The sequence below is a fragment of the Thalia democratica genome, chromosome 4 (genome assembly GCF_965202585.1).
Source record: "Thalia democratica chromosome 4, ktThaDemo2.hap1.1, whole genome shotgun sequence".
NCBI classification, from domain to species: domain Eukaryota; kingdom Metazoa; phylum Chordata; class Thaliacea; order Salpida; family Salpidae; genus Thalia; species Thalia democratica.
The window spans coordinates 40,543,787-40,605,836 of NC_139168.1; the positions used below are offsets into that span (position 1 = coordinate 40,543,787).

General features: G+C 26.1%; 2 protein-coding genes across 2 annotated transcripts; both read right to left on the reverse strand.

The window, feature by feature from the left end:
* Positions 1-14,092: 14,092 nt before the first annotated feature.
* On the reverse strand, positions 14,093-21,246 carry LOC145834617 (proton-transporting V-type ATPase complex assembly regulator TMEM9-like). Its single transcript, XM_082942090.1, has 4 exons — positions 21,101-21,246; positions 17,929-18,078; positions 16,187-16,369; positions 14,093-15,511 (listed from the first exon to the last, which is right to left on the reverse strand). Exons 1-4 carry the CDS (start codon positions 21,239-21,241, stop codon positions 15,395-15,397), a joined length of 591 nt encoding a protein of 196 aa, XP_082798216.1. The 5' UTR covers positions 21,242-21,246; the 3' UTR covers positions 14,093-15,394.
* A 22,181-nt stretch (positions 21,247-43,427) lies between these two features.
* On the reverse strand, positions 43,428-57,000 carry LOC145835245 (replication factor C subunit 3-like). Its single transcript, XM_082942809.1, has 8 exons — positions 56,856-57,000; positions 56,422-56,596; positions 53,628-53,703; positions 47,961-48,080; positions 47,625-47,755; positions 47,311-47,425; positions 46,439-46,561; positions 43,428-43,786 (listed from the first exon to the last, which is right to left on the reverse strand). Exons 1-8 carry the CDS (start codon positions 56,992-56,994, stop codon positions 43,598-43,600), a joined length of 1,068 nt encoding a protein of 355 aa, XP_082798935.1. The 5' UTR covers positions 56,995-57,000; the 3' UTR covers positions 43,428-43,597.
* Between the last annotated feature and the right edge of the window lie 5,050 nt (positions 57,001-62,050).

Consider the following 62,050-nt stretch of genomic DNA (forward strand, 5'->3'; position numbering starts at 1 on the left):
GATTTTAAATCTCCTTCATAACTTTATGTACATAGTGATAGCATTTATAATTGTTTTAAGCATTTATTTTTTTAATACAGCTTTTCATAATTGTCCGAATCAGAATCACAGGGTACACATAAAACTTGTTAAAAAAAAGGGTTGATCATGCCAATTCGATCATCAGACCACAAGTTTCTGTAGACTGAGACCGGTTTCGTCCTTATTAGGACTCATCAGTCAGTCACAACCGAAAAACTTGTAGTCGTCAATCTACAAACGGTTTATCATGCTTTCGCATGAATCAACCATTTGCTGGCAATGATTAGTGACGTCAGCATTGTCTTTGCCGTGCAACGTTTAAAACATTGTCCACTAGGCAAGACATCTCATTTTGGCAAACGTCTCACGGCAAACGAAAGTCCGGACTTGTTCTGCAGACTTTCGCCGATTTTGTTGAAAATTTGTTAAATTATAAAATTTGTTATTTTTACCGCTTCACAATATGTTCTGAATAAGTTAAAACATTTTAATGAAACTTAATGTTAGGTTTTTGCATATTGTGTCACTAGATGCAGTTAACCATGGTACCGATATTTTTTGTTTAATTTCATTTAAGATCCAGCGAACACAAAAGTATCGTGTAAAAGGCATAGTTTAAAAAAAATAATTAGAGAACTATTGTTTCAATAGTTTTTTTAATCAACTATTTTCTACAAAAATTAGTATTTGAGCGGTTAGTGTTAAAGGTTAATAATTGCTAATAATGCACAGTGGACTGGCATGTTTTTTTTTACTTTTTTGGTAACTAGAAGAGTTATACATGGTTGGATTGACTTGATTTTTTTTCAAAGTTGACTTTTTCCTTTTTTAAGTATTTCGGAACTTATGTGAGTTAAAATGTTGAAATTCTTGTTTGTTTTGAACTTATCCGTAATACTACTAAACTTAACTTCCAAATTAAAGCTTTTAACAACTACATAAAACACAAGAAATATTTGTATATCTAATTTTGTTTGGTATAGTGTATTTCCTATTGTAGGTAACATAAGTTTTTTTAGACTTAAAGTTTTTAAGTTAAAAAACTATTTGTGTTTTCAAGGCAAATATTGAGGGTCATATAACATCTCAGTGAAACTTTTTTTTAAGCTTAAGCACACGTATTAGGGAAGCTAAATAAAGTTTTTAGAAACTTTGATTCTTAGAAATGAATGTTTTTGTAAACAATAAACTCTTCTTAGTGTTTTGTGATAACATATAATTTTTAAATATAAAAAAAAAATTCTAAAATTATAAGTTTTCAAAAATATGACTAAATTTTCGATAAGCACTGACCATACTTGAGAAAAATTATTTAAGTATAAATAATAAATAAATAATTTAGTTTTTTTGATGTTTTTATTTACAAAGTTTTGAGGAATTTCTAGAAGTTTTAAGCTTACAATAGCAAATACTTCTTCATTTGAACTTACATAATTTCTGAAATACTTGGTACAAAGCTGGTTTTGAAAATAACAAATCCAGATCTTTTTAACTATGTATTAGGGTGCTTATAAATACGACTTTTGACTTTTCATCCGGAATTTACTTCGTTAAAATCAGAAAAACATACTGTGCAAAATTTTAGATAATTTGAAATACTTTCACGTTGCCGGAGTTTGATTTTCTGTAAACCATCCCAATTGCAAACTGTATGAACCCAAAAATTGCGACCCTGGAGTTTTTAGCTAAGTTTTTTTACATGTGGCCAATTATCACATAAACACATTGTGCACAATTTACGATGATTTAAAGTAAGCCTTTGAAGGTAATTCTTGATATTATGTAATTTTTATCACTTTTTGTAAGTATTCTTAAATTTAAAGTTTTTTTAAACAAAAAGTGCAACCATAAAACTTTTTTTAATTGTTCACTATTTGTTTTAGTGATAATTGCCGCATGTAAAAAAATTCAGTATTTGCCATGATCTTGACTTCGAAAGTAGATCAAGATTAGGATATACCGGATCCGGTCAGATATTGCCTTTTTTACTACTATCCGGGTCAAGCCAGACCCTAAACTTTAAATTAACTTTTAAAATAGATCCTGATTTTGTGGATCCGGTAGAACACTAGTTTTGACATATGTTAACTAAAACCATATTCGAATCCAATTATTTAAAACGAAATGCGAAATATTCAGTTTTTTCCTAAAAAAGTATTTTATATAAAGAAACAACCACACTAGTGTATAACAAAACGTTTCTTAAAAAACAAACGTAAACTACCAAGCGTAAACCAATTCGCAGTACTCTAGTACTTTTGAAAGTTGTAGTTAATGTATGTGATAGCTTTACAAATACTTATTTGTGTTTCTCCTTGCTAAAAAAACACAAAATAGTTTGACAAAAAAAAAGAAAAAAAGATAAGCTTGCTAATTGATATTTATTGGAATACCAAACCGTAGTATAAAAAAAGCATACTGATTGATTAATTGATACTAATTTTGCTTCCTTCTTTACATGACAAACGAATACTATGTGTAATGAACTTTAATTATATTGATTTATTCCTGAATAAACCTGTTTTCTTTTGTACACTTTTCGACTTTATGTAACAAGGTTAGGCAATTTTTCTAGCCGGTCGATGCGATATGGTAGCGTTTTGTAAATAACATGCGAAATTTATTTGACACAGACTTTTCCGATAGTCTTTATTTTTGTTAAACTAGTAACTTTACAAGTAAGTTATATCTAGAGAAAGATCTACTAATATACAAGACATTTTTGCACGGGTTAAAATTTATTTTGTTTATTTTCTAATTTATGTATCAAATTAAATTTATTTATTTTTAATTTTTTTTTACTATCACTGTTACCCCTAACCCTTACCCTCGGTCGGTAAGTTAGTATTATTTTTACAGTTATTTTTTTTTTTCTAAAGTTATTTTAAATCTTTTATTTTTATTAGTTTTTTTTTTTACTATTACTTTTGCCCTTAACCCTTACCCTCGGTCAGTAACTTTTTTTTGTATTTTTTTTACTCTCTTGCAAAAATGACCCTTGGTGCAAAATCTTTTTCGTGCAATTTTGTGCCCTCGTACAAAATTGGCTTCGTGCAATTTTGTGTACTCGTGCAATTTAGTCCCGTCGTGCAATTTAGTAACCTCGCGCAATTTTGTCTTCGTGCAATTTAGACCCGTTCCCATTTTTTTTTTTTTTGATTAAGCATGGGTATGTTGGTATAATTTACAAAAATATTATGATAGCCATTTTTTTTATCAAAAAGTAATTTATAAATAACTAAAAATTACTACATTTTGAAGCATATTTTAGCCATATATCTCAAAAACAAAGTCAATGTGGGTATTAATTAAACCTACAGACGCATTTTTATTTTTTCAAACATCAATGAATTTCTGAGTTTTAGTCCTTCAGAGATTTTTTGTAAACCTGAATTGTCCGAAAATTTAAGTGACTGAATTTAAAAAGTTGTACACCCATCATTTACTTTTTCAAAACTTATAGAAGATTTTTATATTCTTTTAAAACTTAAGATCCGGATCTGACCGGATATGGCACTTTTCACCACTATCTGGATCCGGTAGAACACTAATCTACGTCTAATTAGTAAAAAACCAAGCAATTTTGTTTATAGGATGATTAATTAATGCAAAACTTAATCATAGTTACACGAAAATTCAAAATTAAATGGCCACAACTTAAAAATAAATATATCAAAAAGAAAACTATGTTGTTCTAATTAATAAGATTATGATTCTTAATTTATTCATTATTTAGTATAAACAATTTTCAACATTATTTTTTAAAACATATTATATCCATATCTCAAAAAGTACTATAATTTCGCTAAAAATAAGTGATTGTAGGTAATAATTAGACCGACAGACGTATTTTTTATTTCTTTTTTAATATATTAAACTTTATGAGTTGTAGTCCTTTAGAGATTTCTTAAGAACTTGAACTGCTGAAAAATGAGTTGTCCGAGTTTGAATAGTCGTGCACCTATTATTTGTTTATTTGAAGCTTATAGTATTTTTTTTTTAATAACTTAAAAGTTAGATCCGGATTCGGCCAGATATTGCTTTTTTTACCACTATGTAGATTCGGTTCCGGTCGGAACCTCATTTTGTGAATTTATTAGAACACTAATAAAGATCTATTTACTTTAATAAGACACAACTTATTTTTTTCTGTCAGCTACAAGTTTTAGGCGCTTCTGATTGGCCAAAATTTTCGTTCTCTTTATTGCAAGTTTTTATTACGAAAATTTTTTTAATTCGGTTTACTTGATACTTATTTAGGTAGGATGTAAACAAATAACTTTCTTTAAACTAAAGATTGGGTAAAATTATTAAAAAAAATAATACAAAATCATTGAAAGTTTATATAAAATAAAACAATAGACTTAGTTGTATTAGCGTGATAGAAGATCAGAACCAGCAGAAGATATTGTATTTTTATATTTGTTATTTGTTAAACCAGCACATTGTTTGGTATAAAAAAAAGTTCAAAGTTATTTAGCAACAGCTATTTATTTGATAAGTAAATTTTTATGAGAAAATTCTATTTGTAGTCTACTCCAAATCTTTTTTTTACATTTTCTGATAAACTTTTAGCTTTTCTTTTACAGTAACTAATTTGTTTTAGACTAGTAAAGCATTGTTTGATTTGTTATACTAAACATTTTTTTCTTCTTATTCACTTTAAGCTTATTTATTTAATTATCTAAGACTGTATACTTTACAAGTTCTTACAAAAAAAGATTCTATAGACTATAATATTTTTACTCAAACGAATTTTTATGTGTTTAGTAAACCACAAAACAAAACTTTTACTTAACTCTAAATGCTACATATAACTTAAGCTTTTAAGTTTTGTGTTAACTGATGAAAAAATAAATATAGATCAGATGTTTTCGAACTGTTTATCAAACTTACAATAAAAAGCTTACAGTTAAACTTTTATTATATAGAATAAACGTAAACTGTTCTATTTAAATTTGACTATTACGAATGTTGTTGTAAAAAAATTTGTTTTATAAGTTATTAATGAGCATAAATAAAGCTTCTTAAAATTTATAAAGAACTCTCATTCTTGAAATTATAAATTCAAAAAATATTACAACCTTTTTAAATTTAAACTATCTTACTCATCAACTACCATTTAAACCTTTTTTTTTAAAGCTAAAATATTTTATTTAAAAATACACGGTACTTTATAACGATATTTTATTACTTTTAGGTCTTCATTTGTCTGTTTATCACTCAACAACTACTTTTTGTGTGAAGACAAAAATTTATATCAACCAGGGTTTTCTTTCAGGTTTCCAATAAGAAACACATCTTTTGGTAGAAAAAAAAACAAAGTGTTTGCAGTGATGAACCATACTGCAGTTTGAAATTATCTAGTAATAACTCAACTCACTGATGAGTGATGACTGATGAAGAAATTATATCTCTACAAAGCTTTTCTGCACTAAAAACAAAACTTGCTTCCATAATTGAATACTAGCTGGTGTATAGAAGTTTGCAAACATTATTAGATAGAAATTGTATTCCACACTCAATTACGTGCTCTTTTGTCACAAACAATATTTTGTGATTGAGTAAACATAACTACTTTTGATCTTCCGTACTTCTTAATTCAAAGCATTTAAATGACTACTTACGAAAAATGAGCAAATGTTATTTTCAACGAAACTAAAAAGTTTTAAGGTCGTAGAAAAACAAAGCAGTTGAGAAAGTTTTTAAGACAAAATTAGGGGTCGAAACTGATAATCAAGTTTAGAACAAATACACAATAAATAGTGTATTACAGAAGGAAGGTTACATTTATTTTTATAGAGTTTGATGTTTGTTAAGTTTCACATTCTTAAGGATTTCTTTTTCATATATGATAAAACATATTTCAAGCTTGTTTGTTGCTTCTGTCATAATAGAAAGTGAAAACTTTAGTAAAACTTATCTGGCTTTTAAAATAATTTCTACCACATTTTGTCAGATTCTATTCATGCTGACTCATGGGCATCGTTTTAATATAAAATTTTCCTGCATTGCACCTAGAGATTTTTTTTATAAATCAAATATGAGTAGTTATGTAACCGTTAGGCTAACCTACCATACTTGGCTGAGGGATGCTCAGCTTAAGGAAGGCGGTGGTTGTTCAGTGGAATTCAAAAATCTCTCCTACCGACGAATACGACCCCTCTGGCCCATCTTTTTGCCAAACAGGCTCTGGCTTATAATCGGTAACTGCCGTATTCCGCGTTGTGTCTTTTCGAAATTCATGAAAACCTACGAAGCTGGAGTGAATATCTACGATAACATAAAACTCAAAACGTAAAATTAAGATCCAGCTGCTGGTTATGCAGCATGATCTCACTATCCACATTGTGAAGGGCTCAGCGGAACAGCAAAGCTGATACAACCGAGGTTCTTTAATGTCAAATAGCTGTCAGAATGACACTGAATTAAGAGTCAAAACGCCTACGCGACTCCAACTACGGCTTTTTGATCGGAGTTTTGCATCTCCTAGAGGGATGGAATTACAGTTCTGAGGAGTTCCCTCTACCCCAGTGTTTTAGACTCATCCTTGTCTGATTTTTCCTCAGGGTTTACTCCCGAAGCCTTAGCTTAACCAAAAGCATCTACAAGGCAGTAGAGAAATGAAAAGGTTGTGCCAAAAGAATGCTGCCAGATGAAAGGTTGTTGCTTACAAACTTTGACAAAATCACATCAATACTACGTCTACATGTTTGTAAGAAAATGCACAAAATAAAATTTAGTGCAAAAATTATGTACTAATACTACAAACAAAACAAATGATTTAACCACAACAATTATGACAATGAAAAGCCTCGCCTAGATAGAAATTCACGAAAAGGTTTTGTAAGATTTTAATTTTTTGATCTCAGCATTTGTTTTGAAAACGATCTTTCACAAAAACTGGGCTCTTTGAACATTTTATCTCTCAACAGAAATGTAATAGTAGACAAAGAACATTAAAACACAGTTAATTCTTTTCACCACCATCTGAAGCAACGCCCTGTGAAACGGTTATTTATTCTTAAATGTTTAATACAGACCGTTTAGAAAATTTCTATTTTAGAAAATTGAATGTGTCTGTTCAAAGTAATACTTGACTTAGTAAAAATAACATAACTTATATCTAAAATTAAACAACTTTGACTGTTAAAACAGCCTTAATCTAATAAAGTTAAAACAACTTACTAAAACAGCTTTTGGGTCTCAATTGCTGTTCAATTTCCTCCTAAACAAAAAAAATAATAAATTTAATTTATAATATATATATATATATATATATAAGCCATACATCTAAAGCATTAAAATATCTTTATACTTACGAATCTTATTGCTATGTCTAAGTATTTTTCTTTTGAATATTCCAAGTCTAAGGTAAGCTTATGATTTTTGAAGTTGAGTTCCTCGATTTTATTTTTGGCTTCAACTTCTTTTATTTTATAACGGTGTATGTTTCTATTTATCCTTAACGTTTAAGTTTTTAAGTTATATTGTAGTACCTTTAAGTGAAATTTTTTGAAGCTATTTATTTTAATCTACCATTTAAACTTTTATTAAAAGGAGATGATTATATTCTTTTGCCAAATTTTATTTACTATTTATAAAGTAAAAATCATATAAAACCAAATTTTGAAACTGTTTTCTTTTTTTTTCAAACTATATGTTGAATGAAAACTATCTGTAATTTTTAACTTATATCTTTAATAGTTATTGTTTTGTTTTAATTGTTTGACAAATATTGGAAAAGCTCTATATAAACTTACAACTTTATTTCTTCTTTCTGTATATAAAAATCGTTTTCTTTATCTTCTAAATTATCTTTCAGTAATTTTATAGTGTTCTTAAGTTCTGCCAGTTCAGTGTCTTTTTCTTGTGTTAAGGTATCTTTCTCCTCTATAATATATTTTGTTGACTCAATAGTGTCTTTCATTTCAGCCAGCTGATTTTGTTGTTCTTCAATTAGCCCGCTATTCTTCTGGTTGATTTCTTCTGCTCTTTCAAATCTCTTCTCAATCTCAAGAAACTCCAAGTTTTTAGCTTTCAATAACTCTTTCATATTTAAAATATCCTTCTGACTTTCAATTCTACAAATTATTGCAAGTCTAAAACACAATTTTTCTATATATTTTTTTTTAATGTTAGAAAATACAACTTACTTTTTTTCTTCGAGTAAGTTTTCAAGTACTTCGGTTTTTTCTGTTGAAGTTTTGAAAGCAACTTGCAGTCTTGCCAATTCATTGTCTTTTTTTTTAATAAGACCCTCATATGTCCTGTTTACTTCTTCCACATTTTTAACTTTTTTATTGCTTGCTATAAGTTCCGTATCTTTTTGTTTTATCTCATCGTTTTTTTCTTTTAATGTGTCCTTTAGCTTTTTAAGTTCTTTTTCGTGTTTATTTCTGTCAATAAATTCTGAATTGAAGCATATTTTACCCGTATAAACTTCGACTTGTTATCGTGCCATCAAAATATTTAGAATTCAATTCAAAGAGTACAACACCTAGTTGCAGTTTAATTGCAAACAAAACAAACCTTTGATCTTCCATCATCTCCTTCAAACGGTCATTTTCCGAGGCCAACTGTTTGCAATGGGCCGCCCACTTGGCGTCACCACGGATGTACTTGACCAGCTCCGAAGTGACGCCCTTCACCTCATCACGCAGCATCCCGCTCTTCCCTTCTTCCTCTCCCAACATTCTTCTCAGCTCGCTCACAGCCGGTCTCAGTCTTTCCAACTCCTTACCCTTCTCCTTGTCCTGCACGATAAGTCTAACGTGGGCGGACGTCATTGATTTCAGTTGGCCCGTTTTTTTCGTCAGCTTTTCTCTCAGATCTTCATAGGTTTCGTTCTGTTAGCAGTAGAAAATAGAGGTTTAGATCTGAATTAATTTATACAATTTATATTATTAGCTGGACGTTATAAAAATGGCTCGTAAAGTATACAAAGAAAAATCCAATAAATTAGTAGTTCGCAGAGTGTGCGCAGAAAGTTTTGGTGAGAATATAATATGTTCTGAGTAGCTGTATTTTTTTAGTGTAAATTCAAGAGATAATAAAAAGAGCTTTTTTTTTAGTGCTTAACATTTACTAATATTATAAATAGTGACAAATACATTCAAAACATTTTTAAAGCAGCTTTTAAAAAAAGAAGCTAGTTATAGATTATCTGTTGTGTGCTTTTTTTAATGATCTACTAAGCAAAATTTTTGAAACCATTGATATAAAATAATAAAATTTATAGAAAGGAATTTATTAAGTATTTGAAGAAAAAGTATTGTGTGATTTTTTCTATCAAAAATAGTAGTCATATGTGTTTGAGTAAACTAGAAATAACTTTGAACTTTTTTATCTTATTATTTTGGTATACAAACGGTAATGGCAGTAAAAATATAAAAAACAGTTTTGGCTTTGTTTAATTGCAAATACTTTTAGTACAGTAGACTACCGCTTAAGTACGCAAACTGAACCAGACCAAAAAGTGCGTACTTAGCACGGGTAGTGCGTACTTAGCACGGGTAGTGCGTACTTTTTGACGACATAGTATAATATCAGATTTAGTTGTTTAATAACTTTCTTACAACTAGCCACCAAATAATTAAGCCAAATAAATAAGTCTTTTTATTTTAAATAACATTTAATACATAATTCTAGTCTGCAAAATTTTTTAATAGATTTTAAGATGATCTATTTTTTATATAAAAAGTTTCAACATAATTAATACATACATTTAATATAGAAAGTCAATGATATAAAAAAGAATAGTAAGCCATATTTTGTTTTGTTAGAGGGAAAGTACCAAACTACATTGTGTTTACCAAACATTTTCAAAACATCAATGTGTGTACATTTAAATTAAGTTATGACTTAACTATGTTGTATTTGTAGGTTTTTTTTAACTTTGTCATCTAGATTTATTTATTTTATAGCATTACAGCTCAAATATCATTATTCTTTTCACTTTTCTGCAACCACTACATAAGTATTTAGTTTATTAACATTTCCAGGACTGTCACAATCTCAAGCCACTTAGACTACTCAGGATTACTCACCCTAGTTTAAAAATTGTGAAGGTCTCAGGCTAACTTAGCAGGTTGGCCATTCTACTTGGAAACATAAAATAATCTGGATAATAAAGAAATTATTCAGGTTATTTGTTTATTCAATTTTGATATAAATATATAAAATATTTATAAAAAATAAACAAAAAAAATTGAATTTTTTTATGTCTTCCTGGATAAGTGCGTACTTAAGGCGGGGTGCGTACCAAAAAAAATGCGTACTTAAGCGGTAGTCTACTGTATTGTAAATAAGTAGTTAATATTTTTCACGCCTTATAAGAAAGCAAGTATTAAGTAGTCATGAATACGTTTGTAATATAAGCATGTAACTTAAGCAAGCTTATTTTCTTAGTTTATATCTACTATCGGTATGCGAGTCGAAAATAAATTTAATTGTTTTTTGAACAACTTTATATCAGTTCTTTTTATAAAAAAGGCTCTATTCAAAACTAATTTAAGTTTTTAAGGTACACTTAATTCATTTAAATACCAACTTCTTTATTTATGTCAAAGCTAACTCACATTTTCATACAAATTTTCTGTTTGTGGTAAAGACATCATCTTTTTTAAGCTAGTTGATATAACTTTTATGAATATGTAGATATATAACTTTTTATAAGTTACAAAACTTTTTTGTTAATTCTCAAACTATTTTTTTAGAAAGTTGCTACGCAAGTGACGCATAATTGGTTTCTAGTGGTTATTTTTGTTTGAATTATTGATTTTCATTTTTTTAGTTAAAAATAAGCTTAAAATTACTATTTTTGCTTGTTAACTTCATATTATTACATTTATTCTTAATCTTTTTAAACATTTAACCATAGGTCGGCACCCTTTTATAAGTAACCGGCCAACTTTCCTAGAAAAAATTGCTCGCGGGCAGCATGGTTTAGATATACACCAATTTATACTAAAAATGTAATAGTTTGTGTAAAAATAAAGAACTAAACTAGAAAAAATATATTGTATGAGTTACTATCAACAAAACATTGTAGAGGATCTTTTAATTGTTTTTTTTCATAAAGTTATACTAAACTATTATTACAAACTATAATTTAATTATTATTACATTATAGGAAACTATGTAGCTGGGCACAATATAACTTTTATTTAATAGAATTAATTAGTTTGCAAATTGTTGTCATTTGAGCGGTATAAATTAAGTACATCCTTAAAATTAGCTAATAACATGTAGGAAGTTTCCTTATATGACAGTTCAAATTCGGACAAACGCAATTCTTTAAAAAATGTTTTAACGGGCCATAACTCAAAAATGAGTGCATATTTGAAAAAAATAAAAAAAGCAGTTGTATCTCCGTTTGATACGATTATGATAGTAAAAAGAATTTTAGAAAATTATAAAAATTACTATATTTTATAATTTGTTTTAGCCATCTTAAATAAATATGAAAATTTGTTGGTATAAATTATATCCACATGCGACTTTTTTATCAAAAAAAGTTAGTATTTGAGTTGTAACCCTTTAAACTTTTTTAAAGAATTGACGGAATTTGAGTTGTCCAAATTGGAATAGTCGTGTTCCAAGGAAACTTGTGGTAATACACAAAAAAAAGCTTAAGTCACAAAAAAAACATAGAAAGATATCGGTAATGTTCGCACTAAATCTTGAAAATGGATGGGATCAAAAGTATACAATTATTATTTTTCTATTAAATGTTGAAATTAAACTAACGAACATATGATCTTAATATGATTAATAAAAATATAACTTAAGCTTACATTGAAAAATAATTTTAACTCTAAAATAGAATAGATCAATCTTTAAATTTTAAAGTACGCACTTGACGTAAAATACGCATTTTCGCCTTTATTCAAGGTATGTACATTATCGATTTCCCTACTGTAGAACAATATACGTTTTTTTCTAAATATGCATATTCTTTTTAGTATCTTTTAATTAACTAAAAAATTAAGATAAAGTCGTTCGCATGAATAATCATATAAAATTAAAACTTTGATACTTTTTGTAGTAAGATTTTTTCAACGTTTATATCATTAAGATTATATGCTGAACAATACTTGTTTTTATTTAAATTAATTTTTTTCTGAAAAAATGTTTTTAATACTTCTTTATCATAATAATAAAATAAAATTGACATCCAATGATTGAGCTTTTTAAGCTAAATGTAATAATGTCATAAAAAGTCGATTAAACACTAGGTAAACATACATAAATAATCCTTAGTTTAAATATTACTCAATGAAAAACCTTTATATTATAACCTAAGTCAGTATCACAACAAGTGGGCTAACAAAGTTAATAGAATTTTTTGGTCACTAAAAATAACCTGAAAATTATCCATTGTTGAATACAACTGGGTTTTTTCTATTTTAAGTAGTTTTGTTTTTTTTAGCTCCTAGTACTAAAGGAATTATTTAAGTTTAATTGCGGCCAAGTTCTCTTAACTTTTTGTTCAAATATTAACCGAAATACTTCTTAATTTTGCGTCTAATTTAAAGCTTGTAACAGTTAAACAAAAATACCTGAAATAATTTTACTGAAATTTTACTCTTTAATCTTTATGGTATAGTTCCCATTGAAAAGTAACAGAATCATAAATTTTGAATTAAAAGACCTTTTTTTGAACATTTTTGTACGTAACATTTTGTAGCCTATTTTATCTTCTTCTTTTTTTATATTCACTCTATACTATATTTATTGATTATAGAAAAAGAAAACACTTACTTTAAATATTTTTGTGTAGTTTCCTGCAAATCTATTTTGGACGAAAATTATGAACAATTTTGAGGAGTAATTTTTGAACTGAAAAAAGTATAAAAGGCAAAAACTAGTTGGATTTAAACTAATATAATTTCTTAGATACTTGAAGCAGAAAAGAAACAAAGCCACTATTGAAAATAAGAAATTAAGTTCTATCCAACTAGGTATAACACCTTTTGATGTTCTAGTCACCGAAAATGTCAATTACTGCTTGAACCAAATTTTCAGCCAACTGTGTACCAGTTATCTTACTTTAATAAATTCTTATTACGAATTGTTGCAAAATAATATAAAAGTTAAATTTACATTTGTCGACTATATCAATAAGTTACTGAATATATTAATTGATTATTTAAAATGACTTAGGTTAATTAAATCCATGAACAAAGGATTACTAATATATTTAACAATGAACTTCACCGCACGATCAACAACAACAGCATCCGAGACAATCCTACGACCGGTTTCGTCCTTATTAGGACTCATCAGGCAGGAATAGTCGCGAGAAACCGTTGTTGTGATCTAACCAAGCGGGCTTAAGTACGAAGTACTGAAGCGACCTTTTGTGGGTAAAGTCCGAAAAATTAACGCAGGCAAAAATTTTTCGGACTTTACCCACAAACGGTTGCTTCAGTACTTTGTATTTAAGCCCGCTTGGTTAGATCACAACAGCGGTTTCTCGCGACTATTCCTGCCTGATTAGTCCTAATTAGGACGAAACCGGTCGTAGGATTGTCTCGGATGCTGTTGTTGTTGATCGTGCGGTGAAGTTCATTGTTTATTATCGATGGCATAAAACATCTCAACTTGTTGACGATGGCCGAAATAAATACTGGCTAATATATTTAATAAAGACTAATGCAAGTTGACATATGTAATATACAACTTTTTTTTAAATAAAGCTTTTAAATAAATTATAAAAATAAGTCTTTTTTCTATAAAATTAACATTTAAAATTTATTTATATGGCTAGTACAACTTAATCTGAACAGCTGTCAAACAATTTTTCTTCTACCGAAGATAAAACCAGCTAGTATTTCAAAGAAAACAATACAATTAAGTCTTCTAAAAACTTTTTGTATAAATGTAATATCATTTTTGAAAGTAAGATGATTCAAGTTCTTTGAAGTTCATAATAATAACAAACTTAATATTGATTTTAGTTTATTGCACAACAATAATAGAGATATAACGATGGAGAAAGACATTATATACTTAAACAGATATGATTAATTGAAATTTTTCAAGTTCATATTTTGTAAAACAAACATTTCATTATAAGCTGTTGAAACACAAAAAGTAAAAATGAATTGATAAAAACAATAATCTGAGTAAAATACAAAAACTTTGCGAAAAATAAATATTTAAAGATGTACATAATGATTTATCTGAACTGTAAAAATATTTTTTTTGATATTAGCAAACTTTTCAATTCATAATAAAGATCAGAAATTTGATGAAAACTACCATAGTTTATATAAATTTGCGAGAATATATTTAAAGTTTTACTGTTAAAAGTTTCTAATAAAACATGAATATTTCATTCGTAGAAAATACAGACCCACTTTAAAATTTGATTTTTAACTGTAATAATCTGGTTTTTTAGTCCTTAAAGATTTTTTAAAAACACAATATTCTTTGGTGATGGACGATAATAACACGAATTTCATGAACAAAAAAAAAAATTTATAATCAAAACTGCATGGTTGCCACAAAAACTTCTATAAAAGTTTATAAATCTGATTTTTCCTTAGTTTTTAACAATACAACTTTATGATGAATCTAATAGGATTTTTTCCCATTTAAAAAGAAATGGTTTATTAAAATAAAGATATTTATAACTTTTTATATGTACATTAATTGATGTACAAGTTTAGGAAGAAATATTTAAGGGATAAGTTTGCGGAATAAAAAAAAACAATACCTCTAGCAAGCTAGTTTAGAAATAATAATAAAATACGGTCAACTTCACTAAATACTTAAAAAATTGTTAGTGTTTTGAGTTATGTGCAACCACGAGTGATGTACATGAGTAAAAAAAAACATAACACCGTTTTCAATTTTTTTAACGTTGCAGATACATAATCTGTTTAAATAAAAACTAACATCTTTTTAAACATTTTAACAATAACCGTAACAAATGCTGTGTACAAGTTACAAAGCAAACTTTTTTATTGCAAAGTTATTGCAAAGGGAGAAACCATTTTTTGCAATAAATTTAAATTAAGTATAAAAATTTTGGTAAGAGTGTGCAAAACTAAACTGCACAAAAACTTTGAAAAATTCAACTGTTTTATAAATTTTAGTACAATTTTGTGTAAAAATTTATGTATCTCGATAAAAGTTCTAATAAAATATAGCTTTATTTGTTTGAAAATTGTAAGTTATAATTTACGTATAGATATTTATAACTTTATTGATGATAAACTAAATAAGATGTTTAATCATTTTGCAATTTTTTTTTTTTCAAAACAATTTAAATAACTTACATCTCATATGCAATACTTATGTAAATCTAACTTACAGCTTCAACAAAAAGTTAATAACCAAACTGATTGGTAATATCTTTATCTTACTGAAGCATGTCTCTTCTTTCGAAAACTCCTTTTCTTTGTTCAGCAACTCTCCGCTTCCATTTGTTCTGAACTTTGCTCACTCTATTCAGCAATGAACCTCTCCTCACTGCCTCCTGTTTAAAACTTTAACTTTTTAAAGGGTGGTATTTTTAATTGTTTTACATTTAAAAATAAATTAAATTTTAAGATACTGTAAAAGAGTAAATTAAAGTTTTTTTAACTGCTCTGTACAGGGTTGCCACTGGTTTTTGGCAAAATTTCTCTAGGTTTTCAAAATTTCAGGTTTATGAAAGTACACGTATTTGAGTCTATTTTTAGTTAAAATAAATTTAAGGTTAAAACTGATTTTTGTAGCATAACAACATTAAATAGATACTGTTAAGCTACTTTAAACGTGTTTTGTAATAAAAACAAATTTGATGATGACAAAAAGTTTATATCTATATGATAGATTTTTTTTTCAAATCGAAATTTTACTACTTAACATTGTAAAAATTGTTTAAAATTCAGGTTTTTCAAGGTTTTTTAGTAATTTTTGTTCAAAACTCCAGGTTTTTAAGTATAAGTTTTCAAATTCCAGGTTTTGTGACAACCCTGTCTGTATTTAATTAAAGTTTAAAATCTGACAAGCTGCTTTTTTAAACCCTAAAAGCTCATTGTTTATAAGTTTATATACAATAACAATATAAGCAATATATTTACATTACGTAATTATGAACAATTATATTTGAAACTAAAATTTGTACTAAATTTAAGTCAAAAAAAGAATTAAAACAAAAAAAACTAACTGTAGAAGATGAAGTTGGATGTTCACTTAGCGAAATGAGCTCAGTAGGAGGTTCACTTCGCAATCTATGATGCGAAATAATAATATTTGAGCAGTATTTTGACAACAACGGGCTTATTATTGTAAGGTAAATCATATAGACAACCAGAACACAGATCAGTACTAAGTACATGCATACTACTACCTGTTTGTAAGAAAAAATAAAATAAATTCAAAAACTAACCTAAAAATTTGTATTTGACTAACGTACTTTCAAAAATATTATAATTCTGTATAGTACACTTAAAATATCAAAAAAAAATTTGTGCAAAAAAATATGTAGGTGTTAAAAACTTTTCTCATTCTATTAAAAAATTAAGTGTTTGAAAGCTTTACAACATGTTAATTATACGTAAAACATTAAAAACTGTAATAATTTAAATTTATCTATATAAAACAACTGTTATTAATATAACACTAATATAATATGTAAAAAAAATATCACTATGAAATTTCAGCTAGAACTAAAGTTGTTGTAGGCTTGTTTTATTTTAACAATTAAGTTATAATACCAAAAAATTTATCAACATATTACTTAAACACTTTTCATAAAATATTTATACAGAAATCTATCAAAAAATATAAAATTATAAAAAAATTCTACTGATTCAACTTCTACTTTAAAACACTATTTTTAAGACATTCCTTTGTCTAGAAAATTTTTTGCTTTGTAGAATTCAAACATACATTTACAAAAAATGTTTGTATGCTCTAATAACATAATGTAATACATAAACAATTAGTAGAACAATTACACACCAAATAAACTTTAACTTTCAATTTCACTCAAAAAATGAAGAAGAGTAAAATTTATCAAAATGGTAAAAAAAAAATTTAGGCTAGTTTTAGTTAAATTTACTTTCATGTCCTAAAACTGATGCAATTTTCTACCTACACAACTTGAAAATGTTATTCTTATATTAACTAAATAATAAAGTAAAATTTCACAACTATAGTTTTATCATATATGCGATGGACACAATTCTAAACTATACAACATATACTGGACAAATATATTTATGTTAAGAGAATTAATAAAATCTAAATTGTAGTCATTATTACAAAAGCATGATCATTTTGTATACTTATGTTTAGTATTCAAAATTTTAACATACTCTTTTAAAAAATTGCTAATCAAAAATTATGTATGAATTAACTTAAAATATAAATTTGCATAAAAACGGCAGAAAGATTTTAACACTAAGATAATATGAAACAAATTACAATTGAGAACTTATTATTGTACATATTTTATGTTATTCAAAGGTTAAATTTTTTATGCTACTTCTATGCATTTATTGGTTCTATTTCTGGGAAAATTTTTAACTTAATTTTGACTAACTTTGATAATATTTTAAACACTAAACATTATCATATATAAAATAAAGTTTATGAATATATAATCATGTTATGATTAATTTTTATTAACCAATTATAATTAATTATTGGTTATTGTAATACTTTTGTTTTAATTATTTATACTATTAGTATAAACAGTTTTTTCTATTAAGTTTGGTAGATTTTATCATTTTGAACATTGCCTTGTGCATAGAACACTGTGTAAATTCATGAACTCTTAATGAATAATTGTACTTTGTTATTTAATCAGCTGCTAATAGTATAGCTCTATTTACTGACAATTACTTACTTTACAAAGTTTTTTTAATTTAGTTTTGAAATCTATTTAAACTTAAATAATCTTACTTTCATTGTATTAGTGCTTCTGATTTCATATTTGCATTCACAATGCAGACACATTGATTCAAGATCATCATTGTCAATTGAAACATTCATGCTAGGTATTGCAACATTCAGACAGTTGCAATTTTCATGTATCACATTCTTTGTGTATATCTAAAAGAATAGATTAGTTTTTAAATTAATAAGTTTTCATGTTTAATTAGACATGTTTTTTTTATTTTTAAACTAAATTTTAAATATGTTTTTAATATTTAGCTAGTATGGTTTAAAATGAATACCACACTTTGCTAAACAATGATACAAAAACTATACATACAAACAAAAAACACTATGATGTAATTATTAAATATTGTACAGTATAAATATTTGTGCAAAAATTAATTTTCTATCTAAACCAGGTGTTGGCAACCTATAGTTAATACTAAAATTGCAGGCCTTACTATTTAGAAAAAAGTCTTTAAGGGCCGCATTTATTTCAAAATAATCGTAATAATCTGTCTAAAAATACTGTTCTATAACAAAAGAATGATAAGATGTGCAATAATGAAGCACTAGTAAAGATATTTATTGAAATATAAGTCTAATTTTAAGTTTTTATTACAAAACTTTTTATTTTTATTGTTTTAAAAAACTATGACTTTAGCTTAAAAGTACCTTGCGGGCCGCAGATTTTGACTTTGAGGGCCGCATTTAGCCCGCGAACTGCAGTTTGCTGACCCCTGATCTTTAGAAACAACTAAAATTCACAAAACCACAATTAAGTAACTATGAAATTTAAAGTACTTCATAACTAATAAAATTATGTGTTGACACAATAATAAAACATATTTTTACAAGTCTGTTTTCCAATATTGGTAAAACTAATACTAAACTAATATCAATTATTTTTTATGTTTCTTTATTTTATTTCAGGTTTTTAAAAGCACAACTACAAGTTTCCTAAAAATTCTGGTTAAAAAGGGTGTTTAAATATCTGAAAAGATACTGTTATGCTACTTTAATAGTGTTTTATAATCAGGGAAGCCACTAGTTTGGTAGAAATTTCTTGCTGGTCTTTGAGGTACAAGTTATATGCATTATTTTTAGTATAAAATCAAAACTAATGTATAACACTGTTTTAAATAGTATAATAGTATTAAAAAGAAACTGCAGAGCTACTTTTTAAATATTCCACATATATATATAAATATTTATTTATATATTAGAGAAGCTAATGTGATTATTTAAACATGACCACTTTCAACAGGGCCCACTTGAAGGGCTTTTAAATATTTTTTTAAGATACATCAAAGACAATTTTTTGTCTGTATGAAACATATGTTTTTAAATTTTTTAAATCACTTTTTCGTAATAAATTATACACATATATATCAATATATAAAATTAAAACACACTAAATAAACTTTTGCTTGAAACAACTGTTTCAGCATTCAATATGCATATTTAGCCAAGTACTCTATTCAGTAAGCAAACTTGTAAATACAGCAATAAATTTATACAAAATTAGGTATTACATAATAATAGAATGGTTTGCTGATTTCAGACAAAATTATTAACATAGTTTTTAAATAAATTGTTTTTGGTAATGTAGACATTTAGTTTGTAATTCATTCCTTTTGTTAAATATTCTGATTTTTTAACGCTTAAAACTTCAAACTTTCCTGCATTGCACAAATTACATCCATTTTTTAAACTGTATTTGTTTTGTATTCTTGTTATTGTTTCCCAGTAAATTTTAAAACTATCTTTGTTATTTTTCAGTTTTCAAATATACTGTGATAAAGTTGTTGCATTTCTATTCATGTTTGAAGCTGTACTTGTGTTTTGTGTAGCAATTCTTGAACAATTGTCCAGTAGAGCCAACATAAAACTTGGTCTGGAATTCAGTTATGACAGTCGCTTTATATATAATATTTTCCATTAGGCATCTTCCATTTACCAGGTATTCTTGTTTTTTGCAGTGACACATTCCCCTTTTTTTGTCCAGCGTATCTAACATCTTTCGATTGTGTGCCATTACAAGTTGTTTCATGTTTGTCATGCAGGAATAGAACACTTATAAATGTCTTTCTGTTGAAAACTTTACAATATGGATGGTCTTCAGTAAAGTTTTTATCCACAATCTCTAGAAATCATTTCCCTACTCCCACTGTCACGCTTTTACAGAATGAAGCATTCAAATATAAAAAAATTCTTCTCCTTCTTTTCTTATTCTTACCCTTCTCAGGTATGTGGCTATAGGCTAATTTATGATTGTACCCACTTGCTCTTATAGATTCCTGGTATTGTTGGGTTGTTTTCTTGAAAGTGCTTTGACTGTTATAAATCTTTTAGTGGCAGTTATGTGTTTTAACACATGCTCTGGTTGGTTTGACTTGTTATTCACATAAACCTTATGCTCATATGGTTTTCTATACTGCTTGTGGCTTTCATTTTGTAGATCTAAAATTACATTTAGGAAGTCTGTTACAAACAGATTGGCTTAAAAGATTGATATCATATCTAATATGTTCTTTATCTAATCTAAATTTAATTATTTTATATGTAAAAAGTGTTCAAATTTTTAGATTTTTTGAGATTTTTCTGCTTAATTTTTTTTTAGATTTTTTAGAACTTCAGGTTAAATAACCAATCTTTTGAAAAAATAATTAAAACAACTTACATATTTTTATGTGTTTTTCTTATCGAATCTACTAAAGTTCACTATTTTAAAAGTTAACTTGTTTAAAATTCTAAGTATATTTTTTAAATATTATTAAATTCAATCCTTTTCGGATTTTTTTCTTACGATTTTCAAACTTAAAGTTTTTCCAAAATTCCATGTTAAATTTTCACCTTATATTAACTGTATCAACTGGTTTGATTTTTTTAATCAAAAATTACCAGCAATTTTTAACAGAATAAATGTACAACTGTGTGATAAGTGCCACCAAAAGTTAATTAACAATCAACCGTTTCAGTCAAACTTAAATCAATAATTCACTTTACATATTAATTATAAAGACTAAATTTATTTTAACTCTTCAATTGTTTAAAAGTTAAAAAACTACTCCACAGAAATATAACTTAATTCAATGTTTATAAAAAAAAAACAAATTTTATTAGATTCTTAGCACTTAATTTAATTAAGTATAAGAAAGCACTTATACAATGTATTAAATTAATAGAAACTTACCTTTGCTGAGATGTTATACTTCTTATAATCAGTACAAAGACACTTGCACCTAACATCTGTTGACTGAGCATTACTTTGTTTAACATAAGAGAGAAAATAAACAAAAACTATTAATAATTTAACTGAGAAAAAATGTTCCATAAGCATTTTATATATTTCAATTTTTTAGTAGTTATCAGCTGGAATTGCTCAATTGGAAAACAAAGTTTTCTGATCCTTCAAACTAACATATTCAAAATTCAAAACAAAAATAAGACTTATTGGGCCAATGTTTGAAATGAACCGTGCGACACTTTTGCACGAACTAACACTTTTGCAATCATAAAATTCAAACTTTAAAGGTAATTAGCTAACTATCTACTTGCTTGTCAGAATATTTTAAGAACAAAAACTATAAACATTGTTAATTAGAACAGTTAAGGCTTGTGAAAAAGTAACGATACATGCATTTTTGTTATGCATATTATTTTGCTTACTTACCATGGGGCATGGAACACGCTAAATTCTAACCTGTTATAGGTTTCCACCGAAATGTATTAAATAGACCTACAAAGACACTTTTTATTTTAATAAGTTTAAACATTTTTTAGTTGTGGTACTTTAAACATTTTTTGAAGAAGTTAAACTTTTCGAATTTTAGTAATTGTGCACCAATTTCTGGTTATTAATTTTAGGTGTTGTTTTAGAGTTCAGACAAAATACTTAACTATTTAAAAAATCAATTTAAAAGATATTGTTTTAACAAGACTTTATAATAACCATAGACTAAAATATTTTGCCTTCAAGAGTTAAAAAGGTAACGAAATATCTAAAAACTTAACAGACCATGGCTATCTTGAAAAGTTAAAGAGGAAGTGAAATTAAGAAAACTTTTAATTCAAAAACAAAAATATAAATTAGTTATAAATCTAAAAAATTAGACTTTGTTTCTATAAAAACAAATTGTACAGTAATCTTCCTTTATTGTACCAACATATGTTTCTGTATTCACTTCAACTGGGTTGTTAATCGGAAGAATAACATTGTTTATATATATTTTAGGATTAAGCTTACAGCTACTCTATGTTTCAAAATAGTAATTATTTTTTACTAGTTAGATTAAACATTTTTCTAATTTAAATTGTTTAAGATATAATTTTACAGTATGTTGTAGTATTAGTAAAGTATTAATTGAATAACTAGAAACATAATTCACTTGCTTAGTTTATATATTTTATCATAGTATTTGTCGATCTAGCACTAAGATCAAAGCTTTCAAGACTTATTTTCATTAATGTCCCCTTAGTGAAAATATAAAAAAATCACTAATATTTATTAGGTAAATTTTTTCCTCCTTACTAATGAGTCTTATTGAAACTCTAGGTTTTTCTACAATATTTGCTGAGTCAGCATAAAACATCATTGATATTTTACCTTTTAGTTAGTTTTTAATATGTTTGGGTAAGGTGGGTTAGGCCGGTTATGGTTAAGGGTATAAACAAAAAAAAGTTAAATAAATAAAAGATAACTCAGCAAGTACTAGGAGAAACACCTTTAATTTAAAATTGGACCCCTTACTTGTCAACGGACGACTGATAGACAAAATTTCTCCAAAAAGAGCGATATTTCCTACACTCATAGTCATTGTTTTTGTTAAATTTTAAATTTCCTTTTTAAATACTTTTTAGGGTAAGGCGTGATCTGATATCAAGTTTAAACAAAATTTTAGTAGAAGACACTTTAAATATTTTCTTTATTTTTCATGCCCGTGGTTGATCCAACTAACAACAGTCGATGTTTCTATTTTAAAATCAATATTAATTTCAGAACTATAGACATACTTTTGATAAATTAGATATTTAACTATAATAAGTTAGTACTTTCACTTATCATTACAAAACAATGTTGAATTTGGCATAAAACTAGTTGAGCAAGTTTCTTAAATTTAAAAAGAAAACTTGCCATTTTTTAAAGTGTAGCGAGATTTTGAACAATAATTTTTCTTTTAATGTAGAAAACCCTGTTGACTTTTAAGAAAATGAAAAAAGTTCCACAAAAAGTGGGTTTCTATCTTAAACTGTTTCCTGATACCGGATATTTTGTTTATAGTAGTTTTATTAATGACATCAAATTAATACTTGTTTATCTATTATATTGCATTCAACAACTCAAAAGTCTTGTAATTTTACCTAATGTAATTGTCACACTGATGAAGATCTGAACTTAAACTGGCTATGTCAATCCATTGCAAATTAAAAAAGACCAAAACCATCATGAATTTAACCAAAATCTTGAAGTCTGCAATGAAATGGACAGTTTTTTAAGCATATGACGACATATAAAACTTAGTTGAAAAGTAATATCATTAGAACTGCTAAAAAAGTTTAAAACATTTTATTAAACATAAACATTTATCGCTAAGGTTGTGATAACGGTATGTACTTAACATAATGGAAAAATCAAAATATAATTTATATAGGTAATATACTACATACAATGTAATACTACTTAAAATAATAAAGTTAGTTTATAGATGTGTACAAAAAACAGTACTAACTAGCATTAAAAATGTTTATTTAATATCCCTTTATGTATTGATTTAGTTATAATGCATTACAATACTTTTTGTTTTACAAGTAAGTCAGAATTAGCTTTGAAGTTATTTGCAATCAAAAGTATTAAACAAAAAAGCAAGTATTTTAAAATATTAGGCTTAAACTATTTAAACTTATTTACATTTTTATAACCCTCAAAATTAAAATTTTTACCAATTTTAAAGACTGGCTTAAGATTTTATAGCTAGATGTGTAAAAAAAAAGTTGTATTACTTTTATTGTTAACACTTAAATTTTCTTAAATAGAGTATAATAATGCTACATTCTTTTTAAAAAACGTTGTTGCGTGTAACTAGATGTGGATATTTAAAATTAGTAGTAGACAAATAAACAAACATTGAACTAAAATTAGAAAAGTTAGTCTGTATCTGTACTGAAGAAAAACAAAAAATAATTAAATAAATTGTTTATTCAATTGTTTTTTTTAGTGAACATCAAAGTCACTTTGTTTTTATTTTAGTTAAAACTTATAACAAATTTTGTTCAGATTTTTAAACTACATTTTAAGTTTACATTAATATAAAGTATTTTGAGCGTTTTTTTGTCGTCCAATAAACTATAAGTTCAAAACATTGTTAATTTTTTAATAGACTTTCTTTGTTTATTGAAATTTTTATCTAACTAAAATTTTATTAAACTTTTTTAAACAATTTTCGTCAACTTAGTTTTGTCTTAATTTTACTAAAATCAACTTTGAAAAACGAAGCCGTGCCAAAATAACGCATTGTGCAAAAGTAAAGTTGATGACTCGTACAGTCGTACCCGTACGATAGTGACATCTTTGCCGTTTTAAAAGTAACTCTCGTTTTAAAATTTAGGCTTTGTAAAAGTTACGTGCAAAAGTGATTGGGTGAAAGTTAGTAGGCAATGCAATTTAGTAAAAATAAAAGAGTTGTCGCAAATGATTATTAAAATACAATAAAGTTTTTACCAAACTTATTGCAACCACGTAAAAAAGATTCTTAAATTTTTTATTTAATTTTATAAATTGTAAATGCTATCGTTTTTTACATTTTTATTGTCTTGCGTTTTATTGTCTTTCGTTTTATATGTAAGAATTAAAACTTTTTTATCTCTAAGTTGTAAAAAAATTTAATATAAATATAAACTTTAATTAAAAAGTAAGTCAAATTTTGACTAAGCTGTTAAATTGAAGCAAAACAACAAACATGCTTTTTACAAAGAAGTCTTAAAACTTATATTTGTTTTGAATAAAAAAATTAAGGTAATTAAAAAATAACAAAATTAGTTTTATTATATAGCTGTAGCATCTTAGAGAAAAAAACTAGTAGAAAATAATTATAAAAATATATTTTAGATACAACACTGTTTTCCATTAAAAAACAGTTTTTTATTATTAATTAAGTAGTTAATATACATAAATAAAAAAGGTAGTTTTAAAATTGTACATCAGGCAGACATAGTAATAAATCGATCGCAGTAGTACATTTTAGAGATTATTTCGTTCTTTCTATTATAATACAAATAAAAAACAGTAACGATACAGCTAAGTAGTCACTATATCTAAACTAAACCTCTATTCTTAACCAATTTTGCCCAAAATTTAAAAATAAACTTCATTTTTTAATTATATTATTAATAATTATTAAAAAAAGTACTTCCAATTAATTACTAGACTTAAAATTTGATTAGATTTACAATAAGTAGAATTAAATTTAGCCAATCAAACTTGAGCAGTATTGCTGCAGTTTGCTGTTCTCTACAACTAAATTAAAATGGTTTATTGACAAAACTGACCTTCAATTTCTAATGTGGTACTTGTAATTTTTTTTACTTAATTTACTGAACACAAAAACTAAAACAATCCAAAAGGTTGATCTAAAGTCCATACATACACTTATGCTTTTTTTAACTTTAAAAAAAATGAAAAAAATTTATTATCAATTTTGTATTATTTTATTGAGTTTTAAATTAGCTTCAAGTTGCTTTTACATAGTTTTGAATCTCAAAATATTTTTGAGGTATAACCAGTGGAAGTCAAAGACTACAATAGGTTCCTTATGGGGGGCACTAAAACTAAAACGACAAATAACTAGAAATCACTATAAATCTATCTCCTTCATAAGTACCTCAAAATTTCAGGAAGTTTTCCATGCATCATTTAAAAAAATCTGTTAGAACAAAATTTAGAAAAATAAAAACAATTTTAGTTAATTTTATATTTAAAAAATTTTAGTTTTATAAGTTATGTTCCAACCCAATTTTTTAAGTACTGCAAGGAACATTTCTTTAAAATTTGAAGTAGTTATCTCAAAAAATGTAGAAGAAGATAGATTTGTAGTGAAATAATTTTATTTTGCTGTTTTAATTTGGCGCCTCCCATAAGGAACTTATTTTTGCCTCCCAACTTTAACATGTTATATCTTAAAAGTAAATTTTAAACTTTTAAAATATGTAAAAAGCATCTGATAGCTTGGTTAAAACTCTATAAAATAAAATTGTGAAAAAAGTGATTTCTTCCCTCCCCTATGCACTTAAGGCCATAAGAGAGGGTCTTAATCAAAACAAAAATTAACGCTCTAACTTGAAAGTTTAGAGTACCAGATGATTTTTATAGAACAAAATAATTCAGTTAAATTTTAAGTATTATTTACAATAACTGACACAACTATATACAGGGTTTCCACACACTCAGGGAACTTAAAGAATTTGAACTTATAGAAAATCTCAGGGAAACTCAGGAAATTTTGATTTTTTTTTAAACTCAGGGAAACGCTGGGCAGTTTTGGTTTTTTAATAAATTTTCAGGGAAATTTTTTTCTAGATCTAGAATGAGATTTATTTAATCTATGTTCAGTATTTTGTTCAAAAAAGTTAATTTTGTTTATTTCTAAGTGCTTATTTAGGATTGTTTTAGCCTTGCGGCTAGTTTTTCAATATTATTAGGATTAACATTGTAATTATTTAAAAAATAATAAAGTTTTTAAGGACTTCAAAAGAACTCAGGGATGTTTAAGGTTACTCAGGGAAGTTTCTGGTCACTCAGTGAAGATTTTTGTCTCAAATAGTGGCAACCCTGTATATATAAAAAAAAGTTAATTTCTGAGATTTTTTGTTTTAATTCACAAAAATTTATCATCTTCTTATTTTTTAAAGTAGTCTACTTAAAATAAAAGGTAAGATTCTTTTCAATATTACAAACAGTTTCTGGGATGTGAATTTTTGATAAAAAAATATTTAAATCTTTTTTTGAATCAAAAATAAATTTAAAGAAAATTTTTAATAAAAAAACTTAAAGTCTGTTTACTATAAGTTGCTTAATATTATTTAAAGATTACTCTGAAAAAGTTTTAAAACAATTGCTAAATAAACAAAGGTCAAATTTTTTTTTGTAAAACAGTCTAGGGGTAGGGTGTACTTGGGTCATGTTTGCTGGACACATGTACGTATATTATTCCAATGTGTTTTGGCTTCATTAAGAAGAATTACCAAATAAAAATAATAGTTAAAAATAAAATCTTTACTTCCAAAAAACTGATTTGAAACCCTAAAGTCATATATGTTTGATTTTTGAATTAAAAAGTATTAAGGTCACTTATACATATCCTAGACTTAAAATTTGTATCTTAAATGAAAGCTTATAATTATGGGCATACATTTAAAGACATTTGAACTGCCTTTGATGTATTATGGCATCAAAATATGCCAATTTTTTTTCACATTTTTATTTTATATAGTTTTTACTAAGTTACAAGATGGTATTTACAGATTTAAAAAAATTCAAATAAAGTTTTGAAATATAGTCGGTTAAAGTTGTAGACAACAATAGGTTCTTTATGGGAGACGCAAACTAAAATGGCAAAAATAGACTATTTCACTATAAATATATCTTTGTATAAAGTAATTTTTGTTATATAAAATGGTAAAAAGCAACTGTTAGCTAAGTTAAAGATCTTTAAAATACAATCAGCATAAAAAAATGTGCCTTACCCCTCCTCTTATGCCCATAACTAGACTTGAAATAAAGATTTATTGTATGAATACTATTAAATTTATTTTCAACATTTTACAACATATTAATTAGTGTGTAAACATTAAGTTGTAAACACAAAATTCCATATAGAAAACTTTTAGTTTTATTGAATTTTTTTTTTATACAGAATCTAAATAGATATGTCTTCAAGGATTTTTTCCCTGTTGCATCCATTGTACCGCACAAATTCTCGTTTTCTAGCCACTATTGTTGTGAGTGGAATAGGCTTTGACTATGCTTTCAACAAGTACACAAAGGAATACTTTGAAAACGTTATGAATAATGGGCGAACTTTCAAGTACTTGGAACCAAAAATACGAGCCATGCAGGCCCTTCAAGCTGCAGAAGACGAGGAAGAAGATGATGATGATGAAGAGGAAGATGATGATGAGTAAACTAATTATAAATTGTTAGTATTTATTTTTTAAGGTGATTCTACTTACATAATTGAGAAATATAGTAATAAAGTACTTGATTAAAACATTAACTGTTGATCATTTCTTGCGCTTTAATATCTGAAATTTCCAAAAAAAATTTGTTATACAAACAAGTTTAAGCTTTTTTGTTCAAGTATTTTTTCTTAAAATTAAACAGTTAAAATTGTTAAAGTTTTTAATTTTCATTGTTATAAAATACTTACTTACTTCAAATTTTTACCTGTATTAAAATGCGTAAGCTGTTTTTAGTTAGCATTTTGTATGATAAAAATAAGCAGTTAAAATATTTTTTTATGTAAACAAAGTTATGAAATAAAATATTTTCAATTTTTCTTATTGAAGTATAATTTGTTTTTAATATTTAAAAATTGTTTTCTACTAAATTTAGAAATTTTTCTAAAGAACAAACTTACAATATTCTGTAAAATTGTTAGACCAATGAAAATTTACATTGATAGTTTTATTTCCAAATCAGAAAAAAGTTTTGCAATTTTTTTCAAAAAAAAATCTAGTGTTGCTACAAGAAATTTTAATTGACTTAAGTTAGGTGTAAAAAAGTTATGAATTAGAAATTATTTGAAGCTATCTAAAAAGATAAAATTTTGTTTATGTTTAAAAATTACATAAGTTTTATAGATCTAAAATAAAATGAATTTATTTTTAAGATAACAATTTCAATAAAAAGATAAATAATGTTTTTAACAAACCTTTTTCGAAGTAGGGAAATTAAATAATATTAATTATATAATTGGCATAAATAATCTTTGAACTTGAAAAGTAAATATTTATTATTTGTTTTATAAATATAGATAAATGCTTAAATAAAAAAGTTATTATATTATGAAAATCTTAATTAAAAAAATTTTTAGGGTTGCCAAAAAACCTTGAATTTGAACAAAAATCACTTAAAAACCTGGAAAAACGTGTTTTTTTATACATATTTAACATGTTCAGTAGTAAAATTTCAATTTGACACAAAAAAAATCTGTCGTATTGTGATCATCAATTTTTTTATCAACACATGTAAAGAAGCTTTATGATATCTTTTTAATTTCTTTATCCTATTTAACACAGTTTTTTACCTTAAACTTTATTTTAAACCAAAAATAGACCCTAAAACGTGTAGCTTTGAAAACCTGGAAGAAATTTTGCCAAAAACATTTGACAGCACTGATTATTTCAAATGCGCTGGACAACTTGTAAAATTTAAGAAAAAGCTAAGTATTTAAAAATCAATTTAAAACCCAGGTTTTCAATTACAGTAGACTACCGCTTAAGTACGCAAATTGAACCCGACTAAAAAGTGCGTACTTAGCACGGGTAGTGCGTACTTTTTGACGACATAGTATAATATGAAATTTAATTGTTTGTTTTCTTTCTTACAACTAGCCACATATTTTGTTTTGTTAAAGGGAAAGTACCAAACTACATTGTGTTTACCAAACATTTTCAAAACATCAATGCGTGTACATTTAAATTAAATTATGACTTAACTATGTTGTATTTGTAGGTTTTTTTTAACTTTGTCATCTAGATTTATTTATTTTATAGCATTACAGCTCAAATATCATTATTCTTTTCACTTTTCTGCAATCACTACATAAGTATTTAGTTTATTAACATTTAAAAACAGGACTGTCACAATCTCAGGCCACTTAGACTACTCAGGATTACTCACCCTAGTTTAAAAGTTGTAAAAGTCTCAGGCTAACTCAGCAGGTTGGCCATTCTACCTGGAAATAAAAATAATCTGGTAAAACTTGATGATTGAAAATTTAGGCAAATAAGCTGGAATTTCTTAGAAGTTCTAATATAACATCCTTTATTTTGGTAAATAAATTCTACATATAACGGCACATTTAAAAATGTAGATTGAATTGTATTTTTAAAACTTTTATTTTTCTAGTTTCGTTAACATAGTTATTAAAATTTACTCTACAATGTTCATTAATTCAACATCAACATATATAAAAAAATTAGAATTTTTTTTGTCTTTCTGGATAAGTGCGTACTTAAAGCGGGGTGCGTACCAAAAAAAGTGCGTACTTAAGCGGTAGTCTACTGTATATTTAAATATGTTTAATCATTTATAAAGCACACATTAACTATTAGTTAATCGTTGGATAATTGTTAGATGTACTATACATGTATATTGTTTATACTTGTGAGCACACTGTTGTTGAAACAAAAAACATCTCTATTTTGAACTTCTATGTTAGATTTTTATATATCAAACTTTAAATGTCTTTAAAATTCTGGCTTTTGATTAGAGGTGACTTCCTTTAAAGTATGCATAGGTTGTGAGCATACATCAAAATAATTATTTTTGTAAATTGTAAAGCTAAAACTTTTTAATTATTTACTTTTATTAGGAAAAACTTGAATAATAATAACATGATAATACGACTCGATAAGAATATTAGAGTTTCAACCTTTTTTTGTAAAGTGTCTTTATATACATTCTTTTCAAAACTACTTAGTTTTATAATTTTTTGTTTAAATGTTATTAGATTTTGACAAGGGTGATTAGTCTAAAAGCTTACTGAATTTTTAAATTGAAATATTTTTAAATTTGTAATAGTTTCATGAACTTAAGTATTTTTACAAGCAAGTATGGTTGAGTTCTACTTTTTTAAATACAGCACTGTTATGAACAATAGATCTTAAAAAAAAATAAAGCTGGTAAAATATTTCATTAACTGAGGTTACAGGAATATTCAAGTTCTGAAAATTAAAAATCTTGAAAAAGTTTTCCAACATCTAAAAAAATAAAATGCTCATGTAGGTCTAGTTTATTAAGTTACATCGATTTACTTATATAATATTTAGTTTTATTATAATCGGAGCTAAATATTTAGTTATACTTCACAGTTTTATACATATGTTTCAGATATGTAACAATTCAAACAGCCTTCAGAAAAACTCTAGTGATTTGAAATATTTTACAGAATTTTAAAACTTTGCAAATGTTAAATATATTATGAAGTAGTAATTAATTTTTAAAAGTTTGTACAATTACTTGAGATAAAATATACGCTGCTTTTCGTTTTGTTATTATTTAAGAACTTACACATTTGGAAAAAGCTTTTTTAAGTAATTTCCAAAAAGAATTTGTGAAATACGGAAGAAAAAATTATACCTGAAAAGTTAAGCTGTTTGTGTGCGCGTTATTATTTTACTTAGGTTTAATTAAGCTTAAAAAAACTTCTGATAATATGTACATATATAATGCCTTTAGCTTTTCTTGTTTAGTGATTTAGTCTTATCTGCTTTCTTTATTTGTATTATTTTCCAAGTTAAAGAGTCGGCAATAAAATTCTTTATACTTAGTGATTCCCGTTTTAAGTCTATTGTTTTAGATCCCAAATATACTTTGCCAGTTCTTTTGTACGTAATTTATTTATATTGATAAATAAGAATTTATGGTTTCTTTTACAATTATCTTTTTTGAACTTTTTCCTGTGGATCCCACGTAAATAAATATATATAATTAAGAAACACAAAATTAAACTTTTGTTTGAAACAACTGTTTCACCTTCAAACGCCTCTTCAGCCATCATGTGTTTTAATCAACAAAAAGAAAACTTACAAGTACATTACAAAGTTAGCCTTTACGGACTTCACAACAAGTATATATATATACAAGGAGCGAAAATGAATAACTACTTAAGTATTCATGTTTTAGTAAGTTTTAAATTTTTATGACAAAAATTTTATTAAAGAAAAAAAATCTTATACAGATCAATTTAATAAGATTACAATGGTGAATAAAGAAGTTTTTAAATAATTAATTTTCAAAAACTGAAAAATATTTGAATTGTCAGAATTTAAATAGTCGTGTAACCATCTATAAAAATTCAGATATATGTCAGTTATCCATATAAATAAACTGCTAGATCATAATACAAAAATTTACAAAATCAAATATTAAAGCTACTTTAATAGTGCACACAGTGGACTCGCAACTGAAAGCAGCAAAAAAGAAAAATATATAGATTTTCTCTTGATAACTTGTTGGTAGAAAGGCAAGACTCTAGTGCATTTAGTAAATATTAAACAAAATTTATGCTAGTTTGCGCCAGATGATCTAAAGGTGTTTTAATTAGCTCAAATTTTGATGTCTTTGAAAATCGAAGATCAACGGTTGATTAAGAATCTACTTTACTTTTAAAGTTATTTAGTAAATATTTAGTAAATGAATTTAGTAAAAGAAATATTTTAGAGATTTTTTTTTCTAAATTAACTTCGTATGTTTATGAAAATTTCGTAATTTTTCTCTTAAAATAATGTACTTTTGTTATATTTTATCGACACCCTAGTAAACTTTCTAAAATTAAGGGACTTTGAGCATGCCGAAAGCATATATATATATGTATATATCTTTCTTATATCCTTAGATCTAGTATATTAAAATAACAAAGCTAGGTTTCCGTACCGTTTTTATATTATATATAGTTTTTCTTCAATTTTATCCAAATAATTTTTCGAAAACACCTTAAAGAACAACCTGTTTTTATTAAACAACTTTAGTGGAAGAGACTTTTTTTTTTAAACTTTGTTTTTACTATTTACTAAATATCTACAAGCTGTAAAAATTAAACTAAGTAAAAGATAACTTCAATTTTTTTTAAAACAAATATAATTTTAATACATAAGTTTGCATACAGCTTAAACATTTTATAAGTGTTGCTACTTAAAAGTCTGATAAAATTTGTTTTATTAGAAATGTTTTTCATAGTTTATAAAAAAATGGATACAACTTTAGACTACATTAGAATTATACATTGGTGTATATTTAAAAATAACCATTAATTTTTTAAGTAGTTTTGTTCCCTGTTTTCACTTAAATGCGATTCGAGTCCACTGTGATGCACCAACTAACAGTTTTAAAACCTAGTAGCAGAGTAAAAATAATTTTATTATTAATAGTGAGGATTTTAGTTAAGTAGAGTTGTCATTTTAAATAAACTCCCAAGGGACATTTTTATTTTGTGTCAGAATCTTTTTTTGACAATAACTTATTTACAACAAACTTAACACTGAGCATATTAGTTTTTTTATTCATTCTAGACAAGTATTTCCCAAATCTATTTTTTTAATCGCTCCACTAAAAAATATTTCCTCCTCATTGTTTCTTACTCCAGAGCATGTTATGTAAGTTTAAAATTTTCCTTCAATTATACTTTAGACCTTATTTTACTCTAAGTTACATGATTGTATCGAAACTGCCTTTTTTTTGCTAGTTAGCGAAAGGCGACTTGAATATCTTTTGCATAGATCAATTTTTGATGCTCTTAAAAATAAAAATAATTAGTCAAATAAAATTATACTTTACATAGTTTTTTTAGTATTAAAAGTTTATTGTGCTTAATCTAGTAAACCTTGAAAAATTAAGATACTTTGCGGAAAAGCAAGAGAACTATATGAAATAAAACCGTTTTTTAATCTATCGGTTTATTATATTTAAAGAAAGGCATAAAAAAAGTAATACCAAATCCGCAAAAATATAGTATTTTTTTTACTGTTTTAGCCGACCAATTCTTCGAAATTCTTTAGAGCTTATGTTTTAAAGTTTGATTAAATAATTTTAGTATATTTTTTTGTAAAAATAAAATAAATATAATATCTACTAAAAATTACTAGGTACCTTCAAACAAAATTTAAAGAGCACACTCTAAAGTGTGTAAGAGAACATATTGAAAATAAGCCAACTAGTATAGCAACTTCAGCTCCAATGAATAGATCTTCAATATCATAATATTTAGTTAAAAATCCGATTTGTGAAAAAAGTTATGATAAAACGAAACTTAAAGTATTAAGAGGTTATAACAATTTTTTTGACTTGATCAAAGTTGAACCCATATACATTCATTTAAATAAACCAAAGTTATGTAAGCAGAGAGATTTTGATTATTTATTATCCTTGTTTACTTAATTAGTGCTCTCATGTAATATTTAACTATGTTTAGAATTTTAATTACTTTTTTGTCTTGTTTTTTGTTTGATTAACTAATTTTTGACGCAATAAAATTTTCTATATAAGTTTAAAATTTTCTTTATTTTGTTACAATTGTATCGCACGGATGAAAATTTGCTGAAATATTTTTGTCTTGAAAAAAATACCTTGTTTGTTTTCAATCAAGTACAATAACAGACTAGTGTTTAAAATTTCTTTAATACTTTATTTAAGTTCTTTAATAAATTTTATTTTATTTCTGTTCTATCTTATGTCGGTGAATATGAGTTTATTCTCTTTTCTTTTTTCTTGTGTTTCTTGTTTAAGTGGTTCAGGTATTGATGCTTGAGTCCAATTTTTTTTTTTAAGGTAGAAAAACATCAGAATTAACTCACTCTCCCCTCTACAACGATAAACGTTTTCTGAAGGTCATGCAAGTGAGTTTGAGCTCATCACGTGTTATTCCACCTGCCCTATCTTTAAATTAACTAAGAAAAAAATTTACTATTTAATTAAAGAATAAAACTAAATCTATAAACAAAAAAAAGTAGAACTTTTAACTTACCAAAAAAAAAAAAAAAAACTAATCCCAACCCTTTATTGAAAAAAAACCCTGGTGACACGTCATTTGGCAAACACTCACAAGGTTAAAATCTCAACACTAAAAACCACAAAGTGTGGGAAAGTCCTGAAGCTCAAATCCCCAAGCAAGTGCTGCCGACGTTCTGAACAAAACAACAATAGCAACAATCCAATTATGATAACACTGCCACCAAGTGATTCCACAATTAGCCGTTGAAAATTTAAGCAGCAATATACCATTAAGCAGTGTAATTTAACAACAAACTCTAAAAGAAAATCTTATGTAACTTATTGCTAGCATTAAGTTAACACAAATCTTGATCAATATTTAAAAACTTGACAAATAATTTCTCTCTTAACAAACTTGTATTAGAAAAAGTAAAAAATCTCAACAGAAATATTCCTTTATATATAAAAAATAAGTTAAATAACATAAAATATTTAACTTAAATTTATACAGAAATCAACGAGGAAAACAAAATATATAATTAATCTAGTTTATACACAAATGCACAAAAAAAAAATAAGACAATAAAACAATATACTCATGCATGTGATTATAAGCATTCAAGTTTCACTTCTTGTAGCAAGTAAATAGAAAATTTTTATAACCGCATTTAAACTTGTCTTTTTTATTTTTTTTTTATTTTCTGGGACACTAGACCAAAGCCTTGGACCCAAATACCTAATGGAGTTTAGGCCAAGTCTTGTTCTATGTCTTTCAGTTATGAAATTTAATTTTTTTGAAAATCTTGTATTATGTGAGTGAAGAGAACTAGCAAGAGTAAAACTTTTATGCTCAACATCAAATCCAGTCATACTATTCTGCATCAATTTACAAACTTGCAATTTAAACACATCATTCAATTTCAGCAGACCAGTTTTCACAAACAGTGGGTTTGTTGGAGTCAAAGCAGGCACACGGCAAACATACCTCACTATCCTTTTTTGCATAGTAACAGTTTGTTTCAAATAACATTCAGCAGCACCACCCCAAGCAGATATACAATACTGCGGATACATGCGGATAAAACAAACTATAATACACCATTTTAAGTGTACTTACATCCAAATAGTACCTCAATTTTGACAACACAAAACAACTTTTAGACAGCTTTGATTTGAGAGATCTTAAGTGAGCCCTCAAATTCAGTTTTTCATTCAAAACTACACCTAAATATTTTAAACTTTCAGTCTGATCAAGAGCAAATCCATTTATATTTACTCTGAAATCCCATTTTTTAGAAGTATTGTTATAAAGCAAGAATTAGTTTTCGAATAGTTTATAAAAGTTTATTATCACGCAACCATTCATCAAATTTTCTCACTTCTTCATTAATAACACTGTTCACACAAGCAGGATCACTATGTTGGTAGCTTAAGCAGGCATCATCAGCAAACAATCTCATATTAATCTCAGTAGAAGAAAAAATATCATTTATATACACAAAAAACAACAAAGGACCCAAACAAGAACCTTGAGGTATACCAACATTCACAATTTCACGCTCAGACACAACATTATTGATAACAGTCGATTGGCTTCTATGATATAAGTAGCTTTGTAGTAAATTTATCATAGATCCTTTAACTTTATAACCTTTTTATTTTGACATGAGTATTTAATGATTTACCGTATTGAATGCTTTTGCTAAATCTAAAAAAACAGAACAATTAACTAACTTTTTCTCACCAGCCTCAATCAACTCATCCACAATCTGATTCACAGCAAGCTCAGTTGTACTATTTTTCCTAAAACAATACTGATTATTATGCAAAACATCATAAGACAAAAAAAAAATTCATTCTCTCACACACTAAGGACTCAAAAATTTTTGAAAAAGGAGACAAAAGAGAAATAGGTCAATAGTTATTAACATCACTTTTTTTACCAGACTTGTAAATTGGTACCACTTCAAATTGCATAATAAGTAGTATATTACAAATCTAATCCAAAAAATATATTCATGTCATAATCTATAGCTAAATTAAAACTGCCAAGTCCATAAAGTTGACTATCTTAATTTTACTTTTATAGCCTATTATTTCATTATATTTTTCTGCTAAAATCTATTAAATGTGTTACAAGAGAGAAAAAAGCTTACGCTTATATTAAAAAACGAACAGTAATTAAGTGATAAATTAACATGACACATCTTGTTTATCATTTTTTTATTTATCTTCATCATACTTTTTGTAAATAAGCTTAACAAGACTTTTAACTTTCACTTTGTTTGTTGATTTAATGAGTGATTTCATATCTAAAAGTTTGTTTGAGTAGAATAATTTTGTAAATATTTAAAATTACTCTTAATATCTATAATAACTTATACACTCTAAAAGTTTATTGAAGTGTGTTTTAGTTTCAAAAATATAAAGGGTTACATATGTGTTTCACAAATTAATTCATCAACTGAACAAATAAGATGGTATTACATTACATTTCGAACTCTGACAACTCAAATTGTTCTAGTCCACATCTTTGAAATAACTTAAACTTAAAAATTATAAAATATGTTGATGTACCTCGAATTATTAAGACAATGTTGATAAAACTTTTTTTTTTAACAAAAATAGCTGTTTTTAAGAGAGTTTAAAAATTCCTTTTAGTATATGTCAAAAAACTACTTAGGTTTAGAAAAAAAATATTATTTTGGTCTAACTTATAAGATTATGGTGATGAAAGAATATATAATAAAAAAGGTAATTCACAAAAAATAAAAGTTATTAAAATCTGAATTGTCGTGCACCCTCAAGACATTTTTTCTCTCCCACTTTTTGTTTAAATAAAAGTTTTTAATAAATAGTTTAAATAAAAGATTGGCGTAATTGAAGTATTGTTTAACTCTTTTAGTAAGTAAAGACTGACTATTTTTCAGACGTCAGCTTTATGCTGCTTTTTTACAGTTTTATTAAAGAATGGATTGCTGTTGCCTACTTTTAGTTTTTGCATCATATCGATCCTTGGTTTAGTATATTTTTTTTTTGGTGCATAGACTATTTTTTAGTTTGTTTTCTGTACCACTGAACTATTTTACTTCTTCGCTGCTGATCAACTGATTTAAAATTTTATTCTTCGTTATCTATCCTATTTTTGAAAATAAGGCGTTACTTAGCATTATTCTGGTTTTCGTATTAAAGTTCTCTGTGTTTCAGCGTGATGTAGCATTGCTTTTTTGGAAGGTAGTTTATTATATCTTCAAGCTTCAAATCAGGCGCTATTATTTTTACTTTTTGGTGTTTATGAAGCTTAAAACATCTTTTTTTGTAATTTTTATTACAGCTGTCATAAAGAAAACTTGTGTACTTGTTTTGATACTTTGTAAAAAAATAAAGTTTTTTCAGCTCCTATTATTGTGTTTCTGTTTAAACTTATTTTCTTTAAATCTTTCTTTGTGTTTAGAACTTATCTTCTATGTTCCTTAATTTTTCCTATATAAGACCTTCCAGTTTCAAATTCTTATAAATGAAAACTTTGGCAGGAATTGATTCCGTAAGTTTTGTTTTACTTTGTTCCAGGGGCGTGTTTTGACTGGTTTCCTGTGAACCCCCTGAAACAATATAAAATTCGTAGAATATCATTAAAAAAGTTGTTTATTGACTTTGTTTTGGTTATTTAATAAACTTTGAATAATGAATGTTGAGTTTATAACACTGAAAGATTATAAGTTTCCTTAACAAAAAATGCTCGTTTTTACCCAGCTGAAATAGATTTCAAATAAAATTTTAATGGTGACATAATGATAGGTAAAAGTTTTAAAGTAGCATTTTTTTCTGGGAAACTTTTTACTATAATGCTCTAAGTTCCTATTATAAATTGTTACTAAGTGTAAATAACTTTTGATTAAGTATTGTTTTTCAACTAGTAAGTACAATTTTACTTAAAAAATGTCCTTTATAATCATTAACGTTTTATTTTACTTAGTTCATTATATATAATAATGTTGTAAGAAGCTTTTAAACTTTGAAAAGTTCAATTCAGAGTTTTCAAAATCATCTTTATACCACTACACCAACTGGCAATTTATTCTTTTATCATTTAATAGTATTACAATATTTTTATTAAAGTTATTTTATTTATGTATATCTGTTGGCCACAAAATTGATTCTTCATTTTTGAAATATTCAAAATTTATTTTTATAACATTTTGTCCTGGACATGACTTTAAACTGTATCCTGGTGTATGACTCGATAACCGAAAGGTTTTTTCGTACATCAGGTCCTATGACCAAATATTTAAGCGCTTTTTTTTTTTCGTTCAATAAACAATACTAACAGCTTCCAGTACGATTTAATACTAAAGTTTTAATAAAAACAATTTATTGATTTATAAATAAAAAAGTGTATAATAACAACAAAGTTAATCAAAATATTGGGAAGTTTTAATTTATAGTGTTTTAAAAAATGATTAAATATAAAATAACAATTTTTTTAAAAAGTTAGTGGTTTAAGTCAAGGTTTCAACCAATTGGCTTATAAAGTTTAATAAAAAGAGTTTTAAATTATCTATAAATAATATCTTTATTTTTACTAAAGATATATTTTGAACATACTCATTCAAAAAATTATTTTACAAACTTAGTTTCGGTCAAATACCTCGTCAGTGCTTAAATAAATCTTATTCAAATAGAATAAGATACATTATTGATAGAAAGATATATTATTGTAACTGTCATGATTTATACTAAAACTTTTAAAAAAGTGTCTGGAATATCTCATAGAATTATATATATAAAATAGAACAAAAGACTATTTATTAATACAATTTTTCTCTGATATAATATATATATAGTTTGCACAGTTAGATAGATCTATCTACTGCTAATGTAACAACTTTAGAATGGAATATTCACTTAAATCAGGAACAAACTTTTTAAAAATAAAATTTGAATAGTTTAACCTAGTAAAAAAAACAGATAACTCAAGGTAAGAAAATTCAACAACAGTTGGTATGACAGTATGGCTCAATAAAAAAACTTTTCTGCTTCCCATGTCTTCTGTTTAAAGGCATGGTTGCCACTAATCAAGCTGAGAAAAATTTCCTGACTTTTCCTGACTTTTTACCAAAATTTTCATGACTTTTCTAAATCAAACTCTTAAATTAAACTTATTCTAAAATACATAATCTAACACTTGAAACTATATAAAGCTTTCAATCTAATTTTAATACAGGCTAAAAACAACAGTTTTTTTTTTGCTGAATTCTATCATCAAACTTCCAGTACATCACTTAAACCATCTGTGTATGATTGATGTTTGTAATAAACAGCTCTATCAGCAAAATACTTGAATTTTTACCTTATAAACACAGCTTGTCTGAAAAAAGACACAATTTTTTAGCATTTCTTAGCATAAATGTATCTAGATAAACAAACGACATATAAGGAACTTTTACAATTAAAACCTTGACTCAAAAATTATGCTAGAATAAACTTTTGTGTATATATCACAGTTTCACTATGGAAGTGTCCTTGCTACAGATCATCAATACTAAAAAGCTTACAAAATCTGCTTGTTCAAGTGGGGTACTTGTTCAATATGTTAATAGAAAATTTTTACAGTTTTATAAAGGATATTTTACTAACTTATACCAGATGAAGGCATTGGAAATAAAATTAAATATTTTTGTAAATTTCTAGGAAAATTTTGGATTTTTTTCTGACTTTAATAGACTTTTAATTAGTTTTTACCATTTGAAGGCTTTGGAAAAGAAGGAATTAAGTAAATTTAAACTGAAAAAATCTGACTTTTTTTTTAATTTTATCAAATTTCCTGACTTTTTCTGACTTTTTTTCAAAACCCCCCATTTTTTCCTGACTTTTGTAATTTTTTTAAATTTTTCCTGATTTCCTGACCGAGTGGCAACCCGGTTAAAGGTCAAAGTATTTGGTCAAAAAATGGATCAGTTGGTTTTATTGCTGAGGTTTTAACTATTTAAGTAGGTATTTTATTCTAATTTCGAAGCGAGCAATTTACTATATGAAAAAATTTATATTTATATAATAAGTTTAATTGTAAGGTTTTTATATTTATACAGATAATACAGTAAATTAAAAATGTTGTAATTAAACTAAAACAAACTTTATAAAAATAAATATTTACAGAAAAAAGTAAGATATTCTAAATATTATGTTTATGTACTGTTTCTCTGTGTAGATTAAAGAATATACTCATTTTACAACTACAACTAATTTTTTATGTAAATTAGTTTTGACTCTCTTTCCAAGTTAATGTAGTATACTTGTTTAAATAATGGATTTGAATTTTGATATACAATTTGTAAGTTCATAACTTTTTTCTGGTTCTTAAAGTTTTAATTTATCTAAACTTAATACAGTATAACAAATAAAAAAAAAAACATAATATTTGTCTATTACTACTTATATGTTTTTTTAATTTCTAAGCAGAAAAAAGCATTTTAAACACAGATTTTTTCGGCTAAATATTGCGTAGTACGCATAATGCATACTTAACTGGCAGTGCATACCTAAGAAAAACCACCTTTGAAAAATGTCTAGACACGCCCTTGCTTTGTTCTCAACATCAATTGTGCAAAATTGAATCTTAAATTTTGTTCCTCTACGAATTTTTTTAACTTTATTAATTGACTTCTTTTTATACATTTTTTGTAAGTATATTCTTTGTTGAGCAGTAGTACTAAGTTTACTTTATATTTCCATTGTTTTGTGATAGTCACAGGGTTGCCACTCCTTGAGTCAAAATAACTTACCTGATTCATCCCGAGTTTTTTTTTAATCCTTAAAAAAAAAATTTCACCTCTGGCGCAAACTACTTATACCTCATGCTTATTTTTCTTCTTAATGATTAAAAGAAAGGTTGTATATGTATGCTATCAAATTCGATGTTCACTAAAATTATGAGAAATACTGTTTTATTGGATTGGAAAACACTAGTTTATACTTGATTTTTAGTTTTTTTACTGAAAACAAGTATTTATAACTTAATTCAAACAACTTTATCTATGAATTAACGACGTATAAAACAATATAATTTTACTAAATTATATAAGTAACTAAAATTATAAAGTATATTAAAACTTTTTACCGCATAGTTAGAATTTTACATTTCTAAATAGTTTCACTATATTAACCCAAATCATGATAAATTTTAATTAAGGATTTAAAACATAAAATAAAATATTACTTTTAAGTTTGTTGAAGAGCTAAACACAAGGCTAAAAAAATTTAACAAGAATTTCAAAATCAATAAAAATCATGTTGTTGAACAAATTTGGGTATATAAAATTATAAAATATTGAAACTGGATCAACCAAATCTTATTCTAGATTTAGAAAAATCTGTCCTGAGATTTTTATAAGAAATCAAAACTGATCTGAGTCATCCTGAGTTCAGGGTTGCCAAAGATCAAGCTGAGAAAAATTTCCTGGCTTTTTACTAAAATTTTCCTGACTTTTCTAAATCAAACTCTTAATTTAAACTTATTCTCAAATACATAATCTAACACTTGAAACTATATAAAGCTTTCAATCTAACTTTAATACAGGTTAAAACAACAGTTTTTTTTTGCTGAATTAAATCATCAAACTTCCATAACATCACTTGAAGCATCTGTGTATGATTGATGTATTTGAAATAGACAGCTCTATTAGCAAAATACTTGTACTATTACTTTATAAACACAGCTTGCCTGAAAAAAGAAACAATTTTTTAGCATTTCACAACAAAAATATATCTAAATAAACGAAACAATATTTTAGTAACTTTTACAATTAAAACCTTAAATTAATAACGACCTTAAACTACAAAATCCTTAAAACAAAAACGAACTTTTACAATTAAAACCTTAAAAGAATAAAGAACCTAATCAAAAATTGTTTTTTTTTTATTATGTACTAAAACTTATTATCTCTGTTTCTTTATTAGCATTCAACTTCTTTATCTAATCAAGATATGGTTTTTTCATCTAGTCTGCATCCCGCTTCATTTTCTTGGCAGTTAAAACTATTTTCCTCATTTTATTTAAATCGTTCTCATCTGCTGCCCCTACACTTGTCGAAGAGAATCTTTTCTCTAAATTTAACCACAATTTGTGGGCTTCATTTCTTTTCGCACTCATTTATTTTTACCTCCAATTCTGCTGCCTCAATTATTTACTTCAAAAAAAAACACTATGATTTTAAAATTATGCTAGAAAATTTTTGTGTTTATATTACAGTTTCACTATGGAAGTGTCCTTGCTACAGATCATTAATACTAAAAAGTTTACAAATACTGCTTGTTCAAGCAGGGTAGTTGTTAAATATGTTAATAAAAAATTTTTGCAGTTTTATTAAGGACACTTTATTAATATATACCACATGAAGGCATTAGAAATTTAACAGTTTTGTAAATTTATAGAGAAATTTAGCAAATTTAGTCTGACTTTAAAGGATTTTTTATTAATTAAAGGTTTTGGAAAATAAGGAATTTTGTAAGTTTAAACTGACAAAATTTGACTTAATTTAAAATTTTGTCAAACTTTCTGATGTTTTTTCAAAACCCCCCAGTTTTTCCTGACTTTTGTCATTTATTTTAATTTTTCCTGACCTTGTGGCAACCCTGAGAGTTTAAAATAAAGTCAAAAAACCTGAGTATACTGAGTGTGGGCAACCCTGTAGTCAGTTTATTTGTTCCAACAGAAACTATTGTAGCCTTGCTGAGTCTTAGTTTAAAACAAAATATTGTAAACGTTACGAATAATTTATTATGATTTGAAAACTATATTCGACAACATATATTATAAAGTTTATTCAATAAATTATACAATAAAAATAACTTTTCTATATTTATATTAAAACTATTCTGTAAAAAAATCAAAAAACCTTAACCAAATTTCATTCTGTCCTTTCTATAAATTTTTAGAAAATTTTATCTAAATTTGCAAAGTTTACTCAAAAAACTTAACAAAGAAAATCAAAACATATTGGCAAATCCTTCTTGCAAAAACTCTTTGTAAACGCACATAAACTTGCACACTAGCGCCTCCAAATGGTAAATTTTTTTGCTCCCTAGCGCCGCCTTGTGCTCGTATTCGGCGCAAATGTTCGTCAGCTCCCTCTTCAATGATCCGTCCACGTTCTTCGACAACTCGTCGTACAATACCTGATGGAAGCACAAAATGTTTTCTCGCTTGCTCTAGTAATGCTATAAAAGCTTTTTTTGCTCAGTAATTCAAAAACATACACAGTACTCTTTTATCATGTACATATATTTTTCAACTACTAAAAAACTGATCCCAGTTTTATTAAGGCTAGTTTCTAATTTATAAGTTTCAAACTTTTTATTGAGATACAGAAAGTGTTTTTAAAATACTTTTTCAAAATGTTTGCATAAACGTATAATATACAATCAACTAAATCAGTGCTTCTGAACCTTTTTCTAGTGGCGGAACCCTTTTCCAAAGTTCAACTTTACCGCGGAGCCCCTAATTTAATTTTACATTAAATGTTTAATATAATATTTCTTGCAAAAAACGAAAGAATTTCAATAAAAAACGAATTTTTTAGCAAAACTATATCATTGTTAGAAATCATACCGATTGTAATAGTATTAAGTCTAGTCAAACTCAAAGTGTGCCAAAGGCAATAGGTATTTTATGATTCTGTAATAAATAAACGAAAACAAACATGATTAATCGCAACGTCATAAAAATCTTTCCTTGCATAATAAAAAAAAAATGAGAGCTACAAACAATAACGAAATGAACATGAACCTAATCAAATTCACATTTTACTGTAATAAACGGGTAAGATGCCTAACGAAAAATAAATAAAAAACTTTTAGTGCGAAACTTGAACTTGTCCCTTAGCAACAAGCATGTTAATGCGCGGCTAGATTTTGGATAGACTGAGACAGAGACAGGCAGATAAGATTGGAGTCAGCATACAGTTCCTTTGCTTCGTTTTAGTGTTTGTTACATGCGAAAAGCCGGACTTGCAAAGATAAGTGGTAGTGAATGGTAAAAGAAATTTTACTGCACGCTTTGCTAAGACGGGGTACTCTGAAATTGCACATATTCAAAAATCTAAAAGCTCCTTTCATTTGAAACTCAAATTTAAATTGCTATCTTCAGATAGTTGCAGCAATTCGTTTTCTGTATCTGTAGGAAGATTTTTTCTTCAGAAGCAATACCACACATAAAAGGATTCAAAATCCATAAACTTTCCGATGCGTACATCTTCAGGAAAATAATGTTGATACATTATAGACAAAAGATCAAGGTGGTTGTATATTTCGTCAGAGAAGTTGAATTCTATGCAATTTTCATTGGCTTTATCAAACCGGTGAAACATCGCAAAATTACCATTGCTAACCTTTTTCTTTTAAAAGTTAATTCTATTTTTAAACGCCTCAATCTTGTCTGTCTTGACAAAAATGTAATTTTGCTTCCCTTGCATGCTTAAGTTCAAAGCGTTCAATTCTTCGAAAATATCGGTGAGATAAGCTAGCCTGGCCAGAAAACATCATCTTCAAAGAACTTCACTAATTCTGAGCCTTCATCTTTAAGAAAGGTGAATACCTGCTTCTTTAATTCAACGAGACGAACCAATGTCCGCCCCTTCGACAGCCAGCAAACTTCGTTGTGATAAAGAAGTCGCAGATGGTCAGCATCTAAATTTTCACATAGGTTTTTGAAACATCTGGCCTTTGTTTCAACTTTTCTTTATGACTTTCGTTATGACTTCACTAAAAATAGAAATTCAAAAAATTTGCGCAATCAGGACACCTATTAATAATGAATACCCATTAAAAGTCCTACCGCTAGATACACACTAAGAAGATCAATGAATGCTATAATTATATATGTTTTCCATTTAATATGTTCCATTTTTTTGAAGTTTTGTGATTTATGTTTTATTTTTTGTACAGAAATCTGAGACAATATTCATTCAAAAACATCTTTATTAAAGCAAACAACAAATAAAATCGATTTCGGCTAACGCTTTTCAACTACTTTTGTTAGCAACTAATTTTAAGATTAAATTTTGAGTAAATAAATAGTTAGAGGTTATATCAGAAAAAATTAATTAACACTAATTAGCATAGTTAAGCAAAAATTAATTAGACATTCACAATTCATAAACACATACATGAAACAGTTGATCAGTAATTTAACTAAGATAAGCAACAATAACAATAAAAATATAAACGACAAAATTCAAATAAAATTAAACAAAAAAAGAAAAAATTTACTTTGAAAACTTTCTTTTAATTTAATCTATAACAACTTATAAAGAGTAGATTTATAAACGTATTGTTGCTTTTAATTTTTCTTTCAAATTTTTTTTTCAATTTCGAAAGGCTTTGCGGAACCCCAAAGAGGCGTCGCACTGTATTTCAGAAGCACTGAACTAAATATTATGAGAATTTTTAAGAATTATATAAAAAATACTACTTCTTTTTGGAACTTAGGATTCAATAGTACTAAAAGTTAAATTGATTTAATTTTATTTAAAACTCGAAAATACATATTAACTATGGTAAAACCGTATTAATAGGATAAAAATACAAATTTGCTGTATAGTTTTAGTAAACTAATACAAACCATGAAAGAAGATTTCAACAAACTAATTAAACACAATTTTTATCATAAATCTTTAAAATCAACTTAAAAGTTTAGTTAAATTTGCAACCAATTTATAAAAACAATTTATAGTAATAAAAAATACAAAAAAATTTTAATAATAACTAAAATATTTTATAAACTAGTAATGCTGTGCAGTATTTTTTTAAATGCGCATACCAATAACTTACTCTGATGATCATATCAACAGGTATGCACTTGGAAATTAGTTCATACATTCTTTTTCTGATTTCCATAACTTGTTGTGTTGTTTGTTCGTTAATCATCAAGTTTGCTGTTTCTCTCACATAGACCTAAATATTTAAGTTTTAATGCACATATATCATCCAAATTTTCTCAAGACCTAAATTTTAAGGTCCTGTTTTAAAACACAAAAAAGTAATTAGGTTTAACTTTTAATACATATAATGCATATTTAATAAATAATCAAAGTTATAAATATTTAGGATTTACTTTTAATCGGTATTTATTGCATATACATTGCCACAAACGCCAAATGAGACTGGCAAATAACTTGCAAAATAAGCTACATCCTTGTATCATATATACTTGTAGAATTAAAACAAGTATCTATCACTCAAACATTAAATAATATAAATTTTTGGCTTCTTTTATTTTGAGAAATTTGTTTTGTTTAACTACAAAACGACTAAGTAATAACATTTTTTTGTAAAACTTATTAACAAACCTTATTAGAATTTTTTAAAGCGTTGCAACATTTATATACTTTTCTATGTTGTTTTTTGATAGTCGTAAAAATTAAGTTAAACGGTGTAAACGCCAATTGTTATGACTTGTTTATTCTTATTACTATCAAAAACTTGCTTAGGCGTATATCTCACAAGAAAAAGCTCTAATTTTTCGCTTTGTTAAATTAAGTTAAAAATAAAATTATAATATGAAAAGTATATTAGTATAGAATAAAATCTACTTATTAATAAAAATAAAAGTGTATAGTACAAAGTTTTTTGCTTTTAAATGCTTTAATAGATTTAATGATTTTTAAAACGAAGTTTTAATGAAACTAGGCATAATAACTAACTTTCCAATCAGGCTCCAGTATTTGTTGATCTTCAGTGAAAGGGTACTGGTCAATTTTGCAGGTTTCACACATTAGAAGAGCTAAACGAAGATTTCTATCCGAAACTTCTGCTATCCTAATAGTTTTCAAAAAACAACATTTGACCAAATAACTTTTTAAACTCACTAACAATAGTTTTGATTTTTTTGTCAACGTATTTCTAGGTAGTACGTAAATACAATGTAAATTATATATTACACAGAAAAAATTACTAAATTATAAAATTATTGAAACTTAGTAAAATAAAATAAAACTTAAAATTAGTTTCAACAAACCTTGTTGCGAGTTTTCTTGGAATAGTTAAGCCTTCTTTTTGGCAAGTTGACTCCAAGATATTAACAATTTCCATCTCTGTTGGTGCAGCTACTCTTACTGACAAACATCTTGACCGGATCGCAGGAATCATCTATTTGTAAAAAAATTTGTTCAACAACTTCTAATTTTATTCAAAGAAATATCCTTAAAACTTGGTATCTTCTTTTATAAAAAAAATATACTATTTATTTATTAGCAACTAATTTCACTAAAACTAAGATACATCATGATCAAAAAACATATAAAACAGTTAGAAGTATTTCATGTTGAAAAATAAATAAAAGCAACAAAATCACCTTAGTAGTTGAATTGCAGTACAGAATAAGCCTGCACGTGCTCATGTATTTTTCCATGGTCCTACGAAGAGCGTGCTGTGCCTCCTTTGTCAATCTATCAGCTTCATTCACCACAACTACCTGTTTTTATTAGCAGCATTTAAAACGCATCTTTTCAAAACTTTTTATAACACGCAGAAGAAAAAAACACTTTAACTACAACAATTTTTTTTTTTATAAATTATTTTAAAACTGGACTTAAAGTAACTATACCAAAAACTACCATTGTTAATAACAAAATGAAGCTGTCTTGATTTATTTTCGTTTTCGTCAAATAAATTAATATTACAAGCAAAATAAAATTACATCAAAGTCTAGGCTGCCTAGCATTTTTATACTCAGTTCAATTATTTAACATCTTAAAATTATTTAGTTTAGTTTACTATACGAATAAAAAAACCACGCAAACATTTAATTAGAGTAGACTGACCGTGTTCTACTACAAAATAATATATCACCAAGTATACTTTTGATGTGTGTATGTTATACATATACATTTAAATGTTTGTTGCAAAATAAAATTAAATACAGCTTTATATATAAGAAAATAATTCTACTGTAATTGCAAACATTTTTCAGGGTTCGTAAGCAAAACTTTGAAAATTTAGACTCACATTGCAATTTAAGAACTATTTAGACTTTAATCTACCGAATCCGGATCCGAAAAATTTTAAGCTTTGTGTAGCGTTAAAAGATAAGAAACTTAGAAAAGTTAATTATTGTAACTATAATAGTTTAGTAAAAAAACTAACTATATATCTTGTTTTAAAGAGAAACAATGTTACTGTTAAAGTATATTATTTTGAACACAAACAAAAAATCTATCTATTCGAAATTTAATTTAAGATATGATCTCAAGCTATTTATTCGAATGAACTTAAACTTTGTACCTTGTATGATGTAAAAAAAATTAAATGTTAAAATGCTTAAAAAATAACGACCTTTAGTTAATTTAAGTTGTGATAAGTTTAAATTAAACTTTTATATACAAAAGTTATAACTAAAAGATCAAGATGAACTTCTTTAGCATCTGTTTTGATATATAAAAGTTAGTAATTTAGTAAATAAAAATTAATCATAACTAGATTATTAAGCTACAAAGAAACTTATTCTAGCTTTTTGAAGATGTGATGAAAAAACAAAAGTTTTTCGCTGGTCTTTGAAAGCAATCGATTTTGCTTTTGCTCGTACAAGTTACCAGCTTCAGAAAACAAGCTTTCATAATAAACAGAAGATGAAGGAGATGAAATATACTTCCTTGCAAACGTAGCAAAATATAGGTATATTTTGTTGTTCGACTTCCACCAAGATAAGACTATAATTTCTTTAGTTTAAGTAAATTTTGGTCAGCAAAAAAAAACTTTAACTTCTGTCTTCATCTACTGATCAACTGAATCTTGTTACTCGTGAGTGGCTGTACTCGTTTTTGTTTCAAATATGGAGTAGAACGATATAAAATTATCGGGAACATCATTTTGAGATAGGTTTTAGGATTAAGAGGGGGTACTAGTTGAAAGTGACTATTTTGACAAGTCTTACGACGACTAGGTTTTTTTACTAATAGTTTCAACAGCCTTTCAACCTCCTTTTTGAGATTAGAGAAAAAAAAAGTCGATATCGTGGATCAACAGTTGTTGTGACTAACAACAAGCTGCAATCATGAAGGTTTAAATGTGAGCTGTTTTTTATCTCACAAACTTCTTTTAAAGTATTTTCTATATTTTCTGCCAAGGTTGCTAAGGTTTTAGAACCATTTGGACCTGGTGGACTATTCGCTTTAAAATATAAAAAATCAGTACTTTTGCATGCGGAAACACACTTGACAGCAATGCGTTGTTTCGACTACACTGCTGCTTTACTATGTAAAAAGGCTTAAGCAGTTCAATAATGCGGCTAACAAGTTGCCATTCTTCAGCTGTACTAAGATAATTGGAATCAAATTTATTGTAAACCTCTTAATACTTGACACTTTCTTTTAACTTTTATAGTCTTTTCAAAGCCAAAACTTTCAAGCCAAAATCAATTTAAAAAAAAGCATTTTTTAATTCTATAAATCTTTCTTATTGTTCTTTTAAATAAAATCAGTAATTCAAAATATTTTACAAAATTTCAGTTCCTATTTTTTATAATATTCTTAATATGATGCGTTCTTTTTTTTATTTACACAAGTATTTGAAATATAATTTCATTTCAAAAATGCAATCTTTTTAAAAATAAATGTTTATAAAAACAAATTATGACACTGTCGAAAACAACAGTTTTGTTAAAAATTTAAAAGACGCTAAAGAGCAGTAAAGACTTCTTAAAAAAAAGATATCTAAGCAAAAACACAATAATCTAAGTATAAAGCTGAAAGAAGCCAATAGTCGAAAGATAAATTATTTCAATAAACAGGATCTGAATCCGGTCAAATCTCAGCTGGGACCCTCCGGATCCAGATATTTTTTTAAATTTAGGATTGGCCAGATCCGGATCCAAGCAAAAAACAGTCGGATACTGATCCTGGATCCGGTAGATCACTAATTTAGACTGACAATACAATAAACAAATAAACAATAAACCACATAACCTGTTAGATTAGTTTTATCTGCAGAACGTACTAATAATATAATTTATCAGCACACTTTTAACTTTTTTTCATTCCAAATATTTAGTTAACTAGAAATGACTAGAGAAAATATCTTAAAAGTTTTAGTTTTTCGAACTTGAATTGTTATTAAAGTGCTACAGACATATTCAAACTTTTAATTTTACAATGCTAGCTCGACTGTTCTTAATTTCTTAAATAAATTTAATAATAGGGACACTGATACACTCACTTTATGATATTGCCTTTGTACAAACAGCAGGGTTCGTGCGCGATTTTTTTTTTAATTTAACCTGATTTTGACTGATTTAGCTTGATATTTTTCAATCCTCTTTAGAATTCATTTTGGGTATCGGGGGGGGGGGTCTTAATTAGTAAATAAACAAAATAAAAATTTCACAAACACTACTTTTAAAGAAAATAAACACTTAACAAAGTTATTTTTCAACATCTATCAATCGCTTACCCAGCAACTTCAACATTTTTAACTGGTCATTGTAATTATCCTATTAAAATATAATTCTACTATGAATATATGGATAGAAACTTATATTTAAAAGATAAGTTTTAGTCTTCTGAATATAACAAGTTTAAATAAAAAACAGTAAAATACATTAATAAACTGCTAAGAGCTTTAATATTAAAAGAATTTAGTATAAAGCTTCTAAATTTGAAATTAAAAAAATTAAACCAACTAAGATCTGAAAAACATAGCTGATGTAAACAAATTCAAACAAACAGCTAAGTTGTTGAATTAACTGTAATGTTTAAACTGTATTTTTTTTTAATTTTCATAATTATGACGTATATAATCTACTCAAAATAAAATAATAAAGATTCTAAAAATTCTTTTAGAGATTCATAAGATAATGTTTTAAGAATTTGTTTTTACAAATACTGACTGATTTTACCTTTAATAACTAAATTTATATTTAGAAACAAATTCACCTTCTTAAGATTTACTCAAGAAAAATAAAAATTATTCTCAAATTTATTTTAATTCAGAAGTTTTAAAGAATTTGAAATGACATAAACTGAAATTCTAAAATTTTCAAGCAAAATAGCTGAAAGTAACTGACATTTTTAAAAATTTTTCAAAAAAAAAAAACTGATTTAGCCTGAATTGGCCTGATGCGCACCAAATCTGAAATAATGTATTCAAGAATTTCTTGCAAAGAGTAGAGTGTATTTATCAGGTAAGAAAGTAATAATGGGAACGGGTCTAATTTGCACGAAGACAAAATTGCACGAAGACGATTTTGCACCAACGATCAACTTTGAACGAATTAAATTTTTGCACGAGAGTAAAAAATAAAAAATAAATAAATAAACAAAAAAAAAAAAAACAATAAAATAGTTTAATAAAAATAAGAAAAAAAAGTTACTGACTGAGGGTAAGGGTTAGGGGTGACAGCGGTAGTAAAAATAAAAAAAAACTATTAAAGATTATAATTCAAAAAATTTAAAATAATCTAAATAAACAAAAAAAAGCTACAAATCGAGGGTAAGGGTTAGGGACAACAGTTATAGTAAAAATAAAAATAAAAATTAAAACTAGAAACAAAAAAAAACTTACTGACCAAGGGGTAAAAGTGAGAGTAAAAAAAAAATAATAAAATTAATAAAAAAATAAAAATTTAACCCATGAAAAATTGTCTCAGTGCAAAATTGTCTGCTCGTGCAAAAGTGACCTTTCGTGCAATTTTATCTTCGTGCAATTTTATCCCCTCGTGCATAAGTGTCTTCGTGTAATTTAGAAAGCTACCCAGTAATAATATCCATCAAAACGAAAAAATCTAAAACTTCTTTTAGAAATTCAGAAACTTTGAAGCATTTGTACTGAATGACATACTAATATTTTGTAAATATTGCATTAACTTTAGTAAAATTAAGGCTATAAAAAACAATTACTTGTTTAAAAAGAAATTCAATATCTATAATTTACTCCTACAAAATAAGTTTCTCATATTTTCAAAATTTCTCAAAAATGTTGTTTCTTAACCACACATATAAATATACTTTATATAATTTATCTAACTTTGTGATCGATAAATTATGAATTGGTTACCAACACCAAATTGTAGTTCTTTTGAGATGCATTTTTAGGAGTATCAAGGCAACAGTTCAAAAAATTACTTTTAATAAATCAGGGTTGCCAAAGGTTTTTTATAAAGTTTTTCAAGGATTTACAAATTTCTCTAGGTTTTTTGAAAAATAGCTTTTTGTTCCATTTTTAGTACATAATTAAATTTAAGATAGAAAACCGTTTTACATAGTATAAATACATTGAATAGATATTGTAAAGCTACTTAGAGGGTGTCTTTTAATGACAAAAAACATTAAATTATACAACAAAAAATTTATTTTTATGATTAGTTTATTGTATGTAATCGATATTTGTTACTTTACATCTGAAATTAGTTGAAAATTCGAAGTTTTTTGGTGATTTTGGTTCAAAATTTAGCTCTTTCCTTCTTTTTTTTTGCCTAGTTTGTCAAATTCCAAGTTTTTTTTAGGAGTTTAGACTTTTTGGTAACCATGATTAATTCAAATACACAAATAAACATATATAATTAATTGGCAAAAAGCAAATAACAATTTTAAACTTCGATTTTACTTGTTGGCTTTTTCACTAATTAAACTAAAAAATAAATTAAAGTACACAGAAAACGTTAACAAATTATGCAAAAGTGACTTAAAAATTATTTAGGTAATTTAGAGATATGCATCAACTATTTTATATATTACGCATTATTTCTAATATTTTTAAATGAAAGACTTTGATTAAAAACTTTATACTAGTTTAACTTTAACTATTATTTGTAAAAAAAATACTTGAAAATTTTGCCTTAAAATTACAGAACTATACAGTACTAATAATCTTTATAAATTACTACTTATGTAAATTTGTATATAATTCTTGTCTTGCGCTAAGTTAAAACATTTGATTGTTCTTTAGTTCTTATTATTATAAAATTTAACTTTAATTTTGAAATTTTATTGTAGAAATTTAAAACTAAAGAAACTTTTTTACTTTTTACCTTAAAGTTTCTTTGTGATCCAATTTCAAGTTGATTTGATTGTGCTACTGTTTTTATCAACTCTTGAATCACTACTCTATTAAAATTAAACCATTATTTTTTTTCATAAACGCAATTTTCATAAGAAGTAAGACTTTTTTAAACTAAAATATATATTATATTTTATTAAAACTTACCACAACTAATATGTTTAAAAAATCTGAATTTTGAAAATATTATATTACTAACATTATTGCTAAAAATGATATGCACAAATTAAATTTATTAGATTGTAACATTCAATTGTTAAGCAATAGCCTTATTGACACAGACATACGTTTCTCTGTGTTAAACTAAAAATACAGTTTCCTTTGCTTATAAATAAAGAATTGAAAACTCTGTCGAACTTTTCTTTGCAAATTGTTATTATTTTATAGATATTTTAGTAATCAAAGTACACAAAAACAATAAATTTTAAATTGAATAAAGAAGTTTAATAAAAGTATTTAACAGTAATTTGTTTATGCATTAGTAGTAAATGCATTAGTAAAAACACTGACAAAAGATATTAATTGATTGGCTTAAAAATTACATATATTACGACACCTACTACTATTTTAATTAGTTCTATTATACAATAAATACTAAAAGACCTCTTATATTGATAGATATTGTGACTTAATTTAAGTTCTAAAACACTGTAAAAAATTTTTGGTAAATAATTTGAAAATATTTGCAAGAAATAAAAAATTATATTGCTTGTTGTTAAAAATAAAACTGTTTATTCAAACAACATATTCAAAACATAATTTAAATATGTTTTTAACATTAAAGGCTTATTATGGTTGCCACAGATCAAGCTGGGAAACATTTCCTGACTTTTAACTAAAATTTTCCTTTCTAAGTCTAAACTCTTAAGTTAAACTTATTCTTATATACATAATCAAACACTAAAAACTATACAAACCTTCCAATCTTATTTTTATACAGGTTAAAACAACAGTTCTTATTTTGAAGCATCTAATCATCTAACTTCCATTACATAACTTGAACCATCTGTGTATGATTGATGTATTTGCAATAAAGAGCTCTATCAGTAAAATACTCGCAACTTTTAACTTGATACAGTTCAAGTTTGTACGCATACATATAATCTTTAACTCCTCTTATAGATGTAATAGTTTCTCATTTCATACTGTTTTCAAGCAGAGCTTTGTTAATACTTAATCTAGTTTGACCTCAGCCTGGTCATTGTGCAACACAAATAATGGTTGCAACAACTTTCAGAGAGAAGATTTGTCAGGAAATTTTAATGTTTCAAAATAGAACTGGTCCAAACATTCTTCCATTTGCTTAAAGCTCTTGAACTTTAATGCATTCATTGGACAATTTACCAAAGTTCTAAATTGTTCAATGCTAGTATCACCTACAGAGTTGGAGCACATTTTTTACTATGTTAAGAAGTGCACAATGTTGGCAAAATGCTTAACAACAATTGTGACTCCTATTTTTTTCAAGACTATGCGGATTTAGGCATGACATATTTTTTACAAAAGTACTTCCAATAGCCATTCTGCTCCAGAGATTTTCAACCGCTTTTATAACTAATAATCTATAATTTATGTTCAATTTAAGACCTTTTGTTCCTCAACTAGGTCTTTTTTCCTCAAATTTGCAAGCAAATTGGTTGCAGCACAGCCAAGATCAAGGACAAGTTTTAGGGAAGCTTGATCGTTTAATTCAACCTTGAATAACTGGTTAAGCTGAGGTTTGTAACTATCATGTCTTTCATAATGATGCACAGCAATTTAATTACCAGGCACGAAATGTTCTCATGCATAAAAGCAACAACAGGCTGGGTACTCTGGTTAAGCTACATAAGAGATATCACACAACTAAATAAATGCAAGAAAATTTTCATGTATATACCACAGTTTCACTATGGAAGTGTTCTTACCACAGATCATCAATACTAAAGAGCATATAAAAACTGCTTGTTCAAGTAGGGTAGTTGTTCAGTATGTTAATAGAAAAAATTTTGGAGTTTTACAAAGGATATTTTATTAATTTAAACCAGATGAAGGCATTGGAAATTTTGTAAATTTCTAGGAAAATTTAATAATTTTAATCTGACTTTAAAATATTTTCAACTAATATTTTACTATTTGAAGGCTTGGAAAGTAAGAAATTTTGTAAATTAATCTAACAAAATCTGACCTTTTTTTTTAATTTTGTCAAATTTCCTGACTATTCCTGACTTTTTTTAAAAACCCCATTTTTTCCTGACTTTTGTCATTTTTTTTAGTTTTTCCTGATTTTCTGATCGTGTGGCAACCCTGCTTATAAAAGTTGTAAGCACTTAACAACAAAATTAAAAAAACTGAAGACATAAAAAATACTAAATTTATAAAAAAGTTTAAATTTATTATACATCAAATTAAGAAAAAAAAAAACTTAGTTTATAAAAGTAAAGCTTTTTCTAAATTATTGTGATTTTTAGAGTTTAGTAAACTAAAGTAAAAAAATTAGAATGCTTTTGTTATAAATGAAACAACTTTCACATTCAAGTGACAAAACGAAAACAATATATTAGTTCTATAAATGTAAAACTTTATATATTTAAAAATAAAAACTCAAGTTATTTTAGATAATTAGAACTAAATTCTAAATCTAAAATATAAAAGTTTTGAAAAATAAAATCTATAGAGTTAAAGCAATAAATTAATAAGATAAAAAAACAATTATATATAAATATAGTGTACTGTGTAGTTTAAGATTATGCACCCAAGGTATAAGAAAAAAAAAGAATAAAAACCTGTCATGCATGCCAGCATCTGACGGAGTGACTTCGATGTGGTAATTACTAGCTAGTGTTGCAATTTCTAGTTTTTTTTTAGAAGGAGTTGTAAATTCATGTTTTTTTATTCGAAGTTTTTCAACTCCACTTCCATAGAGTTCTTTCAATAAGCACATTATTCTAGTTTTTTTACCTGATTCAAGCAATTTTTTTTAAATTTTAATGCAAACTTCATTAGATAAGAATAAACTATTTATTATTTACATTGTAAGTTTTTATATAAAACTTTAGTAATTATGGTTATTTTAAGAATTTATAAATAAGAATAAGCATAAAAACTAATTAAAATCAAAAATAACAATAGCTTAATTGTTATAACATTAAAAGATTATTATTATGTTAGGTAATTATATACTATTTTTTACAGACATACTTTACATCAAACAACTTACCAGCACCAGATGGTCCAAACACTAGCAAATGAGGAAAGTTTCCAGCATTTACAAGTTTACTGAGGTCTTGTGCTTGTTTTTTGTGGAAATCAAGTTTTTTGAAAGACTTTGGTCTATACCTGTCTACCCATAAACTCATTTTGTTTACTTTATGCCTGCATTTGTTTTAACTTTTATTTAACTTATACAAAACAGTCTAAACAAATACTCAAGGAACTATTACTTTTTAAGTATGAAACTTTATTATTAATAATTAATTATTGTAATGTATTGAAAACTTAATTAAAAAGATTGAGAAATCTATTACAAAAAACACTTTTCAGTGTAAAAAAATTGTTTCTAATACATACTGATTACAAAAATTCTTTAAAAAAGTTATAAATTTTAAATGATTCAGTTACTCAAGTAGTTGTATGCAATTTCCTTAAACAACAATTGATTTAAAAACTTTTAAACTTATTTATCTAGTTTGAAAATAAATTTAAAAACTTAATAGTTTTAATTTTGAAAATGAATTAAATAGTACGAAACTTTATTTTTAGGTAAAATGAATGTTTAAATTTTTATAATTTTAATAAAAAATGTTATCTTAAACTTAACCATTCATATTGTAAACAAAGTATATCTTTCAAAAAAGTTTGATGATATTTTGTAGCATAAGTACAAATGCTTGCTTAATCTTCAAGAAAAAATTAACTTTCTTATTAAGTCGCAATAAAACCTTTTAAGTATAACTTTATAACCTAATTAACGCAAAAGAGGCTCAAGATATTTTAAACATAAGGTGATATTAGTTTTTTAAGGAATATTTATAGTAAAAACTGTGAATTATTTTTAGGATTCAGCTAATTTATATAAAATCTACTCTACTAACTTAAAACGCCAAATTTTAAATTTCAATTAACTTGAAAATATTAAAATACTACATATTTATCTTTCCTCAAATTTTCAAAGCTAAGAAAGTCAAATTTCAAGGAAATGCTCATACCTAATAAATAACATATGTAATTACTAAAAAAGTTAACTGAGCAAAAAATATTTATTTTATCTTTAATTTATTGCAAAACGTCCAAATTTAGTATTAAAGTAAAGCTCCAAATTAAAAGTACATATGTTTCATAAAGTTAAATGATTTAATCCTCAGCTGTTTAAATTTTTAAATGAATAAGGTTAATACTTAAATCCCATAAAAAAGAAAAAAACAATCATGTCTTAATTATCAAATCTTGTACAGAATGCAAAAAGTGTAAAAATTAAACTTTGTTTAAGACAAACAACTACATGTATAAAACTACAAATAAGTGACCCCAAAATTAAAAACTTAATTGAACTTTAATAGAAACTTTTTCATATGTTCAAAAACTGTTTCTAAAGTTCTTCTAAATTTAATAATTGAGTACTTTGCAATCAATTATTTTTAGTTTTGTACTTGTAGTTGTTTGTCTTGAACAAAGATAAATTTTTGCAGTATTTGTGTATATATATATATATATATTAAAGGTTTTATACAAAGTTCTGATCGATAGTGCTCGACAAATCAAATTGGAGCTTAATATTTATTTATTTAATTATATAAAAACTATAATTCAAACAGCTGTTTCACACATTGAAATGTAAAATTTCATGTGATCTTCAGTGAGTTGTAGTTTATTATAATAGTAAACAGAAATTTCGATTTTAGAATTTTTTATGGTAATTATGACGTAGTAATGGTACAGTTTATTGTACGATTAGTTGAATTTGAAATACGCTGTAAATGTTATTCTATGCTTTTTAGGAAAGTTTAAAAAGGTTATTTTGGAAAAAATGTTTTAAGCTATTAGAAAAATTTTTTAGGCTGTTGGGAAAAATGTTATAAAATGCTATAAAATACTCGTGTTTGCCGCTTCGATTTTATTTTGTTTTAATATTTAGTTGGTTTTAATTTTGTTAAAAAAGTATTTTTGATAATGGATGCATATGTTTTGTCTTTCGCTTTTCTTGTTTAGTGTTACGTTTCTATCTGATTTTTCGATTTCTATTTTTTCTAAGTTACAAAGTTTGCAGCCGAATTTAGTATTGAATTTTAATTTTGTCCTGTTTAATATTTCCCATTTAATTTTGTAGTCTGTATTGTTGTCTTTTAAGTTCCATATGTAATTCGCTAGTTCTGTTGTGTGTCTTTTGTTAATATTGTTGAATGATGATTTGTGGTTTCTGTATCTTTGTTTAAAGGTATTTCCTGTCGACCCTATATACTGCTTTGTTGTTTTATTTGATGTTACTGTTGCTTTATAAATTATATTTGACACTAAGCATTCGTTATTTAAAGGGCAAGGTTCTTTACGGCAATTACAAAGTTTATCTTTTATGGTGCTTTTATCGTCTATATTGCTTTTGTTTAATATTTTGTTGTTGTGAGCTATTATTTTACTTCTGAAATTATTTGTGCAACTGTAAGATATTTTGATTGTGTTTCGGTTGAATATTTTATGGAATGGGTGGTTTTCGTCAAATGATGTAGTAATCAGGTTTAAGAATTGTTTGCCTATTTTTGAACTTATATTTAGACTGAATGGTGGGTTGAAATATATTATGTCTCTTTTTCTTTGTTTTTTATTTCTTTCTGGTAAAGTGGTTTTATCGTATTTTAAGGTGTTTTTAAATTCGGCCAATTATAAAAACACCTTAAAATACGATAAAACCACTTTACCAGAAAGAAATAAAAAACAAAGAAAAAGAGACATAATATATTTCAACCCACCATTCAGTCTAAATATAAGTTCAAAAATAGGCAAACAATTCTTAAACCTGATTACTACATCATTTGACGAAAACCACCCATTCCATAAAATATTCAACCGAAACACAATCAAAATATCTTACAGTTGCACAAATAATTTCAGAAGTAAAATAATAGCTCACAACAACAAAATATTAAACAAAAGCAATATAGACGATAAAAGCACCATAAAAGATAAACTTTGTAATTGCCGTAAAGAACCTTGCCCTTTAAATAACGAATGCTTAGTGTCAAATATAATTTATAAAGCAACAGTAACATCAAATAAAACAACAAAGCAGTATATAGGGTCGACAGGAAATACCTTTAAACAAAGATACAGAAACCACAAATCATCATTCAACAATATTAACAAAAGACACACAACAGAACTAGCGAATTACATATGGAACTTAAAAGACAACAATACAGACTACAAAATTAAATGGGAAATATTAAACAGGACAAAATTAAAATTCAATACTAAATTCGGCTGCAAACTTTGTAACTTAGAAAAAATAGAAATCGAAAAATCAGATAGAAACGTAACACTAAACAAGAAAAGCGAAAGACAAAACATATGCATCCATTATCAAAAATACTTTTTTAACAAAATTAAAACCAACTAAATATTAAAACAAAATAAAATCGAAGCGGCAAACACGAGTATTTTATAGCATTTTATAACATTTTTCCCAACAGCCTAAAAAATTTTTCTAATAGCTTAAAACATTTTTTCCAAAATAACCTTTTTAAACTTTCCTAAAAAGCATAGAATAACATTTACAGCGTATTTCAAATTCAACTAATCGTACAATAAACTGTACCATTACTACGTCATAATTACCATAAAAAATTCTAAAATCGAAATTTCTGTTTACTATTATAATAAACTACAACTCACTGAAGATCACATGAAATTTTACATTTCAATGTGTGAAACAGCTGTTTGAATTATAGTTTTTATATAATTAAATAAATAAATATATATATATATATATATATATAATAAGATGATTATTTAAACTTAATCACTTTCTACAGAGCCTACTTGAAGGGCTTTTAAATAATTTATTAGGAAAACGGGATTTTAAAAATTCCAGAAAATATATATTTCAAAAAGACAACAAAAAAAATTGTCTTAAATCCTCAGCTGGTTCAATTCAAAATAAAAAGCACCTTTGTAAACAAAGATGGAAAGGTTATACAAAAATACAAAAAACATTATGACGTAATTATTGAATGTTGTACAGTAAAAATTTCCAGTGCAAAAATAAATCTTCCATCTAAACAAACAATTAAAATTCACAAAACTACAACTAAGTGACTACCAAGTACTTTAAAATTTATTGTATTTTAAGAGGAGCTTTTTCATATGTCAACAAGCCGATACAAGTTCACTCCTCCATGGTTGCCACTGATCAAGCTGAGAAAAATTTCCTGACTTTTACCAAAATTTTCCTGACTTTTCTAAATCAAACTCTTAAATCAAAATTATTTTAAAATACATAATCTAACACTTGAAACTATATAAAAATTTTAATCTAATTTTAATACAGGTTGAAAAGAATTCTATCATCTAACTTCCATTACATCACTAAAACCATCTGTGTATAATTGATGTTTGTAAAAAACAGCTCTATCAGCAAAATACTTGTATTATTACCTTATAAACACAGCTTGTTTGAAAAAAGACTCAATTTTTTAGCATTTCCTATCATAAATGTATCTAGATAAACAAACGACATATAAGGAACTTTTACAATTAAAACCTTGAATTAATAACAAACTTTCACAACTAAAACCTTAAAACAGTAACAAATTTTTACAGTTGAAACCTTAAAGCAATAAAGAGCACATTTTTTTAGAATTTCCGAGCATGAATGTATCTAAATAAACGAAAAAACATATAAGGAACTTTTACAATTAAAACTATAAACCAATAAGGAATTTTCACAACTAAAATCTTAAAACAATAATGAACTTTTACAATTAAAACATTAAAACAATCAAGAACTTTATCAAATACTGTTTTTTTAAATGTATGTACTAAAAATTTTTTCTCTGTTTTTTATTAGCTCTTCAACCTCTTATCTAATGAAGATATGGTTTCCTTCATCTGAACTGCATCCAGCTTCATTTTCTTGGCAGTTAAAATTATTTGCCTCATTTTATTTAAATCTCTCTCATCTGCTGCCCCTATACTTGTTGAAGACAATCTTTTCTCTAAATCAAGCCACAACTTGTCGGCTTCATTTTTTTTCTTTTGGCACTCATTTATTTTTACTTTCATTTATAAAATATTTCCTCTTATCAATTAGTATAAAACTCGTAACAAATAAACATACTTTTATTTACTTTAAAAACTTAAGTTACTCCACAAATAATACAAATAATAAGTAAACTTAATCTTGGCATATACCTCTTTTATAAC

What these genes read in the sequence shown, in the direction of transcription:
- LOC145834617 (XM_082942090.1), bottom strand. Translation starts at nt 21,241, where the DNA reads ATGGAACATTTTTTCTCAGTTAAATTATTAATAGTTTTTGTTTATTTT. An exon ending in AGTATAACATCTCAGCAAAG is followed by an intron (nt 18,079 to 21,100) that starts GTAAGTTTCTAT and finishes CTATTCTTTTAG; the next exon opens with ATATACACAAAGAATGTGAT. An exon ending in ATCCAACTTCATCTTCTACA is followed by an intron (nt 15,512 to 16,186) that starts GTTAGTTTTTTT and finishes AGTTTTAAACAG; the next exon opens with GAGGCAGTGAGGAGAGGTTC.
- LOC145835245 (XM_082942809.1), bottom strand. Translation starts at nt 56,994, where the DNA reads ATGAGTTTATGGGTAGACAGGTATAGACCAAAGTCTTTCAAAAAACTT. An exon ending in GATGCTGGCATGCATGACAG is followed by an intron (nt 53,704 to 56,421) that starts GTTTTTATTCTT and finishes TAATTTTAATAG; the next exon opens with AGTAGTGATTCAAGAGTTGA. An exon ending in CTGTTGATATGATCATCAGA is followed by an intron (nt 43,787 to 46,438) that starts GTAAGTTATTGG and finishes TGCTTCCATCAG; the next exon opens with GTATTGTACGACGAGTTGTC.